We start from the raw sequence: 72,089 nt of genomic DNA on the forward strand, positions 1-72,089 counted from the left end.
GGGGCTGCTGAAAAAACCGCTGAACAGTTAAACGTGAGTTTATCAGCTGCAGTGTACATGGTTTAAGGTATAACGGTGATCAGGATGCTGATATGGCTAACATATTTTTTTTAATGCGAAACCTCAAAGTATGGTGTACCAGGTCCATTTGAGTACCGGGAAAACACTTTGCATGCATTTTTCATGATTAAAAAAGGCTCCGGACAGCATTTGGAACTGGAAGAGTTTAAAACATTTTCCAAACGCATATGCTTATTATTATACAGGATTTATATAGCGCCAACAGTTTGCTCAGCGCTTTACAATATAACGGGAGACAATACAGCAACAATACAGTCTCAATACAAGGGGGATAGGAGGGCCTGTGCCTTGGAGCTTACAATCTAGGATATAAACACGGCTATCCGCGTTTACACGTGTTTACAAGCGTTTGGCATTTAAAAAGGCTGATAAAATATACTCCTGAACGCGAAAAACGACTGTAAACTCAACTGCCTGTAAACGACAATGTGTACACGGACACATAGGAAAACATTAGGGAGAGTTCAGGGGCTGCTGAACAAAAAAACAGAAAAGCTCCTAAACGTGAGTTTATCAGCTGCAGTGTACATGGAGCCTTAGACTGGTATATCTCAAGAATGACCTAATGAGTCTCATAGGGCCACATCATCCATGGTGCAGCAAATATAATGCCATTGACACGGGGGTTTGCAGGCATAGAGCAAGTGCATAAAGAACACCTGACCTACCTGCTTGTCCTGGTATTATTGTTGGATCCTATTATTGAAACTATTGAATCCAGTAGACCAGCATGGAAGCCTGATAACTAGCATTTTAGAAGGGGAGAATGGCAGCCCCTGTGTTTCAGGTTTTCATAGCTAGCCATTGAACAATCCATTTTATTTCTTTGTTCAGTTCCATTGAGACAAAACAAAACCGGCCAGCTGTATGACTTATATACAATAACTTTATTCAGAAAAACTTTCAGGTATGTCACAAAAACTTCATTATACTCTTTTTTTTTTTAGTTTAATTTTTACTTACAAAATACAAAGCAAAAGATATAAAACTATATAAAACAAACAAAAATGAAGATTTTACTTAGTAAATATTGTACAATTTTCAGAGACAGGTGGTGTAAAGTGACAGTTTCACAAAGCCGCAGATAGAAGCAGGTGGTGCACACATCTGTATGTGACGCGGTGTCCTACTTCTACATAAAAACGATAACAATGGATAAAACTTGCATGACTTACAGCCACCAAACAAAGAGAAATGCCTTCTAAAGCTGGGCATAGACTGCTCAAATGTTACCCATTCAGCCTGCAAGAGACAGAGAAAAAAAATCACTTGATTCCCCCATTGACACTGAACATGGATGGAGGGGTCTTGACTGTGGTCACTACTGCTGACACTGCCAGTGACAGCTTCCTATAGGATGCAGCTATTGTTTGAAATATAATATTCCACCCAGCTGAGGCAATATTAAATCAACTTTTGTCAAACCAAGTGGTGCAGGGCCACCTATAACTAAAATTTCGGCCGATTCCTGTCTTACACAGTTGCACAGACTCGTAATCCTGTACTGAAATTGCTTACTCTGATTTGACTGCACGCTGTGAGCTTTCCACTGTGTACTTTGGAAGCTGCAGCAGCTCAGATTGAGCCCACCTCAGTTTCTATCTGGAGGTCATCCAGCACCATCTAACTCATTCCTCACCACTTTCATTTATTGCATTCCATTTTTGTTAATCATGGAGGCTCAGTATCACATGTGGGTGTTACCATGATATTTTCGGGAAGCTACATACAGCACCCTGCTGTCCCCTACCACCAGCCATGATCTGCCTACGTTGCGTAGTAAAGAGACTCATTGATGACATTACTATGTCTAAAATAAGACATGTTCTGGAGGGGGGTGGGGGGGATGAACCAGAGAAGGCAAAATATAAGCAGGTCAGACTTCAGCTTTAAGGCAAACTTCTGCATTCCCAATTCAGCAACAGCTTCTGATACTTTATCATCTGGATCTATTAGTACATATGTCACTGGTAATGGATACAACTAGTAGTGGCACCTATTTATCTCAACACAAGATACTGGAAAGCAAAAACATTTATTTACACAGAGCACCAGATTTACAAAAAAACACGACCCCCCCCCCAATCCTGCCCCTGGCTACACTCTCAGGCACAATGGTTCCTCACCCTTTAAATTTCGTGCTCTTGAATCCCACCAATTCATGCCCCTTACCTCCTTGGATAAATTATGCAGGTACTAGAATTTGCATTTGTCCACCCCAGGGGTGAACTGACCATTTGGAAACTCGGGTACTGCCCGAGGGCCGGGGTCAGTAGGGGGCCCCATGCGATGCTCCTGGTACCTTTTTCATAGTCTTTTTTTAGTTTGGGCAAGGACACAGGGGCCCCATGATCCCTTATTGCCCGGGGGCCCCATGAGTTGTCAGTCCACCCACCCCAGTCTAGCCATTTCAGATTCTGATGCCACCCTTTTCCTAGGTATTCTGTTATTGGCTCCTCTTCTGAGCCATGATTTTACTTCAAGCAGAATTACCAACTGGATAATTTAAATTGGAAGTATATTAGACGAGCACAGTATAAATGCTAATCCAATCCTGCAGAAATTAGTCAATTGAAAGCAATGTTAGTGACACCAGTTTCTAGCAACTCAGTTCACTGCAAAAATACCAATTGAGCCTACAGAATGACCTCCTCAGTTGTTTAAAATTGTCAGGCACACTTTAATAAGGCAACAAAACACATAAATAACCTGTACACAATGAACCAGATAAGATTTTAGTCCTCATACTAATCATGAAAAATCTAAGAAGGTTGTCAGCAAACAGGCAAGCGTTGAGGAGATCGACTACAATTACTTCTTGTATTTGTTCATGATGTTCATTTGACCATTCTTTTCATCCAAGGGCCTAGAAAACCGATAATATTTCATCATGTCATAAATTTTTTTCTCCTGCAATGACATATTCTACAATGCCCTGCGGGAGAACTCTGACCATCTTACATAAAATTGTTGGTTCTTGGGACATCAACACTTATTATTTACCTATGATATGCACTTTTTATACTTCATGCATGTCTGAGCTCCTCCATGCAGTCGGCAACCAGGGGCGGACTGACCATTTGGAAACTCAGGCACTGCCCGAGGGCCCGGTGTCAGTAGGGGGCCCCATGAGATGCCCCTGGTACCTTTTTCATAGGCTTTTTTGATTTTGGGCAAGGACACAGAGGCCCCATTATCCCCTATTGCCCGGGGGCCCCATGAGTTGTCAGTCCGCCCCTGTCAGCAACTGTCATAGAGTTATATTACCAGCCACTAGAGATGGATGAAGTGGATGGACTAACTCATATGATGTACTGGTTGGCACGTTCACAGCCGCCCATGCTGTCTAAATCCCTGAGAAAGTAATTGCTAACTGAAGCCAGGCTTCTCAATTTACAAAGGATCTTAAGGGTAAAGGAAGCAATGGAGACAGTTGTGATAAATGGTAGGTAAATGGATTAAGTATATGGAAATCTACTGATTATGACTGGTGTAGCACCTTCCTAGTTAGTGCAGGTCGATAGGCAAATTTAATTTAGCTCCTCTGTAATCAGCATAGCAGGGGTTGATTGTTGTAGTTTGCTCAGTATCTCCAGCCGGCCATAGATGGAGAAATTTTCTTTCCTACAACCATGGGTAGCATGAAAGACAATCGCTTGACTGCTCCATCAACATAGTCAGTGTTGATTGGAGAATCCCTCCTGTGGGGCCATTGTGTTTTCCTGGCAAGGAGGGGGGAGGGAGAACACAGTGATTACTGCTAGTAGTTATAATAGCCACTAACAATAACTGCATGTAAAATCCGGCAGGCTGGTTCTACCCAAATTGATCAGTCGATCAATTTGGGTACATGTAGCCTGCCCATATATGGTTAGAATCTCGGCCGGTTCCTGCTGAACCAGCTGAGATTCAATCTGTCTATGGTCGGCTTAACAGGCTGCTGCTCTGATTACTTCCCACCAGGGGCGGACTGACCATTTGGAAACTCGGGCACTGCCCGAGGGCCCGGGGTCAGTAGGGGGCCCCATGAGATGCCCCTGGTACCTTTTTCATAGGCTTTTTTGAGTTTGGGCAAGGACAAAGGAGCCCCATGATCCCCTATTGCCCGGGGGCTCCATGAGTTGTCAGTCCGCCCCTGCTTTCCACTGTATTCTACAGAATTGTAGAATCATAGTGGGAGGAAGAACAGAGTCAGAAACCTGAATATTTATGAGGAATCCAGCCAATCCTTGATGGAAGATGGGGGGGGGGAGCAGGTGGCTTGAAAGCCCATAAATAGTCTGAGACCTGAGGAAGAAAGAGAGAGTTCCTTGGTCCAGTCCTGCTGGAATATACCCCTGTGCAGGGGCTCTGCCCAAGGATTATTGGAGGTGCCACCTAGAGGACATTGAGGTCCCAGCCTATGCCTTAGACTATTTGCAAAGCTTTGTGCTGGAATCAGTTTGAGCCTGGAGAAGATCACTGGAAAGTGCAAGGAGAAATTTGGGGGAGAAGTGTCCAGCTGTCCTGTGGTGGATTGAGTCTGTGTCTGCCTGGTGAATATCGAATGGAGGCAAATGATGTTCCTGTGGCATTGTGAGTAGATGGACTACTGTAAGTGCGAGAAGTTAGTGACTGTATAGCTTTTGGTCTTTTGGGTGAAGTCATAGTGAACAGTCAGCATTCGAGATTCTGTGTGACATTATGTGCAGCTCAGCAAGATAGAGAACAGTCCTCAAAGAGTTCAGTTCACCAACTTTAGGGTATTCCATTCTCCCTTCACCCCATCCAAGTTCAGTATTACAATAAACTCTAAAAAGACATCTGCAGACTGTTCATTTGATCCAGAGAGAGAGAGTATGGAGAAAATGCTGTGTGCACTGGGGGAAAGAAACCAAGTTGATAAGTGACTCCTCAAGGTGCACTACACGTAGCAAAACTGACAGGGTAGGTGATGCTTCATAAAAGTTTCAAAACCATGGTACCACAGGGCCTCACAACATTCTCACTGAAATTTGCGTCAGAATATGGAACTTGTTTTGCCATGCTGTACTTTATGGGCATGTGTAGGAACTGGAATTTGATGCTGATAGAAGTTTGAAACATCAGTTTGTGTGAACCAATATTCAAACTATGTGTCTGTCCAGACAAATCTATTTTTTAAACTTTTTAACAGAGCTGAGAAGAGTTAGAACCCTTGTCAGCCAGGCTTACACAGCCAGCTAAGCAAAAATGACATTGTAGGGTGTACACCCTATGGGCTTATGCAAAGTCTTGCTTGGTATACATCGAATCCTGAAGCAATCCTGAAATGACTCATTTTCCAATGTAACACAGTGCCAATGGTTCAAGCACCATCTACTCTCTCAGTCACGCTGCGTAGGTACATATAGGCTACGAATATATATAAACAGTGCAGTGCTAAAATAAATGTGAATAAATAAATAATTCAAAAATACAAAAAAACCCAGTGCACAAAGGGGTTAAACTATTATAAAGTGCAACGCGTGCATTCCCTACGGGAATATTAAATGTGTAAAGGTAATCAGTGTCCTACCAACACTCAAAAAATCCAAAAAATCAAATAATCACTCTACCGTGATACATATAAAATTGCACAATGACAAATACAGCAAATCAAATGTCCATGAAAGTGCTCAAAACACAATATTCATGCAAGTGCTGCTAGGTGTCCACTCCATGCAAATCCTTTAGTGGCCGAAGTGCTCCCTCACCTCCTTGAATCGACCCTACAGGGTCAGCTCGCTCTGAGACTTAAAACCCCTCTGATTGGCAACAGGATCCTGTCCAAATCCACTCCCAAGTCCTCCGATCCTTATATGTACCGCTGTGTCAGCAGCATCCCCTCCGGATCATATGCAAACAAAGACCCTTCATAGCGTAAAACTGCATTTTATTTGGGTGAAAACAGTAAAGAAAAAATGCCCACTCACATGCTCTTTCTCCTTTAACACAGCTCTTTACCTCATGCTATAGATGTATTGCATGGGTATTGATACAGGGATTTCAAATATGACCCCCATGCCAGAAGTGACGTCACCGCGCACCCGGAAATGCCTCTTCGCGTACCGACGTGTTGCGTCACACTGGACACGTGACTTCCTCTGGGTGCGCGGTGACATCACTTCCGGCGTTGGGGTCATATTTGAAATCCCTGTATCAATACCCATGCAATACATCTATAGCATGAGGTAAAGAGCTGTGTTAAAGGAGAAAGAGCATGTGAGTGGGCATTTTTTCTTTACTGTTTTCACCCAAATAAAATGTGGTTTTACGCTATGGAGGGTCTTTGTTTGCATATGATCCGGAGGGGATGCTGCTGACAGAGAGGTACATATAAGGATCGGAGGACTTGGGAGTGCATTTGGACAGGATCCTGTTACCAATCAGAGGGGTTTTAAGTCTCAGAACGAGCTGACCCTGTAGGGTCGATTCAAGGAGGTGAGGGAGCACTTCGGCCCCTAAAGGATTTGCACGGAATGGACACCTAGCAGCACTTGCATGAATATTGTGTTTTGAGCACTTTCATGGACATTTGATTTGCTGTATTTGTCATTGTGCAATTTTATATGTATCACAGAGTGATTATTTGGATTTTTTGAGTGTTGGTAGGACACTGATTACCTTCACACATTTAATATTCCCGTAGGGAATGCACATGTTGCACTTTATAATAGTTTAACCCCTTTGTGCACTGGGTTTTTTTTTGTATTTTTGTATTATTTATTTATTTACTTATTCACATTTATTTTAGCGCTGCACTGTTTATATATATTTATACACTTTACTCACATTGGTAAGAGGTTAGTGTCAGCAGCTTGAGTGGTGGGACCCCATTTTATCGCAGGAGGTTTTTTCTGATATAGGCTACGATGCATCCCTTTTCCTTCCAAGGCATTTACTGACCCAGAGCCGGTGAAATAAAGAAATGAAACTTATTTGCTTTAAGATGCTGTGTGGTCATTTACAACAATAAGCCACATCCTGCCTGCACCTTGTGGTTAGGTTATTTTTTTGGTTTTGTGACCCATGACTATAATGACACTTCTGGCAGGGTTTGTTTCTGCTGATAATGCAAGCAAATGGAAAATGAAAAAGGTCATTGATTTTTTTCCCCATGAGTGATAATGCTATGGTGTAGTGTAAAAAAACAGGAAATGGTCAAACTTCATCACTTTGTTCCACATACATTATGGTTTCCTTTTTATTCCTTAGAGACACCTACAGGGATGCTTTAAATGAGATCTGTAAGAACATAGTGCCTAGGGCACTGTGTGATCTGGTAGAATCATAAGGTGTTTTTTCAAGCATATGCCAGGGCAAACTAGAAACAAATGTGCAATACACCTCTGCAGTACATGCACATTTGCCCATGTTTTATCCCTGCAAGTACAATAAAATACCTTTCCTGATGGCTCCATGTCAGCACAGCTCATCAGGAAAGGAAAAAAAGGAAAATTACGGTAAGTATCTAAAGGTAAAAGAACTCAGTGAGCGCTCAAAATACAAACTCATAAAAACAGCTATGCATGGTAAAGGAAACCATAAACCTTTCAAGAGACATATATATATAGGATAAGTGCAGCGCTAAATATAATCCGAACAAATGTATGGTAGCAATGTTCATAAATGGTTAATAGTCCACAATACAAGAGCTCAAAGGTGATATACTATTCCCACAGTCGTAGCTTTTGTAAGACTCGGTGAGGGGCAGGGTATGTATAAAATGCGCACTCACCAGACACGCAAAGGAAATGCGCAATGTATCAACAAAACGGAGGTCTGCCAGGGGGTCCCTTTCAGGATATGAATAGAGTCAGCCTGGGATGGATGAACATCATCTGGATATATACTCTCAAACCGGAGGTCCACTTTAAGGACAGGGCTGCAGCCTCTTCAGTACAGTGGAATAGTCACCAGGGGTAGCTCTGGGGGATTAAATGCTCAATACAGAGTAACAGATGGAAATACCCATAGTGTAGTATTGTTCGAAATATTTAATGAAGGATGTTATAAAGCAGCAGAAATAAATATCCTCATACCTGTAAGTGCTGTACGCCAAACATGTGCCGAGACGTTGTGTCAAAAAACAATAGGCAGGAATGAGTATTGCGGCAACAAGCTGCTATGAGCACTAACCAACTGGTGATCAAATGGGGCCGCCGGATCTCCGTGAGCCGGCGATGTGACGTCAAAGCTTGCAGGCTCCTCCAAGACGCTTTTTGTACACTAGTACATCTTCAGAAGGGGAGTGCCATGGCTGGTTAGTGCTCATAGAAGCTTGTTGCTGCAATACTCATTCCTGCCTATTGTTTTTTGACACAACGTCTCGGCACATGTTTGGAGTACAGCATTTACATGTATGAGGATATTTACTGTATTTCTACTGCTTTATAACATCCTTCATTAAATATTTCTGACAATACTACACTATGGGTATTTCCATCTGTTGCTCTGTATTGAGCATTTAATACCCCAGAGCTCCCCCTGGTGACTATTCCACTGTACTAAAGTGGACCTCCGGTTTGAGAGTATATATCCAGATGATGTTCATCCGTCCCGGGCTGACTCTATTCGTATCCTGAAAGGGACCCCCTGGCAGACCTCCATTTTGTTGATACATTGCGCATTTACTTTGCACGTCTGGTGAGTGCGCATTTTATACATACCCTGCCCCTCACTGAGTCTTACAAAAGCTACGACTGTGGGAATAGTACAGTATATCACGTTTGAGCTCCTGTATTGTGGACTATTAACCATTTATGAACATTGCTACCATACATTTGTCTGGATTATATTTAGCGCTGCACTTATCCTATATATACGGTTAGTATCTGTCATTCCCTTTTCCATTTTTTTGTGGACTGAATGGTGTCAGCCCTGCCTAGTTTTTTTTTTTTTCTTGCTAACTACTTAACCACTCCCACTGTCTTCATCTTCAAGGTATGGGCACTAATTGAGTTGTAGTCCTAGGAATAGCCTTTTTTTTTAAAAAATAACAGGTAGAGAGCACAGGGGCAGAACAGCTCTGAATTTCAGATCAACAGTTTTTTTGCACGTACAAAACAAATATGACAAAATGCTTCAACTTGTATATTTAACAGACCAAAAGGAAGCAAATGAGAGACGTTTCATTTTAGAGTCCACAAACACTTTAAAAGAAGGGCATATACGCAGATTTGCCAGTGAACTGCTTAAAGCCTAAGTGTGGCTATAATTAAATACAGAAAAATCAGCATAAGGGCCATAACTTTCAGTCAGTAGGATGTGTTCCTTGTCCTGATTCCTCTTTTTTTAGTTGAAATCCTCACTGTCCTTGCCCCACCCCACTGCCATAATATTTAGGTGTGGCAGGGGTTAATACAACTAATGGACTGTCACAGGCTCTCATCAAGAGAACCCAACTATGCCCAGCCATTCTGCCAAGCCTGCTCTATTCATAGACGCCGTACTACAGCTTCTATGAATGGAACAGAATCCATGAATGCAGAGGACACAGCTATCAATCATCTGCCCGCCTTCCATTCATATATCCTGTTTCATGAAAACAGAAACTTTTAATAGAATATTTTATTAGAATGTTGTTGATGGGGGAAAGGACAAACCAAGGAAGGCAAAATATAAGAAGACTTAAAGGCTAAGTTCACCTTTTTTGAAAAATAATTAAAAAATAACTTATTTTGCAGGAAAAAAAAATGCATTTATAATTTTTTTCAGTGGATCCTGCAGAGCATTGCACCCATGATCAGATCAGTGGATCGCAGGTGCAATGTCAGACTCCTGCAGACACGTTCTCCAGCTTTGGGCTGTCAGTTTGAAGACTGGAGGAGGTGTCAATGAACTAGGAATGGGCTTATCAGCTTTGTGGTTTATTGAGAACTACAAGCTGTCTTCAACACCTGACGGGACCAGGGGCGGACTGACCATTTGGAAACTGACCATTTGGAAATGGGGTCAGTAGGGGGCCCCATGAGATGCCCCTGGTACCTTTTTCATAGGCTTTTTTGAGTTTGGGCAAGGACACAGGGGCCCCATGATCCCCTATTGCCCGGGGGCCCCATGAGTTGTCAGTCCGCCCCTGGACGGGACTTCATTCATTCACAAATCCCTGTAAATGATTGACATGGCTGTGTGGGCAGAGAATGTTACAGCAACTTTGGGGAGAAGAATCCCCACCCACTGTCACAGTTAGGGAGGATGATCTGGGTGGGGGTGCAGGGGCCGCAGCTGGAGTATGTTGCATATTACACCCTAACTATGGCTATAATGTGTAACATGCTTCAAAGGGTGAATCCTTTAACTTCACCTTTAAATACATACTGACCTGTGTTTACACCGGCATCTCCTTCTTCTTGTACCTAAAACAGATAAAGAACATTATGGGATAAAGATAAAGCGAGCGCTCAAAAATCAGCTGCTGAAACACTCTAAGGAATCACTGGACCTTGTAACAAGAATAATGTATATATAGTGCAGCGCTATGATACTAGTATAAAATATATGTGAATAAAAGTTCGTATAGTCCTTTACACAATAAAAGTGATCGTGAACAAAGAACATGTGAAGGTTTCCTCATCATTTAGATGGCTGGAATCAAATAGAAAAAATGCGCACTCACCGACCGCGCATTTCAAATGCGCATGTGTACAATATTATCCAGATGATCGGTCAGATATGCAGATCAGCAAAACACATTGGTCATCCCCTTCAAGTAACAACATCAGCCTTGGGTGCAGCGATATACCTCCAGGTCCAGAGAGCCCTCTTGCCCCAAGTGATAAGGTAGATTGAGATCCTTCTCCCGGCAAAGGTAAAAAGTGGAAGACCACCGGACCTCCTCGTGGTCCCAGTGGTCAGGAAGTCACACTCGCTACTGGCTCCTCCTGAGGCCTTTCGTGCTAGGGCACTTCATCAGAGGGTGGACGCCAGGACTATGCGGACTATACCAACTTTTATTCACATATATTTTATACTAGTATCATAGCGCTGCACTATATATACATTAGATAAAGAACATTACATCTCCTTAAAAGTATTCACATTACTAAAATATAACATATAAAGTATATAGGAGGAGCAGATTTTACATTCATCAGGCTGTAGATTGTTAAAAAAATCTCCCATGAGTAGTAAAATGTGGTAATGTCTAGGAGGAGGTTAATGGAATTTGCATACTTGGCCCCTCCAGTGACGACATTTGGAATGTATTTTGGAGAAGGGTCCAAGGTTTCCTTTGTGAAAATTAAACCTGAAGATGCATAAGGGGAACATAGCTGACATGCTGAGTACAGGAAACAAAGGGCACACATTTCTTTTACAAAGGTAGCATGGTACTGTCATCTAAGCTGACCATTTTCTTGTAAGGTCCCCTTTAATGTAATCCTTCTCAGCAGCACATACTCACCTTTCCTGCACTCTCCCATGGGGGCATAGATAAAGGGATGGATATGGTCACCAACAATCAGTTAAACTAAAGAAACATTGACCCCCCTTGACCCCCTGGAGACAAGACAAGATAGTACCTCTAGAGGCAGGGACTGAGCTAGCCTTTACCCCATAGTTACGATGGGGAGACAAGAACAGAAATTGGGCGCCAGTCACTTTTGCTCTTTTCAAAGTTTTAATATTGAACTTCGACAGAAGGTAGTAGGAGAGAGGGTTAGGGGTTCCAGATACCAGAAGCGGATTACTTACAGACTCCTTGGATCCAGTACAAACTCCAGCTTCACAGTGTCAGAACCTTTAAGCCAACCCGGCAACACTGCAAGAACGTGTTCTAATTCAGGTGCATCCTCCAAGCAAGTCATCAGGCCCCTCTGAGAGACCAGCCTTCATCCTGGCTATCTCCAGCAAGGGTTCTACCCTGGATCTTCTCACCTTGGCTTGGCTTCCTTCACGCCGGGCAGGTCAACCTCAGGACCACCTCAGAGTAGATAGGCCCCAGATAGGCTTCTGGGTCTAAGCACAAAGCTCTCTCCAGCAGCACCTCCTCAGGCCTCAGCCTGAGACAAGAGAGCTAGCACATAGCCCTCCCCAAACATTTATTTCCTCTCCCAGCATGCACCAGTGGCAATTAACCTTTTACCAGGCTGTCTGTAATAAATATAAATATTCCTAAATCAGGCTAGTTGTACAATCTCATACTATGACCTGTGGTATCAGTGACACCTACTGGCGACAGTGAGAAATGCACAACCCAACTGAGCTTAGGGAGCTTAGGGAAAGGCCAGCTATAAACTGTACTATCAGTCGGAGCTACCTACAGCCCAGCCAAAAACTAAATTTGCATAGTAGCCCAAGTTTAGGACCAAAGGGCTACACCCGCCACACATATCAAGCTCAAACAGACACCTGCTTGCCCTGGGTTAGCTAGATTTCCCAGTGGATGTCACATTTGTACTGCTAGATTTACACACTTGAAGTTCCTCTTACCCTAAGGACGTTTGTGTTTGCACTGCATTGCATCCTACAATTTGTGAGTGTATGTGTGTGCACTCTGTACATTGGGCTGTATATGACATACTTCTGACCCCTGCACTCTTTATGATATATTATACAGCAGTTGCTGGTTCCTAAGTAATCACTGACTATGTTCACTAAGTTCTTCTTGATAGGCTGTGTGAAGGAGTAGGCTCAAGTTTAACCACTTGACCTTCGGAAGGTTTTACCCCCTTCACGACCGGGGCATTTTTTTGGCTATTCAACACTTTACTACTTTAACTGCCAAATGGATGGTCATGCAAAACTGTACCCAAGTGAAATCTATATAATTTTTCAGACAAATAGAGCTTTCTTTTGTTGGTGTTTAATCACCACTATGTTTTAAATTTTTTCCTACATAAAGGAAAAAATACTGAAAAAATAGTTCCTGTAAACAAACATTTGGCAAACAAATAATCTTTTTACATTTGGCAAAAATATATTCTGCTACATTTCTTTGGTGAAAATAACCCAAATCAGTGTATATTATTTAGTCTGTGTGAAAGATATAGAGTCTACAAACTATAGGATATATATTTAAAAACTGATCAATCCTGATGTACTGACTATCACATGGTAGAAGGCTGCTATGAATTGCCTTGTACCATGTGATAGCTGTGAGCCAATTACAGCATCCCAATAGTAAGCAAGGTGCACAATATATATATAGATGGTCAAATATCTCTAACTCTAGATTTACAGTTTGTATACACATATATAAATGGCAACATAGCTTTTTCCTGTGCTGTTAGAGATTTCTCCATATATATGGCCCATCGTTGATTCATTTTCTTCAACTTTTGCTCCCTGCCATCACCTATTTTAATTGATACATTTTCTAAATACATTTTTTATTTATTATTTATTTTTATTTAAACTAATACATTTGCTGGGGGCCACAGCAGGCATGTAATGCAATAACACCCACTTGACATGTCTGCCTGGCAGTCTATTCTAGACTCCCTTTGAGGACCAAGGGATGTATTTGTCCCATGTTTTTAATTGCCTGTATCATCTGATTAAGAACTTAAAATACTTTTTTTTTTTTTTTGGTTTGAGTCAAAATATTAGTTCTTATCAACAAATGGATCTAGCTTTTTGCCAATTATTTCATAAAATGGCTTAGTTACAGCAACTGAAGTGTACGAACTTTAAAAACAAAAAATTGATTCTTTTGGCGTTCCGTAATCTTATGGTCCTCAAAGGGATAATTGTCTAGAATAGACCATAAACTGTCAGGCAGACTAAATTTGAGCTATTTGGGACAATATCCCTTACATCCATTCCTTCAAAAGGTTCAGACCTATGTAAAAAGAAATGCTTTCATCAAGTCTTCCTTTTTATGTGGAAAAACTATTTGATAAAAAGCATCTCTTATCCTTGGAAGATCTTATTATCATTCTCTTGATGGTCCAATCATTTCGTAATCTTCACAAATGATGCACATACTTCTTGATCATTGAGCAACAAAAAAAAAAAACCGAGTGTTTCATAGAAAAATGTTGCAATGCCCAGTTAGATTTATTTCTACACTGAAAATGAACAGATGGCATCTCAAATTCTCTATATATGATTGGTTCTTAAGTGATAATGCAACCATTAAGACTAGAATTCCATGACTTGAGCCTTTAGGAACACAACTTTTAGTGCCCCTCTTCTACGATCTCCTTTTTATCACAAACCATTTTCTTGTTTTCTGTTCTTATCCCTCGTTAGAGTGTTGTGATAATGTGTAGTATGTGCTGAGCATACTTAATGATGATGGAAAAACATGTGGCCAATAAAAAGAAAAAGGCTTCTCTTTGCCTCTGCCGCCTATAGGCACAAGCAGGGGCGGACTGACAACTCATGGGGCCCCCGGGCAATAGGGGATCATGGGGCCCCTGTGTCCTTGCCCAAACTTAAAAAAGCCTATGAAAAAGGTACCAGGGGCATCTCATGGGGCCTCCTACTGACCCCGGGCCCTCGGGCAGTGCCCGAGTTTCCAAATGGTCAGTCCGTCCCTGGTCCCGTCAGATGTTGAAGACAGCTTGTAGTTCTCAATAAACCACAAAGCTGATAAGCCCATTCCTAGTTCATTGACACCTCCTCCAGTCTTCAAATTGACAGCCCAAAGCTGGAGAACGTGTCTGCAGGAGCCTGACATTGCACCTGCGATCCACTGATCTGATCATGGGTGCAATGCTCTGCAGAATCCACTGAAAAAAATTATAAATGCATTTTTTTTCCCTGCAAATGGTCAGTCCACCCCTGGGCACAAGTCTACTATGCTTGATCATAAATCCGGCCATGTAAACCTCTCTTTCAGACAAATTGATATATGAAAATGTCTACGCGATCGTGAGACTAAACCACATGTATTATGTTCTCACACATCACACTTGTAGAGGGTCTCCATGAAAAGCGGATGCTGCAGAACTTTTCACCACATGTAACATCTCCGGTAACATTATCAGAACATTCATCTTACATCGCCCCGGAAATCTTTGACCTAGAATTCTGATATGATGTATGTACCCACCACCTGCTCTGTATTTCTAAAGGGGGTCTTCAAGAAGCAATAAAAACTCAACTACTGTATCAGGACCTAGGAGTTTACCCATTTTTTTGCTGCCCCCGAGAAACATTTTACATCTCAGATCCAAAAAGTAAGCCCATCAGCTGCTGAGGCTTTGCCCCATCTCATCATGTTCTTCCCTGATAATTTGGACACTGTGAAACCAGCAGGCCTCTCTACACAAAATAGCAATGACTAAAAACAAATCAGTAATAAGATTTATTGTAGTTATAAATCTTGTGGTATAAAAACACAAATTAGCACATCGCATATGTTCACTAAGTGGAAACAATCTCAACAGAATTAAAATTGAGCTGATTCCTGGAAGCTAAGGTTCTACCTGCATTGTAGTTGATATATGGAAAGAAACCTGCTAAAAATGTATTTTTTGATGTCAATGATGATATTTATTATTCTCTTCCTTGGGGCTTTGCATACTGCCTTCATGCTCTGTTCCATGGTCATCTGAGGAGGAGAGGTGCCTTGGGTCATCAGATACAACCCCTGTATTGAATATTTGCAAATGCACAGTTGGAACAAAACTAGAAAAACACAAAACTAGAAAGGTGATAGCGTACATGAACTTGTGTGATTGACTTTGACACCGGTGCTGCTGGAAATAAACATTTTTGTAATTGTGGTCCAAAATAACATAAATTAACAAGGATGAACATTTTTGTGTTACAACTTTGGGGAAAAAATGAACACAAATGTACAGCCTGCATTTCTTATTCAACAACAGTAGTAAATAATACATTTATGTTGAGTCTACTTTTGTTTAAAAAAAAATGTGCATGATGAAATGAACAAATACAAAACTATAAACCGACCCTCAGACCTTGTAACATCTTGTTTGCTCCCTAACTCCGACTCTCTGTCACCAACAGGCACTAAAAGCAAAGCTGCCCAATGCTTGCTAGCCTGTGTGCCCATAGCAATTTCAGCAACCCTGAGTCGCTTATCGTAGACACAATAGAGAGCAAATTAGGTGGTGTTACATGGACTCAGGGCTGGTGTACTTATTTTTTTTATTGTGCATTTTACCATGAACATTTTTTCCTCATAAAAATACCAGCCTTAGGTTCTTTGCACACTGGGTTTATAAAAATGCCAGCTCCCTTGGCAGAAAAAAAATCCTAACACTCATATAGAGTGTTTTTGTACACATGTATAGGCATCTTTTTGGCACATTTAGCTCTTTTTTCTAACAGAAAACTCCAACCTAATACGCAAACCAGAAGGGTTTTTTTTTCTGCCTCTAAACACTGAGCTTAACCATTTCAATACCGGGCAATTTTACCCCTTCCTGCCCAGGCCATTTTTCAGGTTTCAGCGCTCTCACACTTTGAATGACAATTGCGCGGTCATACAGCATTGTACCCAAACTAAAATTTTATCATTTTCTTCACACAACTAGAGCTTTCTTTTGGTGGTATTTAATCACCACTGGGGTTTTTATTTTTTGCTAAATTAACAAAAAAAGACCAAAAATTTTGAAAAAAAAAACACGTTTTTCTTTGTTTCTGTTATAAAAGTTTACAAATAAATAATTGTTCTTCATAAATTTAGGCCAGAATGTTTTCTGCTACATGTCTTTGGTGAAAATAATCCAAATTAGGATGTATTATTTAGTTTGTAGGAAAGTTATAGAGTTCACAAACTATGGTATAGATCTGAATATTGATCAATCCTGAAGTACTGACAGCCAATCTAATTTCTTGAGGTCCAAGAATGTCAGAACAGTACAGATATCCCCCAAATGACCCCTTTTTGCAGAGTAGACAGTCCGACGTACTTCATAAGAGGCATGGCGAGTTTTTTGAAGTTGTATTTTTTTTGTCATAATTTTTTGGAAAATGAAAAAATTAAAAAAATTATTTTCACTATTTTTTTTTTACATACTGTCACCAGTGCAGTACAGCGTCATCATATAACTGGCATGGCGGTGAACAGGGACACTGACTGGTGACAGTATGAAAAAAAAAAAAATATATATATATCTTTTTTTTTATTATTTTTAATTTTTTATTAGATTTTTTTTCATATTTTACTATGACCAAAGTAGTACAATGTTACCATAGTAACATTGTCCGAGGTACACGGCCGGTGACAGATTGTGCTGCTGCGCGGCTCTGCAACCACGCGAACTGCGCATGTGCGGGAGCACGCCAAATGGCGTGCACCCGGGAAGCTGATGCATTTTTGCGGCCGCCAAACGCCTATAGGTCAGGCGGCTAATGGTTAAAATATACCTCTAATCATCCTCATGTGCATGGACCTACAGTAGGGTAACATTGAGCTACTTCTACAGGCAAAACTCAAAACGCCTGTAGAAGCAGCGATTTGTAAGCCAGTGTGCATAGATCCTTATCGTTTTTGAGGAACAAGTATAAATTGTAAATGTGTGTAAATTTTTTTCCAAAGTTGTAACACAAACGTTTTCTAATTTATGTACACAATTTCCAAAATTTTTATCTCTTCCAGCATTGATTATGCAGCAAACATCAGTCTCAAAGTCAATCACACAATTCCAAGTACACTGTTGGATCAAAAAATATATAATTTAATTAAAAACGTAGCTCTTACCCTTTATTGTTTTTTTCTGGGGTTTTTTTAATGTGTGTGTGCGTGTGTGAACCCAATAGGGTGAATTATTTTTGTGATTCTCCACAAAAATCTATTAACTACATAAAGTCACATGGAAAGTGTTTTGTAGCAGAATTAAAAAAATGTATATAATTTATTCATGATAGTTTTAAATGTGTTCTTGTATTACGATATAAATTCATTACATTTCTTTGGGTTTGGCCTTTCTTTCTTGTCCCCCCCCCCCCTTTTTTTTTCTTTTGACCTCTCTGGAGGTGAGGGAAACTCAGACTTAGCACTGCAAACATTTTTTCTTTCCTATTCCCTTCTTCCCCTAGCCTTACCTTATCCCATTTTCTAAATCTGCTTCCATCTCTGGTTGTTACAATATAAAATATATTGTGTACAAGACAATTTTCTCATTCTTTGTGCTATGACCAAACATACTGTGTACATGTTTACTATTTTTTTTGGAAACAAAATGTCTTTTTAAAAACCAATAAAATATTACTGAACAAAAGCTCTTTAGGCTTGGCAGTTTTCTGAAAGATTTTATGAACTGTTTTCCCGGGTACTAACAAAGCAGACCTGAAAAATTAGTTGAATAGATGAATTGGCTTTTTACAAATTGAGAACAAAAATGTCAAATTTTTATGAAAAAAAAACTTGTGAACTTTACCAGAAAGCTAAACGTAGTCCACCAATTTATACCTGGCAAGAGGGAGATGATCCATAAAAATTATTTGAAATGTTACATGCTACCATAGCATTTTATTTTCCCCATGCCTCGTTTATAGAAACACACACACAACCTATACTGTATATTCTACTATATATAACCTATCTGATATAGACATTAAGTGAAATGTACTTAGTAGTCAAATTCAATTTAAACTATTCCTCTAATTCCTATCATGAAAATGTTAATACCATTACATAGAAAATCTTTGAAAAATGTTGAAAATATCCTATCAATTTAATAATCATTAATTAATATGTCTTAAAAGTTTGTTTTTCTGCAAAATATATCTCACATAGCAATATAAAATGTCTCCTATGCCAACACACTATTCTTTTCATTTCATTTTTTTTTTATTAAGCAGCCTTCAGTGTATTTGTAACAGCTCACAAATAATCGAACTCTTGATTATTGATGTGTAGCATGAAAAACAGGCTGATAAAGGGACATGTGCTTCAAAACATATAAGAGGGGTTACTCATTAACATCCAGGTTACAATTTCATTCCTTATTTCCAGCTGTCAGTTTTAGGTGTATTGTTTTATCCTCCTGTATTCAGCATTCAATCCAGATGTTTTCCACCTTTGCTTTCATCTCTCTTTTTTCCAGCTACCTATTGATAGTGAATCTAGCAGTTGTGACCTGGTTTACTCTGGAAAAGGCTTTTCTGGGTTTTATGTCCCGATTTAATAATCACAATTTTAATATTTTACTTTATTAAAAAGTGTTTTACCTGCACTATCCCGTGCGCTCTGTTTTGTTTCTTTCTGTACGTTCAGTTATATAGCCTTAAAAAACAAATTTTATTGGCAGATTGCATAATTATCCTCAATACTTGGAGTTTGTATCAGGTATAAGTATTTAGCAGAAATAAACCTATACTCTGCTGTATAATAATAAGTCATATTTTACATTTTTATATTTTACATAAATATATTAAGCTGTAGAATAATAAGTCATTATATTTTTTACATATTTTTTTTATTTACTATTTTTATATTATATACACATGCCGATATTGTATGTAGTATTATATCTAAATCAACATTAAAAGAATTTCATAGCACTAGAACCAGCTACATAGCAAGTGGGAACAAATTCAGACCTGGTTCACATTCAATAAAAACTGCTCCCTTGGTTGCATTTATTTGGAATTATACATTATAAGTGTCAAGTGGTCTTACTCTTATCTATTAGAGCAGCAACACAAGGACATGCATAGCAATGAATAACTGAAATCAAGCTTGCCTTAAGTCTCCACCAATCCTCTTTATAGTACAATAACTCACAAGAGCTCCAAATTACACAAAGCATCTGAGGACCACTAATGAGTGTGTACCAAAAAATGCAAACAAATAAATGGCGGTTACTTATTAAGTTCATAAAGAACCAAATGAGGCATACAACTGAGATCTTTTGTTTTTGCTTCTATTAAATGCACCCATTATAGCCATTACCTTCATTTTAAACATGTGTTAAAGATTATTATGAAAGATCTGTGGTTTGGAGTAAGTTTTATTTGAATATACATTTTAAACTGATGTTTGATATCAGTTTTTATTCCAGTCAAAGTTTTTTTTTAATTGGAAACTTTTTTTGTGGAACAACATGGGGTAGAGTCAGAACTTCTGGCAGGTTTTTATTGTTGTCAGTGGCTCCACTGGGGACATTTTCCCAGTGACTGAAAATCAGGGATAGGGGTCACCTTGAACCAGGGGCGGACTGACCATTTGGAAACTCGGGCACTGCCTTAGGGCCCGGGGTCGGTAGGGGGCCCCATGAGATGCCCCTGGTAACTTTTTCTAGGCTTTTTTGAGTTTGGGCAAGGACACAGGGGCCCCATGATCCCCTATTGCCCGGGGGCCCATGAGTTGTCAGTCCACCCCTGCCTTGAACAGATTGTGCAAGCAACAATAAAACACTTAGAAAGGTTCTAACCTTTTGCCATTGTATTGGAACATAGGATTTCTTGCTGTCATTCTTACATTGAAGTTATTAACCATCACAACTGACCTATTTTAATTGGGACAGAAAGTATGAGGAAGCCTCTTCAATAAGGTCAGACAGCAAAAAAAAATCTATTCCTTCCCTACTTTACAAGCTGTACCTATACGACTGGTGTCTCATTAAAAAAAAAATCATTCTAAAACATGATACAATTATAGTAAATGGCTAATACTCATAATTAGAAAAAAATACATAGAAAAACATATTTTTACAGAAAACCTTAAAAAGTGGCTAATAAAAGTGGGAAATGACTATTAACAGTTTAAGTTGCTGTGGCCCAATTTCTACAGGTTGCCCATAGAGTTGCGGACAGTTCACAGTCCTGCAGGAAGACTAAAGTGGTCTCTCTAGTCTTTCTAAGCCAACAATGCCACAGGAACCAAAACTTTTATTAGTCAGTTCCCATTCTGCCCTTGCCCAATGGCAGTGTTCTCAGCTGCATGAACCAGTCACCATAGTACCATGTGGTGCAGTCCATTCCTTGTGATGACTGGCTTTGATCAAATGCAGAATAACGCCAGTCTCCACACATAGGTAAGAATTAATGAAAAGTGTCTGAGACAAATTTTGTCCTAACGTTGTCTCAATTGTAGCTCAGCCAATCAGCTTTTCAATTTCCATTTTCTAGGCTATGTGAAAAAAAGGAAAGTTAGAAGCTGATTGGTTCCAATGGGGTACTAGTTGAGAGAGAACTTGTGTAAAGACACTTTTATTCAATTCCCCCCGATAGCGTGAAGGAGCCCTAAAGGAAAAAGAGATACCATGTACAGGCAGCGTGAAGGTTTACCTGATTGAATACAATTTGAATGGATTGTTTAGCCCAAAATGCACACATACCGGGGAATTAACTAAGCTTCCTGAGCTATTGTAATGGTGCAGGAAACTAGAGCAAGCGGTGTGCACCACTTTACTGGAGCAGATAGAACTGTTTCAGTTCTATCTGCTTCACTTGTGCAAGTTTCTATTTCATTAAAATAGAAAGTGGTGTGGGTTCTGCAGCTAGTTATCCAAGAGATTGCAGCTTGTGTTTTTTTTCTCTGCTTGTATAGTTATAACACTGCACGAGCAGAGCCCACATAGTCCTCCTCCTCCCTCCTGCACTCAGCTGAGCAGGGGAACATGGATGGGCAGAGGGAATGAAGTATACAGCTCCAGCTGTACTGTTCTTTGCTGTGTCTGTTACAGACACAGCATAGAAATGAGAGCAGATCAGTCCTAATTAACAAAGTAATTTGTTTACTTGAAACAGGATGTGCTCCATTTTCTCAGCTTAGAAGAGTAGTGCAAGCATACAGCCGGCACAACTCTTTGTTAATTCCCCAGATGGTCATTCTTTTGATCTGAAGTTCACCACACGGATTACACGTTGTGCAATCTGATTGTATAACCTAATTTTGATTTAGCAGCAACTATGTAGTTGGGTGGCCTCTGTTAAACAAATAAATTTGATAAATGTACACTCATTGGCCACTTTATTAGGTATACCTGTTATAGGTACACCTGTTCAATTGCTTGGTAACACAAATTACTAATCAGCCAATTGCATGGCAGCAACTCAATGCATTTAGGCATCTAGACATGGTGAAGACGACTTGCTGAAGTTCAAACCGAGCATCAGAATGGGGAAGTAAGGGGATTTAAGTGACTTTGAACGTGGCATGGTTGTTTGTGCCAGATGGGCTGGTCTGAGTATTTGTATTTCAAAAACTGCTGATCTACTGGTATTTTCATAAACAACTATCTGTAGGGTTTACAGAGAATGGTCCAAAAAAAAGAGAAAATATCCAGTGAGCGGCAGTTGTGTGAATGAAAATGCCTTGTTGATGTCAGAGATCAGAGGAGAATGGGCAGACTGGTTCAAGATGATGGAAAGGCAACAGTAACTCATGTCAATATGCACCAAAATTTCTGAGGAATGTTTCCAACACCTTGTTGAATCTATGTCACGGAGAAATAAGGCAGTTCTGAAGGCAAAAGGGGGTCCAACCCGGTACTAGCGAGGTGTACCTAATAAAGTGGCTGGTGAGTATATAGATTGCACAAGGTTGTACTGTGTGTTGGCAGTTTAAGAGAGTCTAAAACAAACTCAGAATCCATGGGGTTTATTTATAAATGTTTGCACACATGATTAACATAACTTGCACACAAGATTCACACATTTCTATAACTGGTGACAGTTGTGTGAATTTTGTGTGAAAGCATCAATAAATTGACCTCTGTGTTTTGATACTTAAGCCTTGCACACATGATTTGAATATCAGATGAATGATAGGCCTTTTTTTTTTTTGCCTGATAGACTCGTTTAAAAATGAAGAGGTCACTAAAGTTACAAAAATTCTCGTACGACAGAATACAACTTCGGAAGTGATGTAATGTACTGTATTGTATTGTATTGTACTCTTTTGTTGGTGAGAATGCATGGTCTTGGTCCCTTGATTTTTTTGGAACACTACTGTTCTAATTAAAGGAAAACCATTTGTTCCGGTATCATACGAGAAAAGTGTTCGCATTTATCCTTTCAGATAATTTCACATGAACTGCCGCGTTTGGCTCTCGAAACCTGTGTACTAACGATCAGATTATCTGACAATCGCTCAGAAAGAGGACTTTTTCATCTGATTTTCTCATTGTGTGTACGAGGCATTAGAGTCCATGCATATGATGTGGTGGTCTGTGTCTCTAGGCCCAAGACAATGGTCTCACTCTTTAGTACAGCTAAACGAACTTTGGAGCCTTGGAGCAGGTATGATTGGATCTGTGTATCTGTGCAGACGAACAAAACTGCTAGTTTGAGGGCTTAAAGGCATATTCTGCCTTTAAAAAAAAAATTATATATATATATATATATATATATACCCAAATTTAAAAAATAAAAACTGAGCATTTATTGATTTTTTGCATTTGCAATGCACAGTCTCCTGTGGACTTTTCCTCCATCCCCAGGTCCATACCAAGCTGTGGGCTTGCAGCTATAGAGCTGAATGGAGTATCAATGGACTACAAGCAGGGGCGGACTGACCATTTGGAAACTCGGGCACTGCCTGAAGGCCCAGGGTCAGTAGGGGGCCCCATGAGATGCCCCTGGTACCTTTTTCATAGGCTGTTTTGAGTTTGGGCAAGGACACAGGGGCCCCATGATCCCCTATTGCCCGGAGGCCACATGAGTTGTCAGTCTGCCCCTGACTACAAGTGTGGTGATGTCACTGAACCCATGCTTCATTGAGTCCCTCTGCTGTGGGGGCAGAAGTACCCTGTGATTCAGGTAAGTTGGTGGTGGGCTGGGTTGGGGAATGGACCCATGTTACGTGTTACATATCAAATATGGATGTAACATGAAACATGCTGTCAAAGGTAAACTTGGCCTTTAAAGTACAACTACAGTCTCCTGTATGACAGTCTAAACAAATACCGAATATAATTACTATGGGATTCACTGCCACAAAGCCCACCTAGATTTGGAAATTTAATTTTAATATAATCCCCACAGTTAGCATAAATCAAGGAAACAAAAGCTACTAACAGTCATTGCAGTCTATGTTACATTTAGACCCCACATTTCATATTGGCCTGCACACTGTGTGCTCCCTACTGGAGCAAATTTGGTATAAAGTTATAGTTTCTTACGGCAGCAGAGCATTACGGCAGTGACCAGCAGACAGATGAGAAGAAATCCGCAAAGTCCTGCAAGCGGGGCCCAGATGTGCAGACTACAGTCAATCTTCCAGGATTCAGTTTTTGTCTCTGTTGGGACTATTAAAGAATAGTTGTAAGCATTTCTGTCTAGTCAATCTATTATATATATATATATATATATATATATATATATATATATATATATATATATATTTAGGCTAGCTAAATATAAAATTAGTGAATACATTTAGAAATTGAATCCATAAAATTAATTCATTGTATTTATTGAAGTTAATGACATTCTTCTAAACCTCTGAGTATCGGACAGCTTGGACTGAGAAGAAGGGGGGTAGATGCCTGATAACTTGTGCTGAAACTACTGCATTACTTGTCTTTAACTCTTAGTTCAAATAATAAAACTATTATGGAAAGTACTCAGCTGTGTTCTTGTAGGTGTACTAATATGGCTACAATTACCTTAAACATTAATTCATGAAAGGAAAGTCTAAAGGGGTTGAGTTACTAAAACTGGAGAGTGCAAAATCTGAAACCAATTGGCTTCCAATTTTTTTTCTGGTCAATGTTTAACCCCTTGGCGCCGGCGCCTCCCAGCCCTTTAAGAGTTCCAGAAGGCGGGAAGCAGAGCGGGGTTTTAGGTTATGTGACCGCCATGATTCGCGGTCATGGCGGTCACATGATCGGGAAAGGTCCCGATCGAAAGAGGAGATCGGGATCTTTCCGTGAGTACCGAACGTGTGCTGAGAGCGCGCAGGGCACGCACTCTTAGCACATATGTTTTTTTTATTAGAATGCAAATGTGCGGCCGCTCAGCATCTAGGCCCAGATGCCAGGAGGCTGCACATTTGCATTCAGCCGGCGCCAAGAGTTTAATTGAACAAGCTGATGTTAGAAGCTGATTGGCTACTATGCCCAGCTGCACCATATTTTGCACTCTCCAATGTTAGTAAATCAATCCCAAAGTGTATGTAAAGCTAAAAACATGTTTATTCTTCTATCTAGGGGCTCCAGGAGAGATAGTGCCCTAACAATGGCTCTGTTTTTGTAGCATTAAAATTAGTTTATCAGAAAAAATAAAAAAAAAAGCTGTTGCAAATATAAAACACAGGCACCTAGAGTACATGTAGCAGCCTCCTAAATCCCTCTGCTGTTAAAGTGGTTGTGACCCTCAGACATGAAATATGAACAAAGCATATCCCTCTATATTGTGTACTTGTCTCAATTAAGAGCATTAACTGTCATTTCTATCTGCTGCTAACAGCATGAATCACTCCTGACAAGTTTTCCTGACACCAAGAGAAAAATGGTGATGAGGGGGAGCCTCCAGCAGATTGACAGCCTCAGCTCTGTTCCTGTGAGCTGTGTGTGTGTGTGTGTGGGGGGGGGGTCTCTTTCTTCCAATCAGCTCTCAGAGCTCTCCTCACTGAGCTCTGCAGTGTGTAATTTAAGCTCTCTGCCCCCTCTTGTCTGAACTCTCAGACAAGCTTTATAAATTCAGCACTTTGAATAGATGTGGAGAAGAGAATACTGCAAATGGACAGGTACAACATATTTGTTTCAACTTTGTGTATCACCTGAGGCCAGTCACTTGGTATATGGAAGGGTTTACAACCACTTTAATTTTGGTCCCCTTCTGGCTTCGGCCCACTTCTTTTGGCCAGTAAAGCTGCCAATCATAGTGAATGTTCAATAGGAATGCGTGAGGAACGGAGCTTAGTAGCAAGTCCTGATTAAACAAGCTGATGTTAGAAGCTGGAAATGTCTGACTTTTGTCAGAATTGGCTGGGATTTGACTGTGATGGATAGATTACAGATAGGCTAATGTAAATGCATATATAACCTACATTTTTGTTAAATATTTTTTCACAACATTCTTTAACTGGGACAGTAAGACACACACAAAACAATAAAAAAAATTGCCAGGTTCTAATCCTGGAACCAAAAGACACCCCACAGTGCCTAGCTACCTTTTTTTCCAGAGATGCAGTTGCAGTTCTCTTCTGACTTTGATTCTTTAGCTGTGGTGGCTGGAGGTGGTTTGGTTGTTGTTGGTTTAGGTGTTGTTACTTGAAGAATGGAAAAAAATATTCGTAAATAGGAAATATGGTATTCATATAACACATTCTTGACCCTTAGTATAATATGGACTGCCTAGGGCTGTTAACTCTTTTCATGTCAAATCTCCCTGATGCCATAGGACACGGGTATCAAACTGGCGGCCCTCCAGCTGTTGCGAAACTACAAGTCCCATCATGCCTCTGCCTTTAGGAGTCATGCTTGTAACTGTCAATCTTGCAATGCCTCATGGGACTTGTAGTTTGGCAACAGCTGGAGGGCCGCCAGTTTGACACCCCTGCCATAGCATTTAAATAGAGATCCTTCATTTTAGGAAAGCTTTCTACCCAGTCTCATGAATTATCCTATAATGTTCTGTATTTCTTTTCAATAAAATGAATACTAAAAGCCAAACATTAAGGGCCATTTAACACCTATGCATGCCGATTTTAACAAGCACTTTTTCATGTGTTGAAAACAAGCATTGCTTGTGCATTTTGGGGGGACATGCCTTTTGTTTCCAATGGGCCCCAACACATGTCAATGCAGTAAACAAGAAACCTAACCCTTCAATGCACTGTAACTAAAAGTAAGTCAGGTAATATATACAGTAGCATATTTAACAGCAGAAGATGTTTTTAAAGGGAAACTGTACATTTGGTACAATTTGTCCTTCACGGCATGCCCCCACCTCTGGGGTAGGGCCCACTTGATCCTAAACTTATCTCTGCCCCCCTTCTAGAGATCTTCAATGTGCAGCCTTGTACAGAGCTGCACAATCTCTCTTTCAAAAGCAACCCTGCTGGGTCTTCTTTATCCTGTGTATGTTCAGTATGCCCACCTTCATTCCTTTGGGGAGAGCCATATTCTGCAGGACCACTAAACAATGAAGAGGACCCGGTAGGCACATCCTTTCATACCTCAAAATATTTTCAGTAATAATCATAAAATGAATACTAATAATTACCAAAAAAATAAACACCAGTGTTCGGGTTGTTCACATTGATCACCAATCAAAGTTCTTCCTCCCTCCGCCCACCCGTTTTAGGGGGCATTCTTCCTCCCAGATTGGTGGTAATTAGAAGGATGAAGGCCCCACTACATTGGTGTCTGCAGGATGAAAAATGCCCCATTACATTTGCCCACTGATCACCAGTTTAGAAGGATACTCTTCCTTCCACTGACTTGCAATGAAAAAAGAAATACTTCATCTTGTTGACCTCAAAGTTTACAAGGAACATCCAGGATTCCCTCACATTGGTTGTCACTGAAAGAAAAGTTGCCCCCTTACACTGATAGCCAGTGGGAATAATTCAGAATTGAGCCAGCATGGAAGCAATCCTATGGAAAAATGTAAGTATTACACCTTCATATGTAGTAATGCACGATTCCTTGAAAATGTAGTTAAAACCTTACCATACGTTATACATGCTGTCCATTTTGCATCAATGCTTTAAGCTATAGACCTGAAACCAGCATGCATGAAAGGGCTTCTAGCTTTCTCTGATTTTCCTGAGTTTTATACTTTTCCAGGTCAGTGAAAAAGAAAGCAATAAAGCCAGGGATCATTATACCAGCCATGCAGACAGCTATTTCAGAAAGTCAGCAATGGCAGCCACTACATTGCTGTAATGACAGATTTACATAAAAAAAACTCCAAAATATGCTGTACAGATATACTTTAAAGATATATCTTCTGCAGTATATTATCATACCTTCAGGATAGAATAGTTGATGTCCTGGACTGAAGGTTAGCGCAAAATTTTTAATAAACATACAATAATAAGTTCCCTGGTCCTTTTCCTGAAATGTGTCAATGGTCAGACTGAATGAGCTTCCTGATTTTTCTGCTTTGAAACGAACTTGATCTGTTGATTCTAATTGGAAAATTGATTTGTTCACCAAACTGAGATAAACAATTGCTTCTGGATTCTTTCCGTTTTTCCTCTGGCGGAACCAATATACTCCCTGCTCCATGGTTTCTCCAGTTTCACCAGAGCATTGCAGCCTCACTTTTGGGGTAGAGCCCCTCTGTACCTGAGGACCTTGGAGCTTCAGGTGCTGTGAACCTAGAAGAGATATTTAAACAAAATATGAGAGACCTATAGATGAGGCACACAATCCAATACTAAATGTTGAATGACTTTCTTATGGTCATTTTTAAAACCTGAGTTTCAATTTTCCATCTTAAAGAGATCCTGTGTCCAACTTAAAAAATGACTCTCTCTCTCCCTCCCTCTCTCTCTCTCTCTATATATATATATATATATATATTATAATGCTTAATTGCAGTTCTTGTTTACAGAAACATTATTTTAATTTTGTTTTTCAACTTGCTTCCAAATTTGACTTTTTCAAGAAGAGTCAATTCTCTAGTTCCCTTTGCCTCCTGCCATGCCATAATCTTCTTCTCATCTGGGAGAGTCCAATTACTGCCTGTGCTGGCCTAGCACCTCTGCCCCTCCCATGACCTCCTACATAACCTTTTATGTAGCTGCTGAGAGAGGAGCGAAGGAGAATACTATAGAGTGTCACTTGAATGACAGGCCTGATTCTTTTAGGGTTGCTGACATCACACCCAAGATGGTGGCACCCAGCAGCAATCTCAAGGCTTGTGACATAAGGGATATAAGGGAGACTTTTCCAAATAAATAACAGGTCTTAAATATGTTAAATGCACACGTGTATGTTGAAATGAATGCTCTAGTAAAAAAGTTTAGGGTCTGGAAAAAATAAAAAATAAACATATAATGATTCAAATAATGTAGCTAAAATGGACAATACACCCTTACTTAATATATATTCTGAAAGTCAGGTATGAAGAAAAAGTGATTATTTTCCTCAAAGAATGACATATATAATTTTAAGACAAAAATGCAATACTGCCTGAACCAAAAGAAGAAAAAGCAAAAACTATCATATAAAGAGCATCTGACTGGAGCAGGGGCGGACTGACCATTTGGAAACTCGGGCACTGCCCGAGGGCCCAGGGTCAGTAGGGGGCCCCATGAGATGCCCCTGGTACCTTTTTCATAGGCTTTTTTGAGTTTGGGCAAGGACACAGGGGCCCCATGATCCCCTATTGCCCGGGGGCCCCATGAGTTGTCAATCCGCCCCTGGACTGGAGTCTGCAGGAAGCAGTCCTGCAGTTCCTGCTCCAATCAGAGGCTTTTTATATAATAGTTTTGCTTCATTTTTTTTCTCCAGCAACACAGAGTTCACATTTTTTGGTGCTGATATATGGAATAAATAAGGAGATGTGAACAGCTGTGTCTACCTGACCCTTCAGACCGAGAAAAGAGCCCATTTCCTCAGAACAGGCATTTCTGGCTCTGAGTGGTGAGCTAATTTCAGCAACGTGTATTGCCGGCTGGTGAATCATTGGAGTTGTTGAGCGATCCCTTGGAGCTGCAGTTCTTTTTGTATGAGGCGCAGTATCTTGCTATTTCTGGTGAGTGCATAGTGCTGGTGGATTCACTTAAAGGAGACCACACTTTTCAGCAATCTACACAGATGATGCATTATTAATTCAGACTTTTGAATTTGGACATTATTTCTAGTGGTGTTTTAGCCATTAGCATTACTTTATATTTTCACATATTTTATTCATGGCATTTGCTTTAGCGCTGCACTTATTTTATTTATATTAATTTGGTTTGTCACCTTTTTCTATGTCAGCTTCTATTTTCCCCAAGCGCTCACTTTGTTTGGGCTGATATTGGGATACAGAAGTACACGTTTATGATAGCGTGTTCTAAGCATCAATCAGCATAATTCGCAAAACTGTCTCTCTCATTTGGCCACAATTTTATTTCATTTTTAATACCAAATCTTATATTGTTCATACTTTCAAAACCTAATTTCACAAAGGCATATAACACACATTTTTTTTAGCTGACTTTGTATTTAGTGGTGTGTTAACACTACTAGTTCTAAAGTGCACCATTTCCCAGACTATGGGCAATAAAGTATTTACACATTCCTAACAATCAGTAAAAGACCTTTAAAACAAGGCCTCATTGGTGTCTTAGGGTGCTCCTACATGCAGCAGGCAGTGGTCCGATAGCATTTAGGTGCTCCTGTCTGCTGTTGGTTCTGAGGTGTTCCTGTTCAAACTAACATTCCAATTTCAGTAAATGGAGAAAGAAAGGAAAGAGCAGCTTTGGAAGATGTTTCTAGAGCTTGCAGATCGACTTTTCCTCTTCAGAGCAGATTTCAACATCAGGGAGGATGCTGAAGTCTATGGTAAAGATTTTGGGCTATCTCTTTTATCTATTAATGTGGGACCTTCAATACATGGACTGCACCATCTTGATGTGATAGGTGATATTTAATTTGGATACCACAGAAATGATGTCCTAAGTACAGGGATGGAATAGTAAAACAGTAAGTGGCACAGAGGACCTATTCTTTGAGGAAAGATGAAATGAAATGAATTCATAAATAAGAAGATGTGATTTAAAGAAATATACTGTATATATAAAATAGATGAGCCAGATACAAAATTCAAGGAAAGTTGTTCACTTTTAGGGCACTCTAAAATTTATAAGAGCACTCCTTTCATCCAAAAGAAATGTAACCTCCATATGAACAAAGTCTTTATTTTAACAGATGTGAAAATGTAGAAAAGAGTTCAACAGGGGCTGATTTTAGCAAAATTGAGATATAGAATTGGATTTGTTCCTACAAGCATAAAATAAGCATAGAAGCATAGAAAATGTAAAAAACATTTAAAAGCATAAAAATCTAAAAGCTTATACAGCAGAATGGTGACGCGAGGCCGTATCCTATTGAGTTTGGTAGTCAGAAAGTATTTTTCCCTTATTAAAGCAAACTAAATCATGGGTTTTAACACACTTTGCTGTTCATGAAGTCCTGAATGCTGCATTTTGGGTGCATTAAGCTGAATATTAACATTCAATTCATATCAACATAAGTACTGTTGTATAAGTACTATAAGTTATTGTAAACCCATCAAAAGGTTTTATACCTGGATCAACTAGCGGTTAGGCATTCTGAGGCTCTAAGTTGTTTAATTTCATTAATGGTTAAACTTGGTGAACAGTTTATATTCTATCTATATAACCACCTATTAAACTTATTCCCATCTATAAAATTTATTATGTTAATATAGGCACTTGTTTTTTTTTTGTAGACAGTGGCCTATAAACATTCACACCATTACAAGGTCCTCTATACAATTTTTCTTAAGATTCCAAACAGCAGAACCTTCTTGCTGAGCTTCATACAATACACAGTGTATGGAATGCTGGGTTCCTGAAAATGACCGATGAAATGTAGAATATATGCTTAGATATACAGTATTTTAAAGGAACTACAAATAATTATCTCCGAACCTGCTTTGATAGATTGATTGTAGGCGTATAGGCTTGCTAGCAAAAAAGTTGAGAACGGTAAGTAATAGCCTCTTATTTACAGCAAGAGCTCAACTTTAAGAAAATCTTTCCAGGAGAGCTATACTCCTAAAGGGACACAAAAACAAGTTCCAGCCAATGTGAAGAGAACTGTTAAATGTGAGAAGAAAAATGCTGAGGATTGGTATTGATGGTTTTGAGTTTAACATTGTCTCACCTAAACCTACTTAGTTGCAAGCTTTCATGACTGGTTAGGTTGCTTTTTCAGTTATTAACAGTAGAATACGAGAAGAAGGAATGAACATGTCCTGGAACCTTCTAGCTATAATAATTTAGGTTAAACTGTTGGCAATAATTGATTGCTAACATGGTAGACTCCACTACTGCTGTACAAATTGATGAAAAGTGATGAACTGTGTAAAACACAAATATGGTACTCATTCTTGTGGAATTAAGTCAACCCTAACTTTAAAATGTACTTGTGTGCCGTTCTGTATCCTCTAGCAACTAGCAGTTCTAAATCTGCATCTATCACTGTACTAAACGGTTCTAGGACACACTTTACTCTGAATATGCTAAGCCACGCAATTTTCCTTACTCTTGTTTCGTAGTATATGTTTGTCATGACTCAAGATACAGCAAATTACTTACAGTCTGCAATCCGCATATGAAAATATATTTAAATGATATAAATTTATGTATAATTTTGTCTAGCACGGGATGTGTAACCATGCCGTAAAATTCATTAGTAATTAAAAAGTAATTAAAAGTTTAGATGAGGTTATATTATTTCATTATTTATTCAGGTTACATACCTCTTCACCTCAGTCTTTCTCAAGGTTATTAGTTTGTGTGTGCATTTTTTTATGCCCCTAGCTGTGTATAAATAACCACTTACATTTTAAATATCTAAAAATAAGAGGAACCCTTGAAATAACCTTTTGAGGCTCAGGGAACCCCTCCTAATAATCACTATAACTACAGCTCGCAGTCCATTAGTGTGACGCTTACTGGGAGGGAGGGAGAAGCAGAAATTGATTATTTCTTAAGGAATCCCTTGCAACCTCAGGAGGAATCTTAGGGTTCACAAGAACCCTGGTTGAAAAAGACTGCTCCAAACTGTTGCGACCTATGTACATTAAGAAGAATCACTTGTATATGCAAGAAGATCATCCTTTGACAATCAATCAATCTTTGACTTTTGATCATTTTGGATAAGATAGATAGACAGACAGACACATAGATAGATATATACATAGATAGATAGGTAGATAGATTAGATAGATAGACAGACAGACCTGATTGACTGATTAATCAATAGTTGGTTAGATAGGTAGACAGATTGAGAAAGGCCCTTAGGCAAATGACTTGTGTTTTCGTTGATGTTTTAGCCTTTACATTCTTTCATTAGTTTGGATAAGACAGACAGACTAGTCCAATGATTTGATAGATGATAAGTAGCTAGATGAACAGAGAGATGGTAGATAGATCAATAGATGGATGAATAATATTACCCAGACCAATGGATTGATGGAGATAGACAGACAGATAGTGGGACAGAAGATAGATAATCTGTGTTTTAGTTAATGTTTCAGACTTTTTGGCTAGGATGGATAGATAGATAGATAGATAGATAGATACATACATACATAGATAGATACATAGATAGATAGGTAGATAGATTAGATAGACAGACAGACCTGATTGACTGATTAATCAATTGGATATCTAGACAGACAGAATTACACAGTTGCTTCCTAAGCCTCTGTCTTCTTTATTATGAAGTTTACATATTATACTACATGGTATACTATATTAAACATAGCTGCATAATTGCCATTTGCTGCTGATTCCACTGAGCTGGCCAGAACCAACTCTTGAGGGAGTCTATTCCACATTCTCACAACTCTCACTGTGAAGAAACCTTTCCGTGTTTGGAGATTACATTTCTTTTCCTCCAGATATAAAGAGTGCCCCCTTGTCCTCTGTGATGACCTCAGGGTGAATAGCTCTACACCGAGTTCACTATATGAACCACTGATGTATTTATACATGGAGATCATATCCCCCCTTATGTATTATACATGGTGATCATATCCCCCCTTATGTATTATACATGGGGATCATATCCCTCCTTATGTATTATACATGGAGATCATATCCCCCCTTATGTATTATACATGATGATCATATCCCCCCTTATGTATTATACATGGTGATCATATCCCCCCTTATGTATTATACATGGAGATCATATACCCCCTTATGTATTATACATGGAGATCATATCCCCCCTTATGTATTCTACATGTAGATCATATCCCCCCCTTATGTATTATACATGTTGATCATATCCCCCCTTATGTATTATATATGGTGATCATATCCCTCCTTATGTATTATACATGGTGATCATATCCCCCCTTATGTATTATACATGGAGATCATATCCCCCTTATGTATTATACATGGAGATCATATCCCCCTTATGTATTATACATGGTGATCATATCCCCCCTTATGTATTATACATGGAGATCACATCCCCCCTTATGTATTATACATGGTGATGATCATATCCCCCTTATGTATTATACATGGAGATCATATCCCCCCTTATGTATTATACATGGAGATCATATCCCCCCTTATGTATTATACATGGTGATCATATCCCCCTTATGTATTATACATGGTGATCATATCCCTCCTTATGTATTATACATGGAGATCATATCCCCCCTTATGTATTATACATGGTGATCATATCCCCCCTTATGTATTATACATGGTGATCATATCCCCCCTTATGTATTATACATGGAGATCATATCCCCCCTTATGTATTATACATGGAGATCATATCCCCCTTATGTATTATACATGGTGATCATATCCCCCTTATGTATTATACATGGTGATCATATCCCCCCTTAATCTCCTCTTCTCAAGAGAGAATACATTCAGTTCCTCTAATCTTTCCTCATAGCTGATCTCCTCCATGCCTCTTCTCAGTTTGGTTGCCCTTCTCTGTACTTTCTCCAGTTCACCAATGTTCTTTTTGTGAATAGTTACATAGTTAGTCTGGCTGAAAAAAGACAAAAGTCCATCCAGTTCAACCATAAAAAAAAGTTATAATCCTATACCCACAGTTGATCCAGAGGAAGGCAAAAAAAAACAGCAAAGCATGAACCAATTTGCTCCTGTTGGGAAAAAAAATCCTTCCCGATACCCCAAGACGCAATCGGATATTTCCTGAATCAACTTTACCTATAAATGTTAGTGTCCAGTTATATTCTGTGTATCTAAGAAATAACCCAGGACTTTTTTGAAGCAATCCAATGCCCAGCCTCAGGTTTTCAATATCTGTTGGCATTGTTCTTTTTTTCCATATAAACTATAAGTGTGCATTTGTTATTTGACATACTATGACATCTTGATTCATCCTTTATCAGTGAATCATAGTCTCTTTAGGAGTTTGTATGCTAACATTTACTGAATACTTCAAAAATGCACATAAACAAATTATTCCCATCTGAGCAGAAATTTGTCTGACAAGCTTTCAAGGAGCTCAGCAATAAAGTTCTCCTGAAGATGATTGCACTCTGTATAACTGTGCCTAAATCACAAAACAATTATATTTGACATTACCATTTGCTGGTGATATTGTGTAATATTTGCTGCTATAGATTTGCTAAAATGCACTTTAGACCAAAACTAGCTACAGAAGTCAAAATAAATAAAAATAGTAGCAAAATAAAAACCGCAAAAACAGCAAAAAAGCTATAATCCAAACATTTAAAATTTTGAAATCATTTGAAATATTTAAAGTCTAGTTCAAATGAAATATGTTACATGTGAAGTAGAATAATAGTGTGTTACAGTGGACTCACATAATGTAAAAAACTTGCCTGCTTTCTAAAAGCCTGCTACAATTGCTGTTTTATAGCAGTGGAAAAGTAATGCCGGGTTCTGTTTGAATATCCAACTCTATAGCAGAAAACTGCTAGTTCTGGGAGCTGTCTTGAGCCTGCATACTGATGATAAATATTCCAAATGGAAGCTCTCATGCTAAATTTATTACTACTACTTTATTTAATTTATAAACTGCTGCATGTCCAAATTCTCTTGCTTATAGATTCCCTTTGTTGTAACACAGGTGACATAAGAAGTCTAATAACAGCTGACCAGACAGGTGAATGTGAGGCGAACAAGTTCTAACTTACCTTGGAAGTGGCAAAAGAAAATAAGCAGCATGGTGCCCGTCCCCATTATATTGTCCTTCATGGCTCTGCTGAAGTCTTCTGTCAGTAATGAATGTGACTTTCATTTCTGGGGCCCCAACACAGAGAGAGGATGTGATGTCACTCAGCTTCACTGCTAACAGAGAAACACACAATATAGTGAATAAATATGAAACAAAAGATAAGCAATAAACATGTCCATTATATTTCAATATATTTATTACGAATTTTTAGAAACATTATACAGTAAGATAGGAGATGCAACCCACCAAACATAAAAAGTAAGACAGTAAATTCAAGTACAATGTGTAGCAACGTAACAAAAGAATCGACCAATAAAGTGTAATGAGGAATACACTGGTAGCATAAACAAAGTTTGATCGATTATTTTATTTATTTCAGGTACTTCTATAGTGCCGTCAATTTACGTAGCACTTTACATATATATATATATATATATATATATATATATATATATACATCAGCCCTAACCCTCAAGGGGTGTACAATCTAAGGTCCCTAACTCACATTCATACATACACATACCAGGGTCAATTTAGACAGGAGCCAATTCACCTACCAGCATGTCTTTGGAGTGTGGGAGGAAACCAGAGTGCCCGGAGGAAACCCACACAGTCACAAGGAGGACATGCAGACTCCAGGCAGGTGGTGCCGTGGTTGAGATTTGAACAAGCGACCCGAGTACTGCCAGGCAGAAGTGCTAACCATTTAGCCACTGTGTTGCCCATTATGAGCAAATTGCTTCATAAACAAGGTGGTATGAATAATATCATTAAAATAATAGACAGAAATATAGAGAACAAAAAAATGAGGAAAGAACTGATGAAGAAAATAAAGAATAAAACCCAGAAAAAAAAATAAATATGAGAGAGGGCCAGCCAAGAGTCCGTTAAATAGCAGAAATATACCGAATCCATGGATCCCAAGTGCTCTCAAATTTAGAAGTATTGTTGTTAAGTATACTACTAAGTTTATCATTAATTATAATCCAATTAAGTTTCTGCTTAACTAATTCCAGCGAAATTGTTGACTGTTTCCAAAGTTTGGCTATCGTAATTCTTGCCACCAACAAGATATAAAGAATCAGTTTAGCCGATTTCTTAGGAATATCAGTGGGCAATAAACAAAATAGAGCTATTTCAAGGGATCGACGAATATTAACCCCCGTTACCAAATAAAGGAAATTAAATAAATGGATCCAAAACATGTCCATTATTTGTATGAATTATATACAGAAAAGATTGCATTTGGAGCATAGCATGTCATTGCTAGGAACACACCTTGTTGCAGACCGGACATATTCTTTGGAATTCATAAAGAGCATCATAGACACTTTTTAGAATTCTGTAGTGCCTTTACAAATGTTAGTGCCTGCAATAGATTTAGGTACCTGTCGGAAATAGGTGCATGAATTTGTCTCATGATGGGTGGTGACGATGGGTCCATTTTGGGCTCCGAGCCACACAACATTACTGTGCAGCCAACAGTGTTATATCAAACAATGACATGTTCCCCAATCCATTCAGCTGCTAGCTGGGAGATTCCCTGGCTGACAGCTTAACCTCCCTAGAGGTCTGATTATGTCCATATTTCTGTGCTCAAAGCGGTACATTTTTTTGCACGGAAATATGTATTTTTTTATTGTAGGCCTGTAATTTTTAGGAATAAAACTGAAATCTGTCCGAACAAGAGTCTAGTAAACATCCCAGGTATGTTAAAATTTGAAACATGAAATCATAAATTATATTTTAATAAATAATCATAAAAAATAATAAAATAATAATACATTTATTCAATAATATAATGAAACTAAAAACACTGAAATTTGAAATAGAGCGTGAAGTTCGCACATCACTGAGCAAAGTCGCAAAATCGTTTTCAGTGTCTGATGACGAATTTCCCCACGAATCATTATCACTCAATTCTGCAAGTGGTTCTGATTTACTATCGCTGTTCTCTAGCTGGTCTAAAACCGATTTTGACCTAAAGGGACGCTTTTTGGACGCCATGGACATTTCTCAGTTTCCAGGCAGAAAGAACAGTACAAATGCAGGCAGGATGCAGGACAAAGCACTCGGGACAAAATGTATGTGAAATGGTTTGATACAGTAATGTTTTACTATGTGATTTTAGTGAATTTAGTGAATGTCACTTTTTGTCATTTTCAAATTTCCCGCCGTTCCATCCCCCGTACGTCCCGACGTCGCAGGGAACGGAACCCAGAAGACAGATTCTGGCATCCGCCGGAGGACATTACAGGGGACACTGCAGGAGGGACATCGCTGGAGCGCAGGACAAGGTAAGAGAAGAACAGATGCCGGAGCAACGCCGCATGGTAAGCCCTAGTGTAGCTCGGGGTTACCGCTTGTGGTACTGAAACTTTACCCCGAGCTACACTTGGGAATACCGCCAGGGAAGTTAATGCAAACAAAGGGTAGGATGCTCGCTGATGTCATTGATCAGATATCCACCAGGACAGGACTTCTAAGCCGGCCAATGTGGTTCACATTAAACTGGTCAGTCATTGTTAGGTGCAGGGGCGGGCTGACTATTTGGAAACTCGGGCACTGCCCGAGGGGCCGGGGTCAGTAGGGGGCCCCATGAGATGCCCCTGGTACCTTTTTCATAGGCTTTTTTGAGTTTGGGCAAGGACACAGGGGCCCCATGATCCCCTATTGCCCGGGGGCCCCATGAGTTGTCAGTCCACCCCTGGTTAGGTGTAGAGGTAGCAGTCTGAATGCAGGAAAGAAACTGGCTTTAGTGTTCTGACTTTGCCCATGCTTTGTAAATCTCACTCTCTTGTGTAGGATGGAAGGTAAATTTAGTTTTTGGCTCCTTCTGTAATCAAGGGAACAGTTATTGTTTGTCCTGGTCTGTTCAGGGCTTCACAGGCCGAGAGCTTGATTGCTCCTCCCTGCCTCTGGAAGCAGCTACCAAAGCTTAGGGCAGGAGATTTAAACAATCAATCTGAATATTAACCATGCTCCAGTCAATCTCTGGAGAGGAGTGTCCAGCAGGAAGCTGGAGAGGTAATAAATAGTTTGAAGCACTGGAGAGCTGGGTTCCTTCTCCCCAGGAGGGTGCCAGAGCCTGAGGGGCTGCTGCCCTTAGGCAGCCCATTGACTGCGTAGCTGTTCTTGAGGCCTCAGAGTTGTAAGGGCTGAGGGCCTAGATGGATCTTCTGAGTAGCTGGTTGCAGGACCTCACCACAAGGGTTCTGGTCTGGAGAAGGACTGTCTCTGTTACTGGACTGTGCCTGGAAGAAGCTGGAAAATGGTAGCTGTCCTGGGACAGGCGTAAAGACCGTAAATTGATCCCTGTGACTGTGCAGTGTTCTGTAAATCGCATTCAATAGCAGTAGTTTTGCATTGGTACAAGGTAACTAGATGCCAAAGAGACTTGCCTTATGGTCTTCAGCTGTGAGGGTTTAGACTGCCCAACATTCACATTTACTTAAAGAGATGATTGTTCTATTGTTGATGTTACTGAGTGTTTTGGAGTATCTAATGCCCTAACCCCTCTCCTGTTAAAGTTTCTCCAAGCAAAAAACCCTAAAAAGACATCCCATAGACTGTGTTTTTGGAGTCAGTGTGAATGGACTGCTTGTGGTGGTGGGCAGCCTCTGTACTATTAGGTAATAATCAATTATTACCAGTGGTGGGTAGCACTACATTCACATTAGAGAATATAATTTACTATACCTCCCAGGTGCCCAATGTCTATAAATATCTTTACATCTGTGTTGCTGAATTATTGCGTAAATTGCTTAATAACTTGTACAACCTAATAAATTCTGACAAAGACCCTCAAAGTGTGTGAGGAAACATGGTGCTGCTTTGGAGTCATGGGCTCTGGGACGGGGGGGGGGGGGGGGCTGAAAAACAGTGACTCCTTTAGCACTACACCAGCATCCCTAACTTTTGTTTACATTCAGCTGTTGGCCAGGGAATCTCTACCAGGAGCTAAATGAGGCCAGGGATGCATCATTGGTTGCTAGGATGCTAGCATCCTAGCAACCTGAAATCTTTTAGCAGGAAGCTGACACATTCAGGACAGCTCCCCAGCATGAACATGCTCTGCCCTGTACTACATAGGGACCACATTCTGAGCACTGGTCTGTCTCTGCACACCAAGTTTCAGTTCGATATCTATGAGCCGGAAGTAATTCTTTTGGAATTCATAACAAAAGGAGGAAAAGGAAAAAGAAGGGACTTTCAGGTGCCAAACATAATCCCAACACAAGATGCCAATGCCTGTTATGCCCTATCTTCCATAAACATGCAACATATTGAATATGTAGAGAAGCATAAATATAAGTAGAATGATAATAGGAGGTAGAGCAATGATGCAAGAGAGTACTTGTAGGTGCTAACACGTTTCACAGTTTTAATGCTTCATCAGGAGACCAACAAACATTAAATATAAAAGTGCGTGTTGCGCGGAATCCAATTGGTGGTGGTGGTGGGGGGACCCAAGACAACCCCCAGGGTGGAAGAGCAATAGAAAATGTTTTGGATAGCTCAATAAAGCCCCATCCAGTGGCTTTAAGCATAGGCCTTGTATTTATAGTGTGAACAGCCACTTGTTGGGGAATAAGTCTTCTTCCACTCAGATTGAGAGCCATACTGTACCCCAGCAGATCGATAATGTAATAAGCAAACCAGTATCAGCCAGTTCACTAGGGTGTTGCAACACATTTTGAAACTGGAGCAGATAAGAACTTCCTGAATCTGGCTCATATCTCTGAACTCTTACTGTAACTGCTGCACAACTTTTTAAAGGGACCATACCACCAGAAAATTGTTGCAAATGCTTTTAACTCGCCTTCATTAATGTATACTATGGTATAATTTGCAGAGGGTTGAATACCTGGCTGTGAGTAACACACCTCCACACAACGTCCTTCAGGCCAACTTTTCTCAACTTTTTTACCCTGGAGGAACTTTTGAAAAAAAATGTTCATTCCTTGGGAAAGTCCACAAATAAAAATTCTGGTTTATAGTATGATAGTGTAACATAGTCAGTGAATAATGATAAAAGAATACATATTAATATGTACCTCTTTAAAGTGAGACTAAGAATTGCTTTGGATGCTCTAAATGTGCTTTTGTGTTTAGTAACAACATGAAATTTGCTTTGGTGCAAAGTGACATTGATTTGATTTTTAAACTTGCAATAGAAAATTTGTTGAAAATCTCCTCCGTCTTGATGTACACTGTTGGCTCACAATGGTGACATCAGATGCTGGAGCATCGTCTGACTGATATCAATTCGCCTGTCGTTACAAAGCACTGTGGCTTTCAGTGGAAAAACAGATGCTCCCACTGAGTGGATTTAAGGTTCTGTCAGACATGTGCAAGTGGGTTGGGAAGTGCATGTCACAGCTATGGCAGCCTATTCATTTCAACAGGCTGCAATACCTGTGAGAAACACGGGAAAAGAAGTCCTCAAACCCTTTTTGTAAAATTGTGCCACACCAAGCTGCATGGTGTTGTGGCACCATGTGGTTTGGCGTGAAAAAACGTGCCACCGGTGCTGAAGTGTGGGGGTGCCATTAGGAATTAATGGCACCTCACATGTCTTCTAAATTGCAGCACACTTCTCTGATTCCCCCAGCCGCCTATTCAATGTGCATAGGGGAATCCCCCATTCTGAAATATTGTATTATGACAGCAGGGAGACCAGGGGCAGACTGACAACTCATGGGGCCCCCGGGCAATAGGGGATCATGGGGCCCCTGTGTCCTTGCCCAAACTCAAAAAAGCCTATGAAAAAGGTACCAGGGGCATCTCATGGGGCCCCCTACTGACCCCGGGCCCTCGGGCACTGCCCGAGTTTCCAAATGGTCAGTCCGCCCCTGAGGGAGACTTCCCCACCATCAGAATATACTGATCAGGGCTGCAGGCACTGATCGTGTGTGCAAACCTCTGCAGGATTTAATAAAAATAAATAAATAAAAAACTGCACATTTTACATACAAAAATATGTGCATTTATTATTATAATTTTTTTTTTTGAAAGGTGAACTTTAAAACACCAACAATGGCCTATTCCGCATATTTATAACAGGAGCTTTGTATGGTGTATTCATATAATGTATAATACAGTAGCAAGGGCCTCCTTCTCTTTCTCAACACATTTTCATGGATCAAGTCTGCTTCTTCAGGACAGAGCAAAAATTGAATAGTGTGCTAAATATTAAGAAAAAAATGCTGCATACTATACAGATTATATCTTGCAAAAGTTGTGTCATTTATTAAAAATGTTGCAAAGTGGGATTTTCCTATTTCTGACACCCCCTGACGCATTTCGCAGGAACATGCATTGTTATTCATTGTTTATTTGGCACACTAGCATAGATGTGACAAGCGGCACTATTTTATTGGCTCACCACTAATAGATTATCGGGTCCCCTGTGTTTTCTTGTCAAATAGGAATTAACTGCACGCTACACTTTCCTGGCAGATAAAGTTATTTTTCTGTACTTGCAACCTCCTGTCTGGCCTAAAATGATAATATAGCTGAGCTGGAGCACCATTATCCTGAGAGGACGTCATAGGACATCCTCCCATCTGTGTGCCTCATGTGCTCCCTGGGGGGCATGCAGCCTTGCGATCTGTCACTCAGATTGTTGTACCAGACTGGTTCTGGTACCATGTGATCACTGTAACCAATCACAGTGATCACATGTCAGTTGTACACAATGCATTTCATTACCCATTCACTGTGTACTTTTGTGATCTCTGTAATTGGTTACAGTGATCACATGGTACTGGGGCAAATCACAGTGTACCTGTACCATGTGATATCTGTGGCCAAACAAAGCTATCCCAATAGTATACATTGGATGAATGGATACCATTCATAAAAATAATTGCTTATTTATTACATTGATCATCACTGTGATAAGCAATCATAGTATAAAAAAAATCCTGATCACCTTCCCAAAGTAGTATAGTGTCACTATGGTGACACTGTACTGCTCTGGTCATAGCATGTGAAAAACAAAAACAATTTAAAATAAATAAAACGTGCATGTATTACAAAGTGCTAAACATATACCGTATGTTTTTTTTTAATTTTGCCTTGACATTTTAAGTAAAAAGTGTGATCTGGTAATGTGGTCACATACATTGAAAGGTTAATTTTTTTGTGCAGGTCTTTCTAAGGTGATTACTGTTATTTTCAATATAATTCTTATGCTGAAATTCCTCTCCTAAGAATTACAATTTCTGACAATGTTGTCTATTTTATGAAGCCACCATGGGAGGTTTTCCACACTTTTCAAAGCTAAAACAAGTCCTGAAATATCTACGTATTTTGATTGTTTTAAAATTTTTATTTTCCAGACTGATCTACCTCTCAGTACTTTATTACACTGGATTTCAGCACTGACATACTGTACAGTTGGCTATACATCATTGTAAGAACAATTGTTCGATTTTCTAATTTGTGTTTGTGGGGTCAAATTGATGTTCATTTTCAATCACTGTGACAAAAACATTTTAAGGAGCAACATTGGAAAACTTTTCTTGAACAAACTAATTTAGGACAATTAATGTGGGTTTTCATTCAGAAAATCTTATTCAATCCAAAATCAAATATTAAAAGAAAAGGACATTTTGAAACAACATTCTCCCAGCCATTGACTTTACAAAGAATTTTTTGTACGAAAGGTATAGCGCTGCCATAGGGTGAAGCAGTATTCTAGTTAGTTGGAAATCTCTGTGCAACCCAATAATGTCATTCCTCCATGAAGAAGGATCACAAATTTCACACATGCACCAGTGTCAGTCATATCATGTTGTGTGTCCCAAGGCGTATGTGTGTTATTTGAGGAAGTTTGAAGAAATGTTAGTGATCACCCATCAATTCAATACAAATTTGTGTATTATCTTCTGAGGAAGGCCAGTTATCCTCTCCACATTCTCAGGGAGGGATCTCCTGATCTATGGTCACCCTGCTTCTGGTGCTTACATGATCCATGCATGGATGGGGTTTTAGGGGAGATATCTGCTGGTGTATAGCCATGTAAGGTTTTACATTAAACAAGAAAATGCAGAGAAATCTGTCTCTCTATTGAAGTTTGTCGCCCAGCCTGTGTGCATGGCAGATGTTTGCTCTCAGGTGTCACAGACGTATCCCCAGCCTCCTGTAGAGGAAGTAAAAGGCAATGTTAGAGGGTCTCTACAAACCCACTAGCAAAGTCCTGTGGCCTGCATACCCTGAATGTTTGCACACGCTCCCCCCTTGACTGTAACCGCACATGATTTCCACCCTGCAGAGAATTGTAAACATGAAAGGTGCAGGATCAGTGACACTCAGAAGTGCTGCTGAGAGCGTGCCTAGACCACATCTGCTCTACTGATACTTGGAAAACGGCATAGGGGGTCTACACCTTGGCTTTGACACATCACATCCATGTCTACATGAGACCTACACTTCCTACGTCTACCACCTGTCCCCATTCTATCCTACTATACTAACACCTGTGCTACGCTGCTCGGGGGGGGTTATTTGTCCTCATACTTCTGAATATCTCTTTACCTATATATTTACTGCACAATATTCCTTTCTTTGTGGAAATGCTAAGGCTAGCACAAGGTTGTAGGTTTTGTGTCAAAACAGACCTTAAAGCAGAGCTCCACCCAAAAGGGGAAGTTTCGCTTTAAGCCTTTGTCCCCCCGCTCCCCATTAAGGATTGGCACCTTTGGTGAGCGGGTACCCGAATTTGGCAAGTACCCGTTCCCTCTTCTGCTGTGATTGCTTAGGGGATCGGAAGTGGAAGTTGTTCTCCCTCTCCCCGTAGTCTTCTAGGACCTGTCACGTGTCCCAGAAGACTTCGGGGCCATTCACAAAGCGCAGCACTTCTTGCGCATGTGCAGTGGGCACCTGGCTGTAAAGCTGTCACAGCCGGGTGCCCACACTAAAGATGCCGGCACCAGGGAGAGAAGACGGCCGGTGAAACCAGCCATGATGAGGACACCGCTGGACCAAGGGACAGGTAAGTGGCTGTATTTTAAAAGTCAGCAGCTACATATGAGCTTTAACAACCTGCAGACCGCAGATAGCCGAATGACGGCTACACTGCGGCCGGCCAATTCTGGGTGGGCGTCATATGACGTCCTCCCAGAACGCGCTCTCGGCGCGCACCCGGCGATCTCCGTGGTCGCTGTGTCCTACAGATATGGTAAAAGGCCAATCACAGCAGCCTTTTACCATGTGATCAGCCGTGTCCAATGACACGCTGATCACCGGGAAATGCAATTGCCGGTTCTCGGCTGCACTTTCCTCACGCTGTCAGAGCACGAGGAAAGTACTGCCGAGAAGCGGCAGTTGTCAGAGCAGGGATCGGCACTGATGATCAGTGCCCTGATGATCGGTGCCCAGCAGTGCCACCCACCTGTTCCTCCCACCTGTGCCCAGCAGTGCATCCACCTGTGCCCAGCAGTGCACCCACCTGTGCCTAGCAGTGCACCCACCTGTGCCCAGCAGTGCACCCACCTGTGCCACCCAGCAGTGCCACACATCTGTGCTCAGAAGTGCCACCTACCTGTGCCCAGCAGTGCCACCCACCTGTGCCCATCCACCTGTGCCCACCAGTGCCACCCACCTGTGCCCACCAGTGCCACCCACCAGTGCCCATCAGTGCAGCCCAGCAGTGCTGCCAGTCAATGCCACCAGTCAGTGCCCAGTGGTTGTGCCAGTCAGTGCCCAGCAGTTGTGCCAGTCAATGCCTAGCAGTGCCACCAGTCAGTGCCCAGCAGTGATGCCAGTCAGTGCCACCTATCAGTGCTGTCTATCAGTGCCACCTATCAGTGTCACCTATCCGTGACACCTCATTAGTGCTGCCTATCAGTGCCACCTATCCGTGCCACCTCATTAGTGCTGCCTATCAGTTCCCATCAGTGCTGCCTATCAGTGCCCATCAGTGCCGCCTATTAGTGCCCATCAGTGCTGCCTCATCAACGCACATCAGTGAAGGAGAAAAATTACCTGTTTGAAACTTTTTTTTTCTAATTTTTTGCACTTTTTTTGTTTATAGCGCAAAAAGTAAAGTGCCCAGCGGCGATTAAATACCACCAAAACAAAGCTCTATTTGTGAGAAAAAAATGCTAAAAATGTCATATGGGTACAGTGTTGCATGATCGCGCAATTGTCATTCAAAGTGTGACAGCGCTGAAAGCTGAAAAGTGGCCTGGTAAAGAAGGGGGTATAAGTGCCCGGTAGGCAAGTGGTTAAAGAAGAATTCTGAGGAAATTTATTATTTTCCCATGCAGTGGGGCTGTGCCCGCACTGCATGGGTTAAATGCTCGTTTTTGCCTAGGGCTTAGGAAAGCAAAGACATGCTTACCTAATCCATCGATTCTCCAAGTACAAGACTGGTCCCCAGAGCTCCTGCCCCCTGCACACTAGTGGCATTGTGAATGGGCTGTTCCTGATATCATCACGCCGATAGACCAGCTCCGGACATGAGTACGGCAACAATAGTCCACCGCTGGATTTGGGGGAGCGCGGTTTTCCGGAGGATCAGTTCAGCTTTTCCCAGAGCCCCTGAACAAAATGAGGACCTAACCTACTGTGGGCACAGCCCCACTGCATGGCAAAATAAAAGTTTTGACAGGAGTTTTGCTTTAGCATGTTAAAGCATAACATAAGCTTTTTGGAGGAAAAGTATCCCCTACTCCCTGAAGCCCCAAATATTTTTTCAGCTAAAAATCCCTATACTTTAGGCGAGGATCGTAATTGTTGGAGAGGGTGCGCCCAAGAAGGCACTTTTATGCATCTCTGGTGGCATTGCCCCACAAATCAAGAATTTTAAAGGGATATATCACAGTGGATTCAGAAAACCATGCTCAAACCCATACAATTTACCCCCTCCATGACTTATTCCATCATACTCCATCTTGCCTCAAGTCATAAAAGTACCATGTCACCCCGCACCTTTTAAATGCAGCTAAAAGCCTTATACTAAGGTTTTGGAAACAAGCCCGCTGTTTCCAACGACTGGAGGAGAGAGGTAGATGGTCTCTGGTCATTGCACTGACCTCTATGCCCTTACTTGGCCATATACACTATGATTATACTGGAGACTGCTGACATTTCCTAATGGGAATCTACTATTGTTTGACCTTAGACCACACACCGACCCCTGGCTGTTGTCACAGGTGCTACAGATATTACTTCATGCTTACCCTACTACCAAGATCCTAGTTGACCTTTACATGTGGTTAAAGGAGAAGTACAGCCAAAGCTCTTTTGGCTGTACTTCTCCTGTGAATCACAGGAGAACAGTATCTTCTGCTCTCCTGTGACCTGTTTTCAGCCGACAGCAGGCTGAAGCCCACTTTTGGCTGATGTTACTCAGCTGGTCCAGGCTGGGGAAAGATCCTGACTTCAAAAGTCTGGAGCAGCACCTGGCTCAGCCTCTCCATGAGCTGCTGAGAGCCTGAGTCAGCCGCTCCCTCTCCCTCTACAGCCCAGTGCTCCAGTGAGCATGGGGGGGGGGGGGCAGAGCAGAGAGCGGTGACTGAAGTCATTGCTCTCTACTCAAACTGGCTGTGAGCACTCAATGGTCAGTGGTCACGTGATCGCTGAATTCTAACCCTTAGAGCTGGTGGGGGACAGATGGAACATGCTGCATCCACCTAGGTAAGTCTAAATGGGGGGGGTAAAAAAATCCACACTTCTCTTTTAATGCCATATTTTTCTTCCTTTCTTATTTGGATTTCAGTGTTTTATATCAGTGACATATATTACCATTGGAGCTATGCCACTTGGTACTTCACCACACACAGCGGGGTGCAATGAATCTCAGTTATCCCATCAGCACCTGAAGGTTTACTACAGATACACACCTCTGATGCAAGTCTTTATGCCATGCTACATTATCAGATGTGTGTACCACCAAGCTGTGTACGGTTTTTCTGCTATACAGAGGTACTGCGACTGGTGTTATTGACACCAATATTTGCTTTTCCTTTCAGTAAATCTTCATTCTTTTGTAATGAAAATGTTGTAATAAAAAGAGATATGCAAAAAATCCCTATACTTACCTTTTATTCTGCAATCTTCTGTAGCACTACCCCCTTAGGGGCTGCAGAGGAATTGGGTCCCCCTATAGTCCTGCACAGCCAGGCAATCCTCATTCTCCACTCAAGCTTGCATTCAGAGTCAGAAAATCAGTCCTTGAGCTTTGGTTTTGTTATTTATTGAGTGGATTTAACAGGGATAGGGTAAGGGGGGTATAGGATACCTAAGGGGATCGATAACAGAGGATAAACTTCCTGGAACTATTCACAAACTTCTCTTCTGGAACACAGTCTCTGTTGGAGTGCTAGCCAGCATGTCCTAGTTGTTCTACCCCAGACCCTAGATGAACTCCTCTTCACCCAGCAATCTGAGGACTTTTCCTGAGCCGGGGATCTGGCTCCTGTTTCTTTAATTGAGGTGAACAGTCACTAGTAGGGGGCTAATCTAGTTTCCCACCAGAGTGCTCCTTCCCCTATCCGCCCAGGGGGTGCAGGTGTAATCACTCAAATCCTCTCCTGTACCGCTGGTGGGTAGGTTGCTACTACCAGGTCTATTAGCTGGGCAGCTCCTTTCCTACCATACAGGTGGTCCTCTCTCAGGGAGCCAGTGACTCCTGAGTTTTCTTCCTCTCCAGCTCCAGGTTCGCAGGCAGGCTGCAGCCCTTCTGGCCTCCTGGCAGCCTTCCTCCTCCAGTCTCACATCTTCCTCTCTCCACTCTTCCACCCAACTCCCCTGCTGGACAGGCTCCTTTATATTTAAGGGTTACTCTAATCCCTTGCCAAGCCTCCTGTTGGGGATTGGCCAGAGCCCTTTGAATATGCAGACTAGCCACTCTTCTCATCTTCCCACTGCTTCTAGAACCTTCTGCAAGTTCTAGGCAGGGGGAAGTCTCAGAAGACTGAGTCTGCAGAGCCTTCCAGCTGCCTTCCAGCTCCTGACCACAGTTTGACTCATCTGACTATTACACCTGAGCTGCTGATCAGCTCCTGTCTAGCCATTGAGATCTAGCTCTACATAGGCTTACTAGGAGGGTGGTACACTTCCAATTGGCTTGGTGATGTCTTTCTCTTCTTACTCAGGGTGCTTACAGTACTCCTGGAGTTCTATGACTATTATTTTGCTTGAAAAAGACTGGCGGCAAATGACCGAGGAGGAGGCTGGGCACAGTGCTGGAGCATAGAAAGCTTTTATAAGTTTTTATATTACGAAAGGAGGGGGGACCTAAACCTAAAAAAAAGTCAGACTTGGAGTTTTACTTTAACATCAATTTAAATTTTATAAATTTCAATCTTTTATGAAAAGGATCCCTGGTGAACCTGCCATGAAGTTCCTCATTTAGACACTTCCTGTTATGGGATGACAACTGTCTCCCTGGTGGACACTACAAGCAGCCATGCTGACTCACATTGACACCTCCCAAATTTCTAACATGAGAAAGATGGACACCTATCAGCACAAAGTACATACTCAAAGGACACGCTCCTGCTATGTCCCATTACACAGACCACAAACAATTTGATGTGCAAAACATAATTGGTTAAAATGTACTTTTTTATCATTACTTTTCCATTATACTAGATTTAAAAAAAAACAAATGCAAGAGTTTGTAGAAGGGATTGGCCCTTTTGCTGCCAGAACTGTTTTCACATTTTTTATTTAAAAAATCATTTTAGGCCTGAAGATTTCACAGAACCCCCAAACATTATATATGTTCTGAAAGCAGAATACAATAGTGGTAGTTCCAATTTTTGATCTTACACAATATTACTGCAAAGGCCTAGAAAACGTAAACTTTCAATAAAAAACACACTAAAGGGAATTGTAGGACAAACAAAAGCAATAAATGACCCACATGTTTGGCAAAACATAAAAGATGAGGTTACGCTGAGTAAATAGATACCCAACATGTCAAACTTTTGCATGCGCCTGTAAAATGGCAACAAACTTCAGTACCCCTTATTTTCTATAGGCGATGCTTCAAAAGCCCATATAGGTCATGAGTTTGGTGTTACGGAGGAGGTCTGGTGCTAGAATTATTGCTCTCATTCTTTAGGCGCCCCTGACACATGCGTTTCTGTTTGTACGTGCGTATATGTGGGGGTGGGACTATAAAACCAAAGACTAATTCCTCCACTCCTTACTGTGCATTTCACCCGGGGCTGTAGATCATTTGTTTCTTGGGAGTGGTTCAGCCTTGGGCACCTACGGGTGTATTGTGAGTGTAGCAACATTGAGGAAATAATTGTAGGGGCTTACGGCAGGTTCACCTCTATGCAGGTTGCGGTTGATGCATTTTGCATTGTAGAACACACATTTTTGCTGCATTTTGCATCTTTTTTTTTTACTAATAGAAAAGTGTGACAGTTCTGTTCATGTAGTGAGACTGCGGATGTGAATAGCATCAAAGTCGCATCAATGTAGTGCAGGAACAGTTATGTGACTAAAGAAGTATATAGCTGCAGTACTGTGCATGCTCTTGGGGGGGGGAGGTTTGGACCCCCCTATCTCCCACCTAATTTAGGCCGGTAATACATGGATCGAAAATTGACCGATTTTTCGTCCGAAAATCGGATCTAAGAATAATTGGTCGATTTTCGATCTGTTAGTGGGTCAATGGCACCGGCCGATTTTCGTGGTTCCTCCCCTTCTCGGTGATTGGACATGTTGGGAAATTTGTGAAAAACTACCGATTTTCAACTCAATGATGGTCAAATCGTACGATCATTTTTCCGAAAAGAATATGCGCATGAGCCGTGACCTGGAAGGAACAGAAGTTTTGCATGTTATATGGGGTGAACTTTATGACTTGGTCGGCCGATATTCAAAATCAATGATGGCACCATCGGATTACCGAGCGAACAATGTTTCTGATTTTTGGAAGAAAAATCATTCAGAATTTGAACCATGTATGGCCTGCATAACTTCCCTAGGTTCACCTTGAGCTGCTCAAACAACAATGTAGAAATCTCCAGGCAGGCCTCTTCATCCCTGCCACCACCTCAATTCATTTTCTATGGGAAGGACATCTATTATTCAACCCAGGGGTGGATAGTCTTTCCATAGGAAAGAATGTAGTCTAAAAAAGAATAATCAAGCGAGCGCTTCTTAAATAGTAATAAAAGCAGCTTGCATAAGGAAAAAGCCTTGAAATCCTTAAAAACATATAAATCAAAAATGCAGCACTAAAACACATATAAATAACAGTATATCTGACATAAAATGAAATGCAAAGTGACAAGTGATAATTCATATATCAAAGCGCTGAAGATGAGCGCAATAAAGTGCGTTGTCTTAAAATAGACGAATAGCAGTGAGGTAAACGCACCTTATAAACGTATAGCAGTCCATAAAATAACTTTTTTTTATAGGTGCCTAAATCATCCAGTGTCTGGGGATATTGGTCGCTTCTCACTGGAATTGCATCAATAAGGTGCTCGTGACTTCTGTGGATAAGAAAAGAGGTGTGCTTGCACTCACCAGGCGCACAATCAAATTGTGGATGTATATGACACTCAGAAGGGCACTCGTGGTTATCTAGGAACCGGTAGGGATAAGGCACTTCTCAGGCACTTAGTACACCCTGGAAACGGACTCCAGACCTCTCAGTGGGACCCTCACAGCAAACTGGGACAGCTCCTTGGTTTCACTTACACCCGGCTTCACATCAGGTCAGCACCAATGGATATCCACCTTTAACCATTTGCCGCCCTATGGCCGAATGGCGGCTGGCAAATGTCATCAGCGTTCTGGCGTCCACCCGCACATGCGCAGTTTGCGCTCCTGCAGAGCCGCGCAGCGGCGCGATCTGTCACCGACCGTGTACCTCGGACATGGCCGATGACAGATCTGAGTACCAGCCCCCCTTGCCGGTACTATGTGACCGGCTGTGACCAATCACAGCAGGTCACATGACAGTTGTATACAATGGATGGCTTCATTCATGCCATCCATTGTATACTACTGCCTAGCTGTGAATGGTCTCAGCTAATCACATGCACATGTCATGTGATTAGCTGTGGCCAAATCACAGCTAAGCACAAAAAAAAAACAAAAAAAAACCCCTGAATGAATCGATGTCATTCAGGTAAATGCTTGCTTATAGCAAAGTAATTCTTTGCTATAAGCAAATTGTGTAAAAAAAAAAATACTTATCACTTCCCCAAAGTAGTACAATGTTACTATGGTAACATTGTACTACTTTGGTCATAGTGAAATATGAAAAACAAATCTTAAAAAAAAGAAAAAAAATGTAATAAAAAAAATAAATAAATAAATATATATATATTTTTTTTTTCATACTGTCACCAGTCAGTGTCCCTGATCACCACCATGCCAGTTATATGATGACGCTGTACTGCACTGGTGACAGTATGTTAAAAAAAAATAGTGAAGCTAATTTTTTAAATTTTTTTTATATTTTCATTTTCCAAAAAATTATGACAAAAAAATACAACTTCAAAAAACTCGCCATTCCTCTTATGAAGTACGTCGGACTGTCTACTCTGCAAAAAGGGGTCATTTGGGGGATATCTGTACTGTTCTGACATTCTCGAACCTCAAGAAATTAGATTGGCTGTCAGTACTTCAGGATTGATCAATATTCAGATCTATACCATAGTTTGTGAACTCTATAACCTTCCTACAAACTAAAAAATACATCCTAATTTGGGTTATTTTCAGCAAAGACATGTAGCAGAATACATCTCGGCCTAAATTTATGAAGAACAATTATTTATTTGCAAACTTTTATAACAGAAACAAAGAAAAATGTGTGTTTTTTTTCAAAATTTTTGGTCTTTTTTTGTTAATTTAGCAAAAAATAAAAACCCCAGTGGTGATTAAATACCACCAAAAGAAAGCTCTAGTTGTGTGAAGAAAATTATAACATTTTAGTTTGGGTACAATGTTGTATGACCGCGCAATTGTCATTCAAAGTGTGAGAGCGCTGAAACGTGAAAACTGGCCTGGGCAGGAAGGGGTAAAATTGCCCGGTATGGAAGAGGTTAAGCAGCTCCAGGAATAAGCCACCAAACAAAAGAGCTCCTATGGTGTAGAATGTTTTATTGAGCCAATGGTATTAGTATAGCAGCTTAGTTCAGCTGTTGCAAATGGTAATGCAGCTATATGAGGAAATTGCAGAGATTCCAATACAAAAGTAACAAAGATGGCTGCCAGCCTAGCATGTGGACCTGGCAGCGAGTGACGTCAGCTAAGCTGCGTAACTTGATTGTGCGTCTGGTGAGTGCAAGCACACCTCTTTTCTTATCCACAGAAGTCACGAGCACCTTATTAATGCAATTCCAGTGAGAAGCGACCAATATCCCCAGACACTGGATGATTTAGGCACCTATAAGGAAAAGTGATTTTATGGAGTGCTATACGTTTATAATGTGCATTTACCTCACTGCTATTCGTCTAGATTAAGATGACTCATTATTGTCACTTTATTGCGCTCATCTTCAGCGCTTTGATATATGAATTATCACTTGTCACTTTACATTTCATTTCATGTCAGATATGCTGTTATTTCTATGTGTTTTAGCGCAGTGTTTTTGATTTATATAGGAAAGAATGGAGACTGCGGTGTGCCTGCAAGAAAAAAGCTAAATTGTATAGTGATTTTTTTTTTTTTAAATAATTTTTTTTTCAGATGAATATGACACATTGCATATAAATATATCACAGCGTGTGCCCTGCTTCCTCTCGGGGAAACCACTAATGCTGTGTGACACCCGGAGTCACAGATACAGCCTGTAATAAATATTTGTAAGATAAACACATGTGTTATAATGACAATGTTTTATATCAACAGCAATTGTGCACTATATAAAGCCATGTTTCTAAAGCAGCAAATTCACCAGGAAGATTCACCTGCAGTGAATGTTTGGTGATGGTCAAATTCATGCTTTAAAAACAGGAAGATTCGCCTGCAGTGAATGTTTGGTGATGGTCAAATTCACAGCTTTAAAAACAGGAAGATTCACCTGCAGTGAATATTTGGTAATGGTCACATACACTGCTTTAAAAATAGGAAGATTCACCTGCAGTGAATGTTTGGTGATGGTCAAATTCACTGCTTTAAAAACAGGAAGATTCACCTGCAGTGAATGTTTGGTGATGGTCAAATTCATTGCTTTAAAAATAGGAAGATTCACCTGCAGTGAATGTTTAGTGATGGTCAAATTCACTGCTTTAAAAACAGGAAGATTTTACTGCAGTGAATGTTTGGTGATGGTCACAGTCACTGCTTTAAAAACAGGAAGATTCACCTGCAGTGAATATTTGGTAATGGTCACATTCACTGCTTTAAAAATAGGAAGATTCACCTGCAGTGAATGTTTGGTGATGGTCAAATTCATTGCTTTAAAAACAGGAAGATTCACCTGCACTGAATGTTTGGTGATGGTCACAGTCACCGCTTTAAAAACAGGAAGATTCTACTGCAGTGAATGTTTGGTGATGGTCAAATTCACAGCTTTAAAAACAGGAAGATTCTACTGCAGTGAATATTGGTGATGGTCAAATTCACTACTTTAAAAATAGGAAGATTCACCTGCAGTGAATGTTTGGTGATGGTCAAATTCATTGCTTTAAAAACAGGAAGACTCGCCTGCAGTGAATGTTTGGTGATGGTCAAATTCACTGCTTTAAAAACAGGAAGATTCACCTGCAGTGAATGTTTGGTGATGGTCAAATTCATTGCTTTAAAAATAGAAAGATTCACCTGCAGTGAATGTTTGGTGGTGGTCAAATTCACTGCTTTAAAAACAGAAAGATTCACCTAGAGTGAATATTTGGTGATGGTCATATTCACTGCTTTTAAAACAGGAAGATTCACCTGCAGTGAATATTTGGTGATGGTCAAATTCATTGCTTTAAAAACAGGAAGATTCACCTGCAGTGAATATTTGGTGATTGTCAGATTCACTACTCTACTAACATACCTCCAAACCATTCTAATTTGCTGATAAGCCCCCATGTCATTGTGGTGAAAGGTCCTTCCTTGGCACTAAGGCCTGATTTCCTGAATTACAATCTGACGTAAGGTGTGCGAGGCTTCCAGATCCCCGGTCACATGACTGATGTCTGAGGGGCACTTTGCTCCTCTTTATAATGAATGGAGGAGCCCCCAGATCCAGGGGCCACTCTACACCCTCCGCCAGACACCATTCTAAACAAAGTCCCCCGTAAAGGTTACAGACTAGTGTGGTGCCACCTACTGGTAAAGTGTTGTATTGCCGCTCTGTAAATTCTGCAATGTTTTTTTCATGTAATATTTCCACAATAGTCACTAGAGGGGGCCATTGTGATTTGTTTGCTGCTCAGCTTTGCTGCCAGACTAACCTCATGGGTGCTCTCAGCATGTATGATACAAAGACTCAGCTAGGCCATCTCCACGGTTTAAATTGTATCTGTCGAGCAGCAGACCCGTCCATCATCCTAAACCTAACCTATGTTCTCTAACTCCCCAATCTGGCCCCTCCGCCTTCCTTCCCAAGCAGCCCCACCCTCCAGCACTGAGCACTGCTGGACACAGCGGCCTATGACCTTCATTTACATAATGACATCACATAGACAAAGCTCAGGCAGCAGAGTCCAGCGGCCAGTATGCCGGATAGGGCTTTGTTTACAATGGCTGATGTCAGGGGTCTGGGTTCAGGTGTCAGGTGGGTAGCAACCCAATTACAGTAACAGGACAGGCAGCAGGACTTAAAACAGGTTTAAACCCAATACCAAAAATGGAATATAATGCAGATTACCAATCATTAGATGTGGCTGCATTAGTTTTTTTTTTATTTTTTTTCCCTGTTTTTTACCTGGTGATCTGGCCAGGAACACATCTCCTGTATTAGAATGCCTCCGCTCTGGATGAACACAGCATTGTAAGTCTGGGGGGAGGGGAGAGTTAGAAGTATGAGCAGATTTAGATACACTAACAAACTGAAGCCAAACTCCTGCTAACACTTTGTAAGCAGTTGCAGCAACATTTGTTTCCCTTTGGGATAAAGTTTTTTACAAATAAATGCTGATCATTGTAAGCACCCCACCCATTGAACACCAGAATTGGCAGGTCCACCACTGGCGCCCTGTGCTTTTCACAGATGAGAGCAGGTTCACCCTGCGCACATGTGACAGACATGAAAGGGTCTGGAGAAGCCGTGGAGAATGTTATGCTGCCTGTAACATTGTTCAGCATGACCATTTTGGTGGTGGGTCAGTGATGGTCTGGGGAGGCATATCCATGGAGGGGCGCACAGACCTCTACAGGCTAGACCAGGGGTCTCCAAACTATGGCCCACCAGCTGTTGAAGTACTACAAGTCCTATCATGCCTCTGCCTCTGGGAGTCTTGCCTATGGTTGTCAGAGTCTTGCAAGGCCTCATGGAACTTGTAGTTCCTCAACACCTGGAGGGTCATAGTTTGGAGACCCCTGGGCTAGACAATGGTACCCTGACTTCCATTAGGTATCCGGATGAAATCCTTGGACCCATTGTCAGACCCTACGCTGGTGCAGTGGGTTCCTCCTGGTGCATGACAATGCCCAGCCACATGTGGTGAGAGTATGCAGGCAGTTCCTGGAGGATGAAGGAATTGATACCATTGAATGGCCCCCATGCTCGCCTGACCTAAATCCAATAGAACACCTCTGGAATATCATGTTTTGGTCCATCCGATGCTGACAGGTTGTACATCAGACTGTCCAGGAGCTCAGTGATGCCCTGGTCCAGATCTGGGAGGAAATACCTCAGGACACCATCCGTTGTCTCATTAGGACCATGTCCCGACGTTGTCAGGCATGCATACAAGCACGTGGGGGCCATACAAACTACTGAGGACCATTCTGAGTTGCTGCAATGGAATTTCAGCAAAATGGACTAGCCTGCTGCATCATTTTTTCTCTTTGATTTTTGGGATATCTTTGAATCCAGTCCTCTGTAAGTTGATAATTTTCATTTCCATCAAACGATGGGGAATCCTTACATTCCTAACACATTCCCCAGTCCATATCAGTATAGATATCCAGCAGGAGATTTTTCCCCCTTGAGATCTGATGTGTTTTCAAAGTGTTCCTTTAATTTTTTTGAGCCGTGTATTTGGCAGGACATCTTCTATGTGTGTATATAACTTGTTTATAGGGTAAGATTAATGCTGGCAATCCAATACCAACTTGTCGGAGGCGGACAGATGAAAAACGGACATACAGAACGCCCATGTGAAAGAGGCCTAACGGTTGAAGATCTTGTACTAACAATCACCCGATCACTGTGACTGCCTCTGATTGGCTATCACAGCGATCAGTCACTGTACAACCTACCTCTGTGTTGTTTTCTCCTCTTAAATGGAGAAAACGATACATTGTGGGCGAGATTTACTAAAGCTGGTTCATGCAGAATCTGGTGCAGCCGTGCATGGCAGCCAATCAGCTTCTAACCTCAACTTGCTCAATTAAGCTTTAGCAATAAAACCTGGAAGCTGATTGGTTGTTATGCTGAAGTGCAGGAGATTCTGAGTGAATCAGCTAATAAATCCTTGTATCTTTTCTCCTTGTTAGAGGAGAAATTGTAAACAAAAAAAAGTGCATAAAAATGAATAACAAAAATAAAGATAACATAGCTAGAACAGGGTTTGATCTAGGTGAGGGATAGAGTAAGGGCTCGTTCACACTGGACTTTATTTTTAACTATTGCCAAACGCCCCTATAGGGTTTGACAGGCATTAGACAGGCATTTGGGAAGCGTTTTTAATGCTCCTCAAATGCTCCCTAAACACCCCATGAGCGGTTTTGAGGCGGTTGATAGATGTTTGCCAAGCATTAAAAAAGCACCACAAATGCCTATAATGAAGTTAAATGGTAATAACGCTCCGCAAACGCATCACAACCGTGTCGCAACCGCAAGCAGCACCATAGACTTGAATGGGAGGCTTCAACTCCTCCTGACTGGACACAAGGCGTCAGTTTTGCCGCGATGCTAATGCTTGAATGTGAACAGCACTGTGTGCTGCCATGTGCAGAATTTTCATAGGCATTTGAGAAGCATTAAAAACGCTACACAAACGCCTGTCTGACGCCTGCTGACAAAGCTAGCCTTATGCCGGCCATAGATGGCTCAAAAAATTGGCCGAATTTTCGGCCGAATAAAAAATTGCCCAATTTTCACACTGTTAGTGGGTAATTGGTCGGCTGTTTTTCGAGGTTTTTGCACTTTGAGATTGTCGGTCATGTTGGAAAATTTGTGGCCGATTTGGACGATTTTCCCAGCAATGATGGCCAAATCGGCCGATCGTTTTAACGATAAAAAAATCGGCACATGAACAGTGACCTGCAAGGGACAGAAGTGATGGGGTAAACTTTATGATTTAGTCGGCCGATTTTTTTTAAACCATTGGTGGTAACTTCGGCCAAACAAACAACCGATTTTTCGTTTATCGTTCGAAAAATCGGCCAATGTTCGACCCGTCTATGGTCTGCATTAGGGTCAAAAGTCCTGATGAGAGTCAGCAGTCAGGGACAGTGTATTGTAGATGGGATTTAAAAAAAAACATTTTTTATTTAGCATAAATGTCAGTGTCAGTATGTTTTAGGTATGATAAAACAAAATGCAAAATGCACACTATTGTCTCTGGGCCCTACTAAGGGTACCAACGACAAAAACCAAATGTATCGCTGGGATGGTCAGGAGCAACAGAATTTATTTTTCGTTGTTCTTTGGTGGTGGGCTATAGTACTAGCAAGAAATATACAGCTAAATAAAAAAAAAAAAAAACATTTTTTTTTTACTTTGTACCAGTTTACCTTTAATGATAAAAATAAATCAGAAAATATCCATTGCCATTTACCACCAGATTTAAGCCCAATTCGTCTTGAAAAAAAAAACAAGGCATAATTCTGTCTTAATTGTCCCTGGTATGTGTATGTATGAATGTGAGTTAGGGACCTTAGATTGTACACCCCTTGAGGGTTAGGGACCTTAGATTGTACGCCCCTTGAGGGTTAGGGACTGATGGGAATGTACAATATATATGTGAAGCGCTGAGTAAATTGACGGCGCTATATAAGTACCTGAAATAAATAACTCGCCTGGATACATAACAAGTAGTTATAATGATATGTACAATTTTACTAACACATCAAAGTTGCAAAACTGTTTTCAGGATTTTTTGCTTTTGGTCATGAATGGGTTAAGGGGCTTCAGAGTTCAAGCTTCATTTAGGTATGTGTAAAAATTCCCCTATGAAAAATAACTGCAGCTTCAGAAAAATGCTCCTTATAATGTATGGTAGTAAGGTACGGGTGAAAAAAAAATATCTTCAGTGGTCATTATAGCTGCTTGAATAAAGCTTGCAGTTTTATGTTTGATATCCCATCAATGAAGCTCATAAGCATTGTACACATAATGTATGGGCAGCACAGTGGCTAAATGGTTAGCACTTCCACCTGGCGGTACTAGGGGCGTCGGTTCAAATCCCAGCCACAGCATCACCTGCCTGGAGTTTGCATGTTCTCCCTGTGCCTGCATGGGTCTCCTCCAGGTACTCCAGTTTCCTCCCACACTCCAAAGACATGCTGGTAGGTTAATTGGCTCCTGTCTATATTGTCCGTAGTATGTGTATGTATGAATGTGAGTTAGGGACTTTAGATTGTACATCCCTTGAGGGTTAGGGACTGATGTGAATGTACAATATATATGTAAAGCGCTGTGTAAATTGACTTATTACATAAGTATCTGTAATAAATAAATATTATTTTTTCTATATATTTTGCACAAATTAAGCCATAATTGGACTCTGGTAACAAAAGCAGCACATATTTAGAATGTTCTATTTATCTTGAGAAAAGCAATATTTATATAACAAGAAATAAAAAATGAACATCAGTAAACAATAAATACAATGAGAAAGCGTTCACTTCTTTCACTTTCATGGAACTCTTCATGTAACAGTTGCCATCTGCAGCCCCCCTAACTCCCAGACCACCAAGTCGGAGTGCTGGTACCCTACTTGTACAGCCGTCACCACATCAAGCCGTCCGCAAGCTGCAGGTGTTCAGCTCCGTGGCAGCGTCAGTATGCTTTGGATACGGCTTGACACTCTTTTAAGTTGTGCGTAGGATTAAAAGTTTCTTGAAACCATTTGGCTTGGATGGATGTTGCCCCATTTTAATCTGGATCACTGAACATTACACAGAACCTCGACACTGAGAGGCAGCAGTGCTGTTGATGGGCGTTTGCTTTAAGAAACAACAAAAACTTTGTTTTTTTTTTTCAGTAGAAAATAATTTGAAATTTCCATTTAGTTTAAGTGATATAAAAGTATTCAAATAAATAATATAAAAGTATTCAAATTATATTTAAAAAAAAAAGCATAATCCCCCATTAAATTATATACTATTAGGCCCCATGTTAACTGTGTTTTCTAGTCTACATTTTTCTTACTTTCTATAAAGTATTTTTTAGTTCAAATTATTACACAAGAACAAAAATATAAATATAAAAAAAAATGGCATTTAAACAAAAACAAGATATTTATCCACAAAACAAATAACTGAGTAGCTCATTAAATATTTTGAAAATTTTGTAATCTGACTACAGTATTTTTCTAATGCACACGGAAAGGTTTCTTCATAGTGAGAGCTGTGAAAATGTGGAATAGACTCCCTCAAGAGTTGGTTCTGGCCAGCTCAGTGGATTGCTTCAAAAAAGTCCTGAATTCTTTCATGGATACACAGAATATAACTGGATACTAACATTTATAGGTAAAGTTGATCCAGGGAATATCCGATTGCCTCTCGGGGGATCAGAAAGGAATTTTCTTCCCTGCAGGAGCAAATTGGATCGTGCTTTGCTGGTTTTTTTGCTTTCCTCTGGATAAACTGTGGGTATAGGATTATAACTTTTTTTAATATGTTTTTTTATTAATTTTTTAAATGGTTAAACTGGATGGATTTTTGTCTTTTTTCAGCCAGACTAACTGTGACTAACTGTGTAACATGTCATGATAGCAGTCAGTATATGAAATCTTTTTTTTCCCCTTTAAATCCTGCATGCCTTTATTATATTTTTACAACATTAGCTGTGAATGAAGCTGTCCAGCAAAAATAACAATTACAAAGGTTGGGGGAAAACTAAGACACTGCCATGGGTGCTTACAATGGTCACCTTTTATTCTCATGGGCTCAGTCTGTTTTTTGCTCCAAAACCCTGTCAGCATTATAGTCTTTCCCAACGCCTGACACTTTTGCTGGACAACTTTTTGTGCATGTACATATAAAGAACAGTAAATAAAAGTATTAAAGTTTTTTTTTTTCAAATACTAGTGCAAAATGTAGTAAATATGAATTTAATTATTTACTTTCAAATATTCACCCACAATTTTTTAGCAACTTTTTTTGTTTATATTTCTTGTATTCTATTTTGAAGAAAACAAAGTATATTTATTTCTAAAAAAACACCTAGACAAATGTTAAATAAAGACAGAGATATGACATTTTTTAAAAATAATAATGATAATAATAATTTTAACCCAAATTATTAATTAAAACACATTTATCCAGATGTTGCATCTATCTATCTATCTATCTATCTATCTATCTATCTATCTATCTATCTATCTATCTATCTTCTATCTATCTATCTATCTATCTATCTATCTATCATTTTGTATTTATTCAAGTCATTTTATGATTGTGACATTTGTGGTGTTTTTTTCCAGTGAAATAATATCAATACCTTCTGAGTGGATGGAATAGAATGCTGATCAAACAAGTTACAACAGTTTTTGTTTCATCAATAAAATTGTAGCACATGTGTGCGGTAATACAGTCACAATATGTGTGTGCTGGGAGCTATACATATAAATAGAGTGTAAAATCTTGTGCCAATTCAGTGATACAAAATAACAATAGAAAGCCATTGCTAGAATTGTGAATCGCTCACACTATTCACATTCCTATCCAAAATGTGTTATATAACATGAAATTATCAATCAAGTGCCGCGCTTCGCTTCTGATTTAAATCAAGACAACCAACATAAACGTCTTTTTATAATTAAGGAGTATCAGTTCTTGGTGCACTGCTATGGTCCCCACTCAATTCCTAAATATGAAATAATGTGAGGATAATATAAAAAATAAAATAAACAAAATAGTAGTAAATATCAAAACAAGGATTGCTGCAACCACTAATAATGTGTCCTCTAACACACCTAACATAAATACATACCAACCATGTGGTGCTCTATCCATTTAAATCTCTCAATGCAAAAATAAACCCTAAGTATTAAAAAATGTCTATTAGTAAATACTAAAAAAGTCCATAATAGTGTGTATAGTCCATTTTCACAAATTCGGTGCTGTGCAAACAAAAAACGTGCTGTCCCTCCTGAGAGTGAAAAAAGTGCTCACCTTGTGATTAGACCTACAAATCAATAGAGGTCAAGTAAGCTCCAAGGAGGAGGGCCCTCCTATCCCTCTTGTATTGAACTGTATTGTTGCTGCATTGTCTCCCTTTATATTGTTAAGTGCTGAGCAAACTGTTGGCGCCATATAAATCCTGTATAATAATAATAATATATAAATCCTGTATAATAATAATAATATATAAATCCTGTATAATAATAATAATAATATATAAATCCTGTATAATAATAATAATTAATCAGTGGTGTTGTTTCAGACCAACTTTTCCATCCGGACTCTCCTTGATGGCTCCAAAGATGTGGAAAATGCGCTCAAACCAAAAACATATATTTAATAGTGCGACACTGTATGACTCAATAAGTGCACTCACATAAAGTATCATTAAAAATGTGCTCATTCAACCAAAATATCCTTTCTTATGTGTGGTGGCGATTCTCAAACAACACCTCCAAAGCGTGCTCAATACCCCATCACAAGTAGGTGCTCATCTTCTCATCAGACCCATATAATTATAGGTCACAATTGCTTGACATTCATCCCACTCGGTGTATTAGCTTCCACCTCTTTGCAGCTACTTCACTCCTCTTGTCCCTTTAAGGGACCAGTATGTTGCTGTATCCACCCAGATGAGTATAGGCTCAAAGGGAGAAAGGACAATTCATAGTGCAAACCCGTATAAACATAAAATTATTTATTGAAGTAAAATATCACACTCACAGAGTAAAAACAAAAGGAAGGTTGATTCCATTTATCAAAATGGCTCCTGCAGTACCACTTCCGGTTTCTGTGGTACGGGAAGTGACTCAGTAGGTTCCTCCTGACATGTTGTGTCACTGAGGGAGAATGTCACCAGCACACCGAGGATCACCAATATGTGTCCAAACGTTTTAATGAATGATCACATGGTTACAGCTAGGCAACGTTTCAGAGTCTCGCAGGACCCCTTCATCAGGCATGTGACATCATGTGCCTTACTGTAACTATGTGATCGTTCATTAAATCGTTTGGACCCATATTGGTGATCCTCGGTGTGCTGGTGACATTCTCCCTTGCTGATTCTGTTCAGTTCCAGCTGACTGTCGCTGCAGCACCCACTTATACACACAGCCATTTTTAATGCAGGAAACGTGTGCGCTTGGATTGTATACTAGCGTTTTGTCACTGGTCATGTGACTTCCTCAGGGTCCCTGAGGACCCAGCTGTACTGCACTCTCCTATCCTACGAGCATTGTGACATCAAAGCCTCTCCCCTATGCACTACACATTCACTCTTCCTGATGAAGCCACGTGACCTGATGGCGTAACATGTAGGGGAGGGGCTTTGACGTCATGACGCTTGTAGGATAGGAGAGCGTGGTACAGCTGGCTGCAGAGTAGTGGTTGGAGGATCCATAGTAGCAGTGCCTTATTGGAGTGACAGCGGGAGCAGGACAGAGCAGCCATTGATCAGTGCTGTGCTGTCACAGATGGGATGGTGTCATCCCTCTGATGTGTGTAACCTGGGTCGCACCCCCGCACCCCCATAGCGACGCCACTGTAGGAGACTTTTTGCATAAAGCAGTCAACCAGCTACATCGATATATTTAACAATCAGCTCTGTGCCTTCACAAGTTGTTGTACTGGTGACATATGCCTTAACAGTACGAAAATGTCAACATAGCCAATCCCAGAATGAATGTATGGAGCATACTGACAGGAGGTGAAAGTAGATGAGATGGTAGAGTGAGCACAGTGATCCTCATACTAGTCTGCTGATGCTCTGTTCTCCAATCAGCAGGCTGGATCCAAACTGATAGCCATGCTTTGTATTGTCACTATATTGGAGGCCACTGAACTTGCAGTGCTGTCTGGTGGTGTGCATGGATCACATTACTAGCTGCACATAAGTGCAAGTTGTTTGGCTGGTGAAACAGTTAATATATATATATATCTCAACTGTGAATTTAGCTGTTTGCCCAGAGTTGTGCTAAAGGAAATACAGAGGCTGCTAAAGCCAAAGTTCTTCTAAAAATGCTAATAGGTTGGGTGTTTCTGTCATTCACACCAGTGGGCGCGTGTTGTACCAACTCATCAGAGCTAACTTTGTTATTCACTATATGTGGTCTCCCCGGACCCTGCATTCACTATATGTGGTCTCCCCGGACCCTGCATTCACTATATCTGGTCTCTCCGGACCCTACATTCACTATATCTGGTCTCCCAGGACCCTGCATTCACTATATCTGGTCTCTCCGGACCCTACATTCACTATATCTGGTCTCTCCGGACCCTACATTCACTATATCTGGTCTCTCCGGACCCTGCATTCACAATATCTGGTCTCTCCGGACCCTGCATTCACAATATCTGGTCTCTCCGGACCCTGCATTCACTATATCTGGTCTCTCCGGACCCTACATTCACTATATCCGGTCGCCCCGGACCCTGCTTTCACTATATCTGGTCTCCCCTGACCCTGCATTCACTACATCTGGTCTCCCCGGACCCTGCATTTACTATATCCGGTCTCCCCGGACCTTGCATTCACTATATCCGGTCTCCCTGGACCCTGCATTTACTATATCTGGTCTCCCCGGACCCTGCATTCACTATATCTGGTCTCCCCGGACCTTGCATTCACTATATCTGGTCTGCCTGGACCCTGCAGTCATTATATCTGGTCTCCCAGGACCCAGCATTCACTATATCTGGTCTCCCCAGACCCTGCATTCACTATATCTGGTCTCCCCGGACCCTGCATTCACTATATCTGGTCTCCCCGAACCCTGCATTCACTATATCTAGTCTCCCAGGACCCTGCATTCACTATATCTGGTCTCCCCAGACCCTGCATTCACTACTTCTGGTCTCCCCGGACCCTGCATTTACTATATCCGGTCTCCCCGGACCCTGCATTCACTATATCCGGTCTCCCAGGACCCGGTATTCACTATATCCGGTCTCCCCGGACCCTGCATTCACTATATCCGGTCTCCCAGGACCCTGCATTCACTATATCTGGTCTCCCAGGACCCTGCATTCACTATATCTGGTCTCCCTGGACCCTGCATCCACTATATCTGGTCTCCCCGGACCCTGCATTCACTATATCTGGTCTCCCCGGACCCTGCATTCACTGTATCTGGTCTCCCCGGACCCTGCATTCACTGTATCTGGTCTCCCCGGACCCTGCATTCACTATATCTGGTCTCCCCGGACCCTGCATTCACTATATCTGGTCTCCCCGGACCCTGCATTCACTATATCTAGTCTCTCAGGACCCTGCATTCACTATATCTAGTCTCTCAGGACCCTGCATTCACTATATCTGGTCTCCCTGGACCCTGCATTCACTATATCTGGTCTCCCAGGACCCTGCATTCACTATATCTGGTCTCCCAGGACCCTGCATTCACTATATCCGGTCTCCCAGGACCCTGCATTCACTATATCCGGTCTCCCCGGACCCTGCATTCACTATATCTGGTCTCCCCGGACCCTGCATTCACTATATATGGTCTCCCTGGACCCTGCATTCACTATATCTAGTCTCTCAGGACCCTGCATTCACTATATCTGGTCTCCTAGGACCCCGCATTCACTATATTCGGTCTCCCCAGACCTTGCATTCACTATATCTGGTCTCCCCAGACCCTGCATTCACTATATCTAGTCTCCCACAGTACACACAACATGGAAGTGCAATTATTTTAGTAAATATAAACTGCTTAATACCTTTACTCATCAGCAGTTAGAGCAATCTTGTGACTTCTATCGTTTTACCGATAAAAAAGAAGAAAAAGAAGAAGAAAAAGAAGAAGAATTCCAATCCGCTATTATATTTGACATGAAAAAGTATTGCGGTTGCCACAATGTATCTATTTGTATCCAAATAAAAACATCTGTATCCAAAATGGATACAAATGGATACAATGTTGCAACCGCAATACTTTTTCATGTCAAATATAATAGCGGAGCTCTCTGCAGGGACAGAAGTAATTAAATGCCAGCCGTAGACGGGATGAAAATCACCTGATTTTTTTTACCGTTGGTGGTAACGTCGGCCTATTGAACGACTGATTTTTCTTTTTGTTGGTTTTTTTTTAAACGGCCGTTTTTCGACCCAGTCTATGGCCTGCATAATTTTGTAAATCCTACTTACCATCAAGTTTGTGGACTCCCACTGACTCTGTGGCATTTTCTACTCCGGCCCTCCTGAAGTTTGAAAGACAGTAAACTGGCCCTTTCTTTACGAAGTTTGGAGACCCCTGCTTTATACGTATGTGATATAAAGATGGCCATCCATCTACATCTCTGAAACATAACCGAGAGTCCAGCAGTGGCAGCCTACATCTTTTCTCAATACAGGTTAGGGTTAGAGAGGAAGTTTACTCCCCAGGTCATTGTTTTTAGCCCCTTCTTACCTTCTTTTAGATGGTTCAACCTCAATAAACATACACAGCCGGCATATCCAGTGTTGATCTGTTGTAATCCGCTGATCTGCTCCTCCTCACCCAGTCCCGCTGCCATCATTTCTTTCATGTCGTTGGATGCCGGCTGTCTCTCCTGGTTTGTGCAGTCACCCACTGCCCCAGGTAAAGCCTCCTAGGATATGTATTGTAGATGTGGTCCCATCTATCTGGCCTAATAGGAATGGAGGCAAGGGGCCGGGTGGGCCAGTATTTGAAAAAATACACAGTAAAAAATTAAAAATAAAAAACAAAACAAAAAGAAAAGGAAGTCATATTTTTAGAGCCCATTCACACTTGTGCAACTTGTCATGCGACTTTGGGGTCCAAAGTTGCATGACAAGCTGCACCCCATGTTTCCCAATGAGTACCATTCATATGTGCAACTTCAAGTTGCAGTGACCTGAAAGTAGTTCCTGCATTACTTTGGTCCGACTTTCACGCATAGACTTCAATGTAAACCCTTCAAAACCGCATGAAAGTCACACCTGGATGATATACATTTGACTTGTTTGTGACTCTGCACAATACAAACAATCATCCTTGGTCAAAGCCAAAGTCAGAGTCGCACTCATCCAAAGTCACGTCAAAGTCGCACTGTAAAGTCGCAATGAAAGTTGCACGATTTTAAAGTCACACAACTGTGAATGGGCTCATAACTGTTGCAGCACAGTGGCTAAATGGTTAGCGCTTCCAACTGGCAGCACTAGGGTTGTTGGTTCAAATCCCAACCACAGCACCACCTACCTGGAGATTGCATGTTCTCCCTGTGCCTGTGTGGGTTTCCTCCAGGTACTCTGGTTTCCTTCCAAAGACAAGCTGGTAGGTGAATTGGCTCCTGTCTAAATTGTCCCTAGTATGTGTATGAATGTAAGTTAGGGACCTTAGATTGTACGCCCCTTGAGGGTTAGGGACCAGGGGTGGACTGACCATTTGGAAACTCGGGCACTGCCCGAGGGCCTGGAGTCAGTAGGGGGCCCCATGAGATGCCCCTGGTACCTTTTTCATAGGCTTTTTTGAGTTTGGGCAAGGACACAGGGGCCCCATGATTTGTCAGTCCGCCCCTGTTAGGGACTGATGTGAATGTACAATATATGTGTAAAGCGCTGCATAAATTGATGGCGCTATATAAGTACCTGAAATAAATAATGACATTGAGGAGGGGGAGGCTTGCATGGCAGATGCATCCACTTATCCATAAATCATTTTAGCAATAAATATTGGATCACATTTTTTTGTTGTGATAATAATAGTTCCCAAGCAGATTTATGTAGCAGTTTTACTGTTCAGTTTTGTTGGTACACAAAGCAGGACCCCGGAATGTAGCAAGAAGAGATATTAGTAAAGTCACACCAACTCATTTTTAAAACGTCACACCAAGGAAATGTGGTCGCTGTGACAGATACCTGCAAATCAAGAGCTGTAAGAACGAAACTGTACAAACGGAGTTCTGTTCATGTACTCTCCAGTTTTACTGCAATATTAAGGGAATTCCCTAGAGCAGGGGGCTCCAAACTTCTACGCAAAGGGCCAGTCTACTGTCCTGGAGACTTTAGGAGGGACGCATTATTTCTAGTGGGAGTAGAAAATGTCTCAGATGGTGGTCAACGGGGGGGTAAAATAATTACATAATGCCTGCAGTAGGAGGTATTAGTGGGAAGAATAACCTCAATGGTTGGTATCAGTGGTAGGAATAGTTCCCCATCATTAATATTAATGAGAAGACTAATCCTCATCATTGGTGTCAGTGAGAGGAATAGTTCCCCATTGTTGGTGTCAGTAGGAGGAATGGCGCCGCATTGTTGGTGTAAAAGGAAAAATAGTGCCCCGTCATTAATATTATTGAGAAGAATAATCCCCATCATTGGTGTCAGTGAGAGGATTAGTTCCCCGTTGTTGGTGTCAGTAAGTGGAATGGTGCCCCATTGTTGGTGTAATAGGAGGAATAGTGCCCCATCATTGATATTAATGAGAAGTATAATCCCCATCATTGGTGTCAGTGAGAGGAATAGTTCCCCATTGTTGGTGTCAGTAGGAGGAATGGTGCCCCATTGTTGGTGTAATAGGAGGAATAGTGCCCCATTATTGATATTAATGTGAAGAATAATCCCCATCATTGGTGTCAGTGAGAGGAATAGTTCGCCATTGTTGGTGTCAGTAGGAGAAATGGTGCCCCATCACCAGTGTCATAAGGAGGAATAATGCCCTATAACTGGTATCAGTAGGAAGAATAGTGCCCCGTTGTTGATGTCAGTGGGAGGAACAGTGCCTTGTATAGGGTCAGTGGGAGGAACAGTGCCTAGTATAGGGTCAGTGGGAGGAACAGTGCCTTGTATGGGGTCAGTGGGAGGAACAGTGCCTTGTATGGGGTCAGTGGGAGGAACAGTGCCTTGTATGGGGTCAGTGGGAGGAACAGTGCCTTGTATGGGGTCAGTGGGAGGAACAGTGCCTTGTATGGGGTCAGTGGGAGGAACAGTGCCTTGTATGGGGTCAGTGGGAGGAACAGTGCCTTGTATGGGGTCAGTGGGAGGAACAGTGCCTTGTATGGGGTCAGTGGGAGGAACAGTGCCTTGTATGGGGTCAGTGGGAGGAACAGTGCCTTGTATGGGGTCAGTGGGAGGAACAGTGCCTTGTATGGGGTCAGTGGGAGGAACAGTGCCTTGTATAGGGTCAGTGGGAGGAACAGTGCCTTGTATAGGGTCAGTTGGAGGAACAGTGCCTTATATAGGGTCAGTGGGAGGAATAGTGCCCTAAGGGCCAGATAAAGGCAAGGAAATTGGCCACATCCGGCCCACAGGCCACAGTTTGGAGACCACTGCCCTAGAGACTTCTATCAGGGGTATCAGAAAAACATCTATAGAAAATTAGAATAAGGGTCATAATAATGATTAGGCCATTTCATAGAACAGCAGAGTTTGTTGGGGTCAGGGTGCATTGTCCTTCCGTGTGCACCTTACTGCTAAGGCTGGTTATAGGTTGGGACAGTTGTCATTTTTGTGTAGTTGGCTATTTTGGACACAAGGACACACTGGATGTCTTTGCTGTCATTTGGTATAGCTGGGCGTCACATGCATCCCTATACCTTTAAGGAGGGATGGGCTCCTCCAGGCACACCTGTCCTCTACCTATCCATTGATACACGTTCTCCTACAATGGAGACTTTGGAAATTTTAGTTAGGTCCACAGTATACAGAGGACTCTTGACGTGGGACTCTGGCTTACGCATGTATTTGCAAATGTGCGCAAACAAAACCCTCTGTTTTTAATGCATGCTGTTAGGACGGGGCGAAATTGTTGGTTGTTACGCAAGCTGGCTGGTAAGTGTTCCTGGGAAACCCTTTGTGTGTGAGGCGCATTGCCCTTCCACGTGCACCTTACTGCTACGACTGGTTATAGTTTGGGACAGTTGCCATTTTTTGTGCAGTTGGCTACGTTGGGGTCAGTACCAGGGGTGGACTGACAACTCATGGGGCCCCTGGGCAATAGGGGATCATGGGGCCCCTGTATCCTTGCCCTCACTCAAAGCACACCCAAAAAAGCCTATAAAAGGTACCAGGGGCATTTCATGGGGCCCCCTACTGAGCCCGGGCCCTCAGGCAGTGCCCGAGTGCTCGAATGGTCAGTCCACCCCTGGTCAGTACATGTCCTGGTTCTGACAATTAGCTTCCCACTGATTTTTCATCCATACCTTAAACAATGCACTCTGCCTTCTTTGTTCATTTAGGAATGTATAACATAGAAAGTTCCCCACTGTTCATGCTGCTATTTCTCACACGTCAACAATAAATCAGTATTGCTTGTCTGTGAAAAATGGTCATGATGTTGAACTTCTCATGCTAAAATATATGACTCCAAAGTTGAAAATAACCGTAAAAATAAATTTCTGAAGAGTAATTCATCTGATGTTTCTGTCAGGGCTCCCAGGTATGACCAGAGGTGTGTGACTGAAGCAGGGAAACGCAGACCTCAGATATGTTATAAACAATATAATTTATTAACACTAACAGTACAAACATAAACGCAGTGCAATACTAAAACATAATACAGTGCAAACAAACCAAACCAAACCACCCACAGATAACAGTATATACAAGCAAGCGTCGTCAGGCAGGCCGGGTCAATATCAATTGGGCAGGTAGGTACAGGGGGAGCAAGCGGAGAATAGTCGGGGTCACAGGCCAGGTTCAGCAGGTAGCAAGCAGCATAGTACAGAGGGTCAGACAGAGGAATGGTCAGGGTCACAAGCCAGGATCAGAGCAGGAGAAGTCAGCAAAGGAACAGAAACAGGATGCAGGACAGATACAGGGCCCAGGACAAACACAACACCAAGGCAGAGTCTGCAAGTCTGGCCATCCCTTAAATACCCCAGCATCATCAGTTCCAGGTGTTAGCTGGCTGAAAGGTTGAGTCTCTGATTGCTGGGAGCACCCGCTGGCCAGCCCTGGTACTGCAGATCAAAAGGCAGGTGAGTCCCACCATTGCTGGCCAGTCCATTCCTAACAGTACCCCCCCCTCAAGGAGCGGCCTCAGGACGCTCCAAACAGTCCTAGCTGGGCAAAATGTTCCACCGCCCGGGTCTGGCAACTGGCGGGATATCAAAGACTGGCACACCGGGCAGGACTCCGGGCAGCGGCACACCGGGCTGGACTCCGGGCAGAGGCACATCGAGCAGAGGCACACCGGGCAGAGGCACATCGGGCAGGACTCCGGGCAGAGGCACATCGGGCAGGACTCCGGGCAGAGGCACATCGGGCAGGACTCCGGGCAGAGGCACACCGGGCAGAGGCACATCGGGCAGGATTCCGGGCAGAGGTACATCGGGCAGGACTCCGGGCAGAGGCACATCGGATTACCAGGCGAAGCAGCAGGCAGCGGGCCACCAGGCGGAGCGGCAGGCACCGGGCCCCCGGGCGGGGCGACAGGCACCGGGCCCCCGGGCGGGGCGACAGGCACCGGGCCCCCGGGCGGAGCAGCAGGCACCGGGCCCCCGGGCGGAGCAGCAGGCACCGGGCCCCCGGGCGGGGCAGCAGGCACCGGGCCCCCGGGCGGGGCAGCAGGCACCGGGCCCCCAGACGGAGCAGCAGGCACCGGGCCCCCGGGCGGGGCAGCAGGCACCGGGCCCCCGGGCGGGGCAGCAGGCACCGGGCCCCCGGGCGGGGCAGCAGGCACCGGGCCCCCGGGCGGGGCGACAGGCACCGGGCCCCCAGGCGGGGCGACAGGCACCGGGCCCCCGGGCGGGGCGACAGGCACCGGGCCCCCAGGCGGGGCGACAGGCACCGGGCCCCCAGGCGGGGCGACAGGCATCGGGCCCCCAGGCGGAGCGGCGGGCGCCGGACCCCCAGGCGGAGCGACAGGTCTCGGGCCCTCAGGCGGAGCGGCGGGCGCCGGACCCCCAGA

At 41.6% G+C, this 72,089-nt stretch overlaps 1 protein-coding gene across 3 annotated transcripts; it reads right to left on the reverse strand.

Moving 5' to 3' along the window:
* Positions 1–949: 949 nt before the first annotated feature.
* CD8A (CD8 subunit alpha) lies at positions 950–35,906 on the reverse strand. 3 transcript variants are annotated; one of them, XM_089692318.1, is made up of 7 exons: positions 35,758–35,906; positions 27,872–28,225; positions 26,069–26,167; positions 24,075–24,200; positions 19,177–19,231; positions 10,406–10,439; positions 950–1,323 (listed from the first exon to the last, which is right to left on the reverse strand). In XM_089692318.1, the coding sequence occupies exons 1-5, from the start codon at positions 35,816–35,818 to the stop codon at positions 19,182–19,184; spliced, it is 690 nt and encodes a 229-aa protein (XP_089548444.1). In that variant the 5' UTR covers positions 35,819–35,906; the 3' UTR covers positions 950–1,323; positions 10,406–10,439; positions 19,177–19,181. The 3 variants fall into 3 exon arrangements, with proteins under 3 accessions (XP_089548444.1, XP_089548445.1, XP_089548443.1); XM_089692319.1 differs by lacking the exon at positions 19,177–19,231; XM_089692317.1 differs by lacking the exon at positions 19,177–19,231 and having other exon boundaries at positions 950–2,947.
* Positions 35,907–72,089: the final 36,183 nt, after the last annotated feature.

Source organism: Staurois parvus, unplaced genomic scaffold (genome assembly GCF_062004578.1).
Source record: "Staurois parvus isolate SC_StPar_1 unplaced genomic scaffold, SC_StPar_1.0 ptg000581l, whole genome shotgun sequence".
In the NCBI taxonomy this organism is placed as follows: domain Eukaryota; kingdom Metazoa; phylum Chordata; class Amphibia; order Anura; family Ranidae; genus Staurois; species Staurois parvus.

Coding starts and splice junctions, on each gene's coding strand:
- CD8A (XM_089692317.1), bottom strand. CDS start 35,818: ATGAAGGACAATATAATGGGGACGGGCACCATGCTGCTTATTTTCTTT. Junction 26,168..27,871: donor TCAACTATTCTATCCTGAAG/GTATGATAATAT, acceptor CCATTCTTCAAG/TAACAACACCTAAACCAACA. Junction 2,948..10,405: donor AGATGCCGGTGTAAACACAG/GTCAGTATGTAT, acceptor TCGGTTTTCTAG/GCCCTTGGATGAAAAGAATG.